This window comes from Vulpes vulpes, chromosome 1 (genome assembly GCF_048418805.1).
Source record: "Vulpes vulpes isolate BD-2025 chromosome 1, VulVul3, whole genome shotgun sequence".
NCBI classification, from domain to species: domain Eukaryota; kingdom Metazoa; phylum Chordata; class Mammalia; order Carnivora; family Canidae; genus Vulpes; species Vulpes vulpes.
In genome coordinates this window covers 129,433,741-129,503,261 of record NC_132780.1, presented here as the reverse complement: position 1 = coordinate 129,503,261, position 69,521 = coordinate 129,433,741, and the positions used below count along the sequence as shown (strand labels likewise).

Here is a 69,521-nt window from a genome sequence, read left to right as displayed (position 1 = left end):
CTCTTCTAGCTAAATCCCAACAGCACTGATTTGAGACAATTTACTACTACAGACTCACCCCCCAAATAAAGTGTCCTGCCAGCTTTCCTCTCCCAGCCCATGTAATAAACAAACCGAAATGCATGAATAGCTTTTTCTGTTCATCAAAGCTCAAATGTCCTTCTTCGGGCCGGTGACAAGAATCAACCACCAGAAGCCACTCACCCTCAGTGAACCGGAGTCTGTCCCTTTCCAGCTCCCACAGCCGAATCTGGTCCGTGATGGTGGGTGGCAGCACAGGCGTCTGCAGGGGCAAGCAGTTGCTCTGAAGATTCAGGAATACTGTCCCAGACAACCCTAGCCATCTACTCATTCCCCAGATTTGGATGTCCCTTTCTCTTTTCCATCACTTCATCACCAGATGCCAGGGGTTTCCAGCCTCCAGCAGCTTGGTACCTGTTTGAGCATCACCGGGTGGGCCCTTGTCCTTAGGAAATGGATGATCTGGGAAAACAGACAAGAATGGGATCAGGGGCTCAAGTAAGAAGGCAGGAAAGCTACCTAAGCTGTCACCTAATGTCACCAGAATACCAGCTTGCTGTTTAAAAACCTGCAGCCATGTGCCTATCATTAACCTATCCCCATTCAGCTGTCATCCCAAGCTGCTGCTCCCACTGGTCATGTCTGCTATTCCTTCTCTAGCACATCTGCCCTTTGCATAGTCTTGTTTTACTCTTCTTCCCTTAAAATAGCAGCAACTATTATTTTTTGAGCACTTACTGCATAGCAGGCTCTGAGCCAAAGGCTTTACTGCTATTCTCTCATTGAATCCTTCCCAAAGCCTGTGAGGGGAGAACTGTTATTTCCATTTTCCAGATGACGAGAGTGAGGCTCAAAGAAGTGAAGCAACCAGGCCATTAATGCAGCTAGGAAGGGGTTGGTGGTGGAGACACAAATCTATATCTCCTCCCCTTGTGTTTTTTCCCACGCTCAGAGCCTTGACTTCTCTTTATGTGCATGGTCTATGCTCAAACACAACTCGCCAGCCGATAGTAGCCTTCTGTAAGATGAGCTGTATCCCACAGCCCGAGTGCAGCCTATCTTCCTGCACCCACCTTCCCCAAGTGAGGATACCTGCTGGGCTGTGATGCCACTGGCGATGGCCTGCTGCACGCTCTCCCGGGTCACCTGTGCCACCACCATATTGGGGAAGCGATAGAGCATCTCTGAGAAGAGGGCAATGAGGGCGATCTGCAACTCCGACTCTGGCTCAGGGATAGGAAGACAAGATGAGGAGGCTATCCCCATATCCAGACTCCCTCCAGACCTTGAAGTGTGACCCAAAATGTCAGAGAACTCTGTAAACTGTCAGGTAAACATGAACATGAATCGGCACTCCCTCCTGCATCCTTCCCTCTCCCCACTCCCATTCCCAGGCTGCTGTCCTCCCAGCCCTCTCTGGCCTCACCAGTGTAGGCATATAGTCGGTAATTAGTTTCCACGATAATGAAGCCTGGCTGATGGGCAGTACCCCCAGCTCCAGAAACACCTGATGAGAGATTGATAGCCAGGCGTGTGGGGTAGTAACGCCGAGATTTCCTCTAGAAAAAACAGAAGGGAAAGGCAGAGGGCCCCCTCTCAGGTGTCACTAACCATATTCCTGCCTGAGATATCAGACCCCTCCCAAAGCAAGAGCCTCAACGCCCAATTTATCAACTCCAAGGAACCCAAGTACTCAGTCTGGCTACTTCTTCCTGGTACTGCCTCCTGAGATCCCATTCTTTTTTTGTTTTTGAGTATAGATGATACAATGTAACATTAGTTTCAGGTACACAAAATAGTGATTCAAGAACTCTACATCTACTTATGCTATACTCACTGCCAGTGTAGCTACCATCTGAGACCCCAACCCCTTTTTAAAAGCCAAGGCAACAGACCACCTTGCCTTTCCTAGAAGCCATGTATCTGGGTGCTCATACCTTCCTCTGGAAAACAAGCCCAAACTCACGCAGATGTTGCAGGAAATTCAACAACGAATCACTCATACCTTCCACAGAGTAATCCTGGGGAAGAGAAGTGGCCAGTTGGGGTCCAAACACATCCCATTCTCCCCCTTCCCAACCCCATACACTCATTCCCTCTTTTCCCATCTATGCTTTGTTCATTTTTATCTTTCACACTTTTGCCCATAACCTGACGTCCCCCCTCATCTCTCTACCTACCAGCCTGCCCACCCAAGCCTCCAGCTCCATCCCCCTTGCTTACCTTGCCCAGAGTAGAGAAGCTAAGCTGGAAGAGGAAGGACAGAATCTCCACTAGGTCCATGCCCCGACTCTAGGGAGGAATGGTCAGAGACAAAGGGGCAGGGATGGAAGGGAGAAAATGAGGGGACAGAACATCAGGAAACAGTCTGCGAGGGCAGTCTCTCAATGGTTCTCGCGAAGATCAGAGCATGCCAGCAAGCCACCTCCTCACCTGGGCTGTCTGCAGATATTGCAACATAAAGTACCACAGCTGGGCAGGAGTGTCCAGCAACAGGAACTGGAAGCCGGCTGAAGTAATGCAGGGTGGCTCTCCGGGTTCAGTGCTGGAGGCAGAGAGGGACCATGGCAGAGGTATGCAAAGAGAGGCCATCGTCCCCATTTGTCCTCGCATTTTACCTTGGTTTCTCTCTGGCCATACTCCACTCAGCTCTCCTTTTTTAGTTAACTGCCTGCAATCCTAACCCACCCTGGACACACAGTTTAGCAGGGATCTGATGCACCTCTGGTTTCCTCACCTCTTCATGAGCCCAGCCTGGCTGAGGAGCTGAGCCAAGTCCTGGCTGACGGCTGCACTGGGGGAGCCCACCATGAAGTGCAGGACCACCTGAGGAACAGAAATGGACAGAGAGAACGATGCCTTTAAGGGCCATGGGATGTAGGAGTACAAGCAGAGACACAGAGTCCCAAGTCCTCACCTCCCATCGCTCCTCGGCGTACTTGTCAAGTGAGGGAACATCCCGGGCGTGCTTGTCTGGACCCAGTTGACTTGTGTCATCAGACCAGGCCTTGCCCCTATGCCAGGATGGGCCAAGAATAAGGGACCCTGGCTGCGTTCCCTGCCTGCTCCTCTGCTCTTTCCCCCTTCATCCCCACGGGCTCTGAGTAGGAGACACTTCTTTCCTACATCATGCAGCTCCCATCTTGTCCAATTTATCCCTAAAGGAGCTCCCAACAGTGGAGCCCACAAGGTTCCAGAGAGGCTCCTCAAGGGCTCTCTGCCCCATCGCTGCCAACCCCACTGCTAACAGTTTAAATACTAGTTCTCCTGGCCTAGCTTAGGAAGATGGAAGTGACATACCCACCCAGAAGGGCAATGCGGAGGTTCTGGCGGAAGATGGGGTTGAGGATGAGGCCCTGGAGACCACCAGGGAGTAGCTGGGTGTGCCAGATACGGAGACCACTCAGCAGTCCTGTACTTTCCTCCTGAGCTCTGAAACAGAAGCAGACAGGTTAAGGGGGTGTCTGGAGAATAAAAAGAAGGAGGCCCATAAAGGCCTCCATTTCTGCCTTTTCTGAACTGATCATCCCTTGGAACACCGTTTCACACAGAGAAAACAGTGTCTTCTTAAGGCAGATTTCTTTACTGCCATGCCTACCAGAACTTTGTTGAAGACATCACAACTTTCTGGGAGGGAAAATAGAGTATGCAGAATTTCCCAGGCTTGTTTAAATGTAAGTGTTGTGGTATATCCATTAATATTTCTTGCAAGTGTTCCAAGGAACACCTGGAAGATCTAGTTGTTGAGAAATCTGTATCTGGCTGAGCATGCTGCAAAGACTCACTTGCTGAATTCCTTCTTCACCCACAGGGCTACAGCAGCTTGTGGCAAAGGCTGCTCCAGAAAGAGCATCCGCATCACCCAGTTCTTAGCCAAAAATGGGAGCTCCCTGTAAGGAGGTAGAGGTAAACGGTTAATATCAGAAACCGCCTTACCTGTATCTGTGCCCTCAACAGCCTCTCAAACATCTCATCCCGCCCACAGCTTTACCAGTCTTGCTGTTCCCACTCTGTTTTGGCTTGACACACTTCAATCTTCAAGCCCCAGCAGGGCTAAGCTTCAAGTCATGATAACTTATTCCAGCCTGAAGGCCCCATTACATTTGGTCCCTACCATGAAGGAGGTCCTCACCTGAAGACAGCCAGACAGGTGGCAGGATGCCCATACAATCGGTCCAAGACGCCAGGGCTCAGGCCCCCTAGGAATTCCTGCAGATTCCTGCATTGTAGGTGTACTCGGTTCAGTCCTCCCCTTGCGGGGGTGCTCTCCATCACCTGAGAGATGCAAGGTTAGAAATGCACCCCCACAGTCCACGCCAGTGTCATCCCTCACCTCATTCCCGTTCCAGACCCACTGGCCCCCACAATAACCTGTACTTTCCATGAGTTCCTTTCTATGTCACTCATCTCCTTTCCTTTCTCCCAGACCTGACCAACCTCCTCTCCTCTCTTGCTTCCTTGCCCCACTTCTGGCCTCGACTCCAGTTTTCTCTCTGTTTCCAAATAGAGAATTGTCCATTGTCCCACATTTGCAGAATCAGTTTTTATTTCAATGTTTACCTAAGCAGGGACGCGGAAACTAGTTTCAGACCAGCCCTCCCCGGGCTCCCGGCTCCTGTCAGCTCAGTCCAGGAGCTCGCGCTGGCCAGTCCTTCGCACCCACCTCCCGGCCCCGCTGGTCCTGCGCTGCCTGCCCGCCTGTCCTCCTTGCCCCGAAGGACCGCACCCGAGCACCCGGACCCACACAGCCCCGGCTCCTGTCCCCCGCCCCCGGCCCCGGCCCCGGCCCGGCCCCCTTCCTCCCTCCCGCCTGAGTCGCTCCCCCTCGTGTACCCGGAGTCGCGAGGCGTCGCTTAGCCGGAGCTACGGTCCCGCCGTGCCTCCCAGGAATAGGAGAATGGACGAGGGGAATGGAGGGAGGGACAAAGAACCGCACACGAGACCAGACGGGAGGACTGAGGCGAGAAGGAAAGGAGGGGAAAGAGTGGAAAAGTAGGGAGGTAAGAACAGGCGCGGCACTCGCTCGCCCGCCGCGGCGTATTCTGGGAATTGGAGTCCTGGCCGGGCTCGCCCCGGAATGGGCCGAAGCGTGGCTGACTACAATTCCCAAAAGGCCCCGCCGCCGGGAGGGAGGCTGGCCTTTAAGTGAGAGAGCCGAAGAAACCCGAGGCCGCGCAACTTGGTTCCGCGTCGGGTTCCGCTCTCGCCGCCAGCGGTAGTGTAACCGACCTGCACAGCGGGCGCGAGGCTGGGAGAAGTGCCCTGGGGCTTCCTGGCAGCGGTGCGGACCTGGCTCCTCGCGACACGCTTAGTGGAGAGACGCGGCGAACTGCGCTCCCTGAGCTCTTTGCTCCTCGTCGAGTCGGAGTAAAGCGCTCTGTCTGGAGCGAGTTCGGGCTGGCGCTGCTGCACGCGCTCAGGACAGCCCTGATGCCGCTTCCCGGCCCCCGCCGCCCCGTTTCTGTAGAACATGCCAGTAAACAGCTGTTGTGAAGAACCCAGCGGGCGGTCAGGCTGATGAGGCTGGGGAACGTCCTCAGCCAGAGCCAGGGCTGCAAGCAGGCCGCTTGGTCCGCCTGTTACGGACTGCGAGACGGAAGGCGCCACCACACACCACACCGCCGGCCCGGCCGCGCCGAGCTGGGCTTTGCGGAGCCCGCGCAGCGCACCCTGCGGGCCCGGCCGCTCGCCCGCGTCGGCTCTTTCCTTAGCGGTCGGTGCATCACGTCCGCAAAAATGACACGAAACTGACAATGGCTAACGGTAAGTAAAGTAAGAGACAGATTAGTCTGGGAAGAAATATTTTACAAAATAGACAATACAACGAGCTTTTACAAAGCAATAAGGAAAAGAACAGAATAGAACGATTGGACAAAGACGTAGCAGGCAACAAACAGAAAACAGATAAATTGCTTATAGTCAAATGAAAAAGCTCTCATCAGTAATTAAAAGTAAATTTAAAAAATAAATAAAATTAAAGAAACAATAAAATACCTGATTAGCAAAAAAAAAAAAAAAAAAATTAAGGATTGGCAGCCTCGATGTTGTCACTGCAAAGGGAGCATACAGTAGTCATATACTTTTGTTGAAAGTTTACATAGTCACACCTTTTAAAGGCGGCTTTGGCAGTACCTACCAATTATTTTACCGCGACTGCCATTTGACCAACTCCACCTTTAGAAATCTATCACACTGAAATCCTCCCACATGGATACAGATACACATGCAAAAGTATTGAAGTGTGTCTGTTACTGTTATGAAAGCAATGGAAACCGGGGCCCTTGAGTGGCACAGATGGTTAAGCCTTAAGCCCAGGTCATGATCTCAGGGTCCTGGGATGGAGCCCCACATCAGGCTCCCTGCTCAGAGGGGAGCCTGTTTCTCCTTCTTCCCCTCCCTCTGCTTGTGCTCTCTCAAATAAATAAATGAAATCTTAAAAAAAAAAAAAAGAAAGAAAGAAAGCAATGGAAACAGCCCAAATGTCCATCATGGGAAGTTGGTTAGATAAAATGTGGGTCATTGCAACAATGTAGAGTAGTGGGCAACACTTAGAGCACTGTATGCATAGTGGCTGAGCTGTGTACAGCCTATCAGGAGGGGAAGAAGAGCAGATTACAAAGTGGCATGCAGAACTTTTATCTGCGTGTAAAACTGAAATAGGTCATGTGCTTCATTTTGACAGGAGCAAGCAAGGGGAAGTTGTGCAGACCAGCTTTAAAAAGAGAAAACTCTTTAAGGCTACTCTGTCTAGGAGTGCCTGGGTGGCTCAGTCGGTTGGGCATCTGCCTTCAGCTCAGGTCATGATCCCAGAGTCCCAGGTTGGAGCTCCACATTGGGCTCCCTGCTTAGCAGGGAGAGTCTGCTTCTCCCTCTGCTCCACACCCCACTCATGCTCTGTCAAATTAATAAATAAAATCTTTTTTAAAAATAAAAATAAATAAAAGGCTGCCCTGTCCAGAACAGGAGCCACTAGCCACCTGTGGCTATTTAAATTAACCAAAAATTTAAATTCAGTTCCTCAGTCACATCAGCCCCATTTCCAGTTCTCAATAGCCACAGGTGGCTAGTGGCTACCTACTGCATGGTGCAGATACAGACCAGTTCTATGATCACAGGTTGTCTTGAAGAGTCCTGCTTAAAGGGATGCAGTGAATGGGGGCAAGTTATCTGATGTCAGGAACTGAGTACAGGTTGAGTTTCTGGAGCTGGATAATCAGCCTGCACTCCTTGGAGCTTCCCAGCATAGGATTATCCAACCTGTGATGGAGAGATCATGCACCTTCTCCCCTCAGGCAGCACCCTGGAGAAAAAGAACAGCCAGGAACCTACGGGCTGCTTCACACTAGCTTTGCAGTTTCCTGGCTGTGTGGCCTTGAGCAAGTTGCTTAAAATAGAGTCTTTTCTGTGAAATGGCAGCAACTTTAACTGTTTCATCTGTATTAAATAAGGTATGTAATAAGCATGGTCCTGGCACACAGGAGGTACCCAGTAAACATTATCATTATTATTTTCTTAAAAAAAAAAAAAAGTAAAATCACACCTGTATTAAGTACTATAAAGAAAGTCAAGTGCTTTGAGAGCATCAAGAGGGGATTTGATCTGACGGGCCAACTCGGGGAAGATTGCTGAAGGACAAGCAGGACATAACAAGGCAAAGACCGCAGTGAACTATGTTCCTGGGAGGGGAACAATATTCTGCAGAGGCCATGGCAAGAGGGACTGGCCCAGTTGTGGGAACTGAAAGCAGGCCAATGCTGTATAAAGGACAGCGTGGAGAAGAATGCTGAAAGAAGGGGGTGGGGAGCAACTTGGTCAGGAAGGTTTTGTTCTTTATTGTAAAATCAACAGGCAGCCATGAAAGGATTTGAAATAAAGTAGCAGGGTGAGATTTATATCTGACTGACTGCAGTCAAAACAAACCATAGAAGAGCAGGAACAGATCCTGGGAGACTACTATGGAGGCCTGGGCAGGATGGAGGTAGTGTATGCAGGACGGTGATGGAGGTGGAGAGAAATGACAAATTTAAGGAAAATCTGGGAAGCAAGATCAACAGAACTTCATGATAGGCTGACCTTGGAAGCGGAGAGGGAAGGTGTATCAAGGATGTTCCCCAGGTTTTTGGCATGTGCAGCTGAGTGGATGAGGCTGCTATCCACTGACTCAGGAAACCATGGAGGAAGGAGCAGGTTTGAACACTGAGACAAGTTCAGATGAACTCCTAAGTGATTGTGTAGGTCTAGAGCTTTGGGAGTTCTCAACTCACTGCCATGGCTTCTGTTATTCACCATTCTGGGTTTTGGACTCTAACCTCCTGACCTGATGAGCACTGGATGTTATACTCTATTTGGCAAATAGAATTTAAAAAAAAATTTTTTTTAAGTAAAATAAATAAATAAACTTCTGACCTGTCAACTTGTGTCTTAAAACATGGGTCACAGTGGTTGGACCTACATAGGTTTCAGCAGGATCTGTGACCTGGACCCCAAAGGGCTTTTAATTCAACAGAAGATTAAATTATCTCTATTGGCATCTTCATTATCTAGTTGGCTCACTTTGTGAATATCATCAACGAAGACCCCAGGGTCTTTATTTCACATAAACTTTCATCAAGATAGGTCTGCCTTTTCCAATACTTGCAAGTGATCTTTTTTCCCTGACCAACTTAAATTCTGTTAAATGCTCTCTTCATGGTTGTGGCTCATCCTTCCAAACCTCTGAAATAATTTAGGCTCTTGATTCTGGCTCCCATCCAAACAGATCACATCTATTGAGTTATCTGTACATCTGAACAGCCTAATCCAACAATTCTCTGCCCAGGACTTCCAAACCCTTAAAGGGGGTCCTAGAATTAGGGCCAAAAAAACTTACACGTCTACTTTTATTACCCTCTAACAGAAATTTAGCATTTCTTCCAAGTATGAATATGAGCAAAACCCCCAGCAGTATTAGCAGGACCTGGGACTTGTCACTGAGACACCACAGCTCTTTTTGTATCCCACTACCTTTGTAGAAATCTCCAAATGTTGAGTATTTTTTTTAAAGATTTTATTTATTTATTTATTCATAGAGACAGAGAGGCAGAGACACAGGCAGAGGGAGAAGCAGGCACCATACAGAGCCTGACGTGGGACTCGATCCGCGGTCTCCAGGATCACGCCCTGGGCTGCAGGTGGCGCTAAACCGCTGCGCCATCGGGGCTGCCCAAGTGTTGAGTATCTTTTATGCTTATGACTATTTGGAAATGTTAGTAGTTATTACACCTGCTGCTAGATAATTGTTACCAAATATATTTTAAAAACACATAGGTTACTGTATCATACACTATTTAAACATTTTAGTAAACTCAATTGATCTCTTCTGTGATCATATATGAGTTACACACATTTTTGTGTGTATGTGTAATGGGTTTTAAAACAATTCTGAGGAGGCACTAGTAGACCTACCTCTCTAGTCTGCCAAAGGGATTGATGGGTCAAACAAGGTTAAGACCCTTGCCTAATTCGGCCCCTTCCAAGCCTCCTGAAGAGCTTGCACTAGAATTAACAAGGAGCATACATTCCTATAGGATGTGAGGTCCCACAGGCAAGGGCCTGGCTAACAGATACTGTGCTGGGTAAGATACATGATAGGAAATGGAATGAGGAGAAGGAGAAAAAGGAAGAAATGAAATGGAAAGGAGTTGGGGGCAGACACAGGAAGCAGATTTTACCAAAATGCTAAGAAACCCACTCACAGCTGTGGAAAATTCAACCTTTATTATTACCTGCCTAGTGCAGGATATTAAAATTGCATTGAGCTAGAACCATATATTAGTGTAAAAATCTGTGTCTCTCCCCCCAAAAATGTACAAACCCCAAGTGAGTATAGAAAAACCAATATGGCAGCTACAACAGAGATGTCCAACCCCAAGGCTGCAGGCCATTGCTCCCTCTTTCCCCCTAACCCCAGTATTTAATCCACAGAAACATATAGGCTTAGAGAAGTTCTAGCTACAACACAGCAGGTGGGAAGTGGGGATGGCTAGGGGTAGGGGACAGGGATCACCCCTAGGTCCAGTGTTTCAGAGGATGTTGGAGGGAGAACCCAAAGACAAGGACAATTCCAGGAGTTAGCACAAGGGAACATGTTTCTCCCTTTCTTGTCCTCATTCCTCAGATTCTCAGCCAATGGGATCCAGTGTGCGACGGAAAGAGAGAGGCTAGGGGAGCCACAGCCTTCTCTCTAGGAACCAGTGTTGTCCAATGGGGCCCAGGTGCTCCAATAGGCCTTATCCAGTGTCTGTCCTATATGTGCCCCCATCTCCCCCCTCCCCAGGGATGGCTAGAAGAGGTCAGAGAGGATCCCATCCACAGGGCCAGCTGGGTGGGCAGCAGAGGCTTCCAAGAGAGGAGCAGGGAGGGGGCATGAGAGTATGTCCCGGGAAGGGAAGGCATCAGCTCCCTGGCAGGCCCAGCCCACCTCTGGTCACACTGCCTCTCTCTTAGAGGTGAAGGGTGGTCAGGACAGAGAACAGAGTGGGGGTGCCATTCAATTCCCTTGCTTATCACCTCTGGTTTTGCCTTAATCCTCCCTGATTAGGGGGGCGGCTGGGTGTGATTCACACCGTGTTGAGCGCATCTTCTGCCAGGAACCGATGTAGCTGGGAAAAGGATGGTCGCTGCTCAGGCTCCCGGCTCCAGCAGCGGAGCATCAGCTCATACAGGCCCAGCGGGCAGGAAGGGGGCCGAGACAGGTACACCTGCATCATGGCAGGGTGGATGAAAGGCAGGGAACAAATGTTCTTTAGTCCCCGAGATAGGCTCTGGCCCTCCCAGACCCACAGCCCAATCTTCCCTCTCCTCTGCTCTGACCTGACGGCCCTGGTCCCGGAAGAACTCCCCTGCATTCTCAATGACTTGCTCATCAGTGAGCTGTCCAAAGGGCTGGGCACGGCAGAGCATCAGTACCTCCCACAGGGTCACCCCAAAGGCCCACACGTCACTTGCAGTTGTGAACTTCCCCTGGTGTGTGGATAAAGCAACAAAGACAGAGAAAGGCATCAGGCAAACAGACCCTCCTCCCCTCCCACAGGGAGCTGCATGTCCACTCAGCACTTCCCAGGGCCTGACTCCCCCTGCCTGGCCCCCTCCCAGCAAGCCTGCTCCTCTCTCCTTTGGGCTCTCCCTTCATTCTCAGGCTCTAGTCCTCTCCTTGACCTCTTCCCTCTTCTACCCACCCTTACTCTTCACCTTGCCCCTCATTTTCTGGTCGTGATTCTCTTCCAACTCATGCCCTTCTATCTCTAGCCTCCTGTCCCCCCTTACCTCTCTTGCCCTCTGCCACCCTGACTCCAGCTCTTGTACCCACTCTTGGCTCCTGGACCCTTTCCCATTGTACCACTCCTCCCTGCTTTCTCTGGTCCCTAGAGCCAGAGGCAATTTCCAGAGCACTGGCCCAAACCCTCACTTCATAGATGAGGGAACTGCAGTCCAGGGAATGCAAGTGACTGACTGAGACCACACAGCAGCCAGTGCTCCCCTACCTGCCGCTGCCCTCCCCTGCCTACCTCCCTCAGGGTCTCTCACCATGAGGATGCACTCCCAGGCCATCCACCGGATGGGCAGCACTGCCCGGCCTTGCACGCGGTAATAGTCCCCAGCGTAGAGGTTCCGGCTCATGCCAAAATCAGCAATTTTGATGGTGAAATTTTCCCCAACCAGGCAGTTCCTTGTGGCCAGGTCCCGATGCACAAAGTTGAGTGTGGCCAGATAGCGCATGCCTGAGGCAATCTGAGCCGCCACATGTAGCAGCATGGGGTAGCTGAGGAAGGGAGCCAACAACAGGGGGTCATGGAGGCAGCCTCAGACTCATCCCCAGTCACAGATCCCTAGGAGAGGAAGGGGGGGCCCATACCCTGGGACTGGGTCACATCTACTCCTGGTGCAGAGTTGGAATGCCCATGTTGAGGGCCCAGGGGCAGGTGCCCGTTCAACATCTGTTTGGCTCATCTGACCCAGGGAGCTACTGCTTTATTGTCTGGACTCAGGCAGTGAAAGTGAGAGAGAGCAGAGGGAGATTCTCAACAGAGTTCACATCCCTTAGCACCCCCACCATAGTAACTTCTGGCCTTTGCTCCTTAATGCCCAGATGGATGGCCATATATTCCTCATCCCAGTCCCCACCTCCCTGAACCTTAGCCTGCCTCTCCATCCTGTGCTCCCCTCCCTCCTCCACATTGGAGTGAAGGGAGAGGAGACCCCCTCCCGCCGGGGAGCTCTCAGGGGAGGCCCAGCCTGGATGAGGGGGGTACCTGATGGTGGGCCCCTGGGCAGCCTCCCTGTCCCTGGGGGCCCCCTCAGCCGCCTTGTCTTCTAGCTGGTGGGCACTGAGGAACTGGTTAAGGTCACCATTCTCCATATAATCAGTAATCATGCAGAGGGGGTCATCCTGCACACACACGCCCAGGAGCCGGATGATGTTTGGGTCCTTCAGCCTCGACATGATCTTCACCTCCTTCAGGAAATCATTCCTAGAGAAGGCAGGGAGACGGCAGGGACACTGAGGGGCTGACCTATACATTCTCTCCTGCTCACATAGACCAGCACCCTAACCCCAGCAGATAAGCTGACTCACTAGTGACACTGAGACTTGGCCCGAGATCAGCCTGAGATGGCAATTTCCTTCCCCGGCCAAGCCCCCTCTGTTGGTCGCTACCGTATTTCTCTCTAGATGATTCCCCGCTCTTCACTGCCTCCCTTCTCCATTGCCAGATATCATTCCCTGGTCCTCACCTGGCATTCTTGGTGGCATCTGGCCGTAGGATCTTGACAGCTACCAGTAAAGGGTGTCCCTTGCACACATTAAGGGGAAAATCAAGACTGACCAGATCTTGCGGGTTCTCTACCTCACACAGGTGCACCTGGGGAAAGAAGTTCGTTTGTTAGGAAGTCACATGGTTCACTGAGTCATAGGGTCAACTGGGATAACACAGACATAGATGACAGGTTCTGACCAATGGGGACATATGGGCATGGCATCAGAGCCCCAGACAGCCAAAACACTACTGATAGCTAGCCAGGGATCCTCCTTACCTCCCCAAACTGGCCCTCGCCAAGCTTCTCCTTGAAGCGGAGCCGAGATCGAGGGAAATCCACTCTGGGAGGCCCATCCCCAGCAGCCCCTGGGGGCAGCGCGGGCACAGCATAGGTGTTGCCCCCGGTGACGCCCTGCAGGGTGACAATGTCAGCCTCGGCATAATGGGGGACGCTGTTCTGGGGAGGTGGGGGCAGAAGTGGGGCACCCGGCTTCTCAGGCTCCATATAGTCCCCACTGCAGGCTGAAAAGGTGAGGGGAAAGAAGACAAGACGAGGCATCAGGAGCAGCACCTGAGAGCCATGGTTCTCCATACCCCCGCCTCCCAGAGAACCCTCGTCTCCCAGCTGGGTGAGAGACTGGGGCTATCCTTCATCTTGGTATTCTACCCACCGACCTCAAACCAGCGGAGTCGCTGGCATGAGATGAGAGTGAGTTGTTTCAGAGTTTAAGGCAATGGAAATGGCTGAACAAAGAATGATGTAAGGTCCATTCTCTAGGGATCCCAGCATAGCCCAAGAGACCAGGACCCAAGTCTTGACTGGAAGAGGAATTCCTCTGTCCACCATCAGAAAGAGGATGGTGCCAGTCATCTAGTCACCCCCTATTTTCCAAACCCTTGTCCCACTCACTGCCAGTCCCTCCTGTTCACTTAGCTGTTCTATCTACCTCCCCCATCCCCGCTTTCAGCCTCGGTTCCTCCCCACCGTGGTTACCCAAACCCTCCCTGACCCAACATCCCAAGCTCAGAGATAAGCAGAGACAGGGGCACACAGATGGGGGAGAAGGAACAGTTCCTCACAGCCAGCACAATGAGGAATCTACAGACAGAGGAGAGGAAGCAGAGCTGTCCCCTCTTAGCCCTGGGGAGGGAGCGACAACGAGAGAAGGCAACACCAAGGAACAGAGGAGCAGACAAGAAGGGTGGGGTGTGAGCCTTCACCTCTGGGACTGCAGAAAGAGAACACATGGGGGGAGAGGGCAAGCACCCAGGGTGAGAGGCCCTCCTCCTCACAGCTCTAGGGAGAGGGGAAACAAAGGAGTAGTTATAAAAGAACCTAGGTCAGCACAGCAACCTCCTCTCTGGCTCTAGAAAGCAGAAAAGATGGGGTGGAAGAGGAAGAGGAGGATAGAGCTTTGAACCAGTGAGCTTTCTGCTCCTCTGCTCAAGGGAAAGGCCTCAAGAAAGAACAAGTACAGCAGAGGAGATTTCAGGGCATAAGAGCTTCCTCCTTGGGAGCTCAGGAGAGCAAAAGAGGCCACAGCAGGGAGAGGAGGGAATGCAAAGTGTGAGGACTTTTCCCTGCCCCAGTAGAGGTATGGGGAGCCTGGAGGAGCCCAGAGGCAAAGGGGCTTACCCTGGGTGTTGGTGGGTTTGGCCCAGGCGGGTGTGGGGGGGCCAGGGCCCCGAGGGGGACGGGCGTAAGTGGCCAGAAGGAGGCGGTAGGCTGGATTGGAGAGCAGCAACGCTGTCGGGAGAAGGAGGGGAGAGACACGGGGAAGGAATGAGACTCAAGGCTAGACAGACAGGGAGACCCGGAGTAGGGCAAGACCAGGGCTGATGGGAATGAATGTACTGAGAAACAGGGACAGGATAAAACAAGGATCTGGAGAGTGCTGGATAGCTGGATGAATAATGAATGGAGGGATAGACCGATGGATGGGTAGATCCATGGATGATAAACAGATGGTTGAATGGATGGATGGACTGATAGACAAATGGATGGATGAATATATATGGGTAGATGGATGGATAAATGGATGACAGATGAATGGTTGGATGGTGGATGGGTGGAGAGATGAATAAATGGATGTTTGAATATCTATGTATGGATGGATGGATAGATGATAAATGAATGGTTGGATGGTGGATGGATGGATGGATGGATGGAGAGACGAACAAATGGGTGTGTGAATATATATGGATGGATGGATGATGGATAGATGGATGTACAAATGGATGAACGGTGAATGGATGTATGGATGAATAGGTGGATAGACAGAGGACAGATGGTGGATGGATGGATTGATGGACAGATAGATGGAAGATGGATGGGTAGTTGGATGAATGGATGATAGATGGATGCAGGGATATATGGATAGATGGATGGATGATCCATAAATGGTCAGGTGGTGGGCAGACAAATTGATGAACAGATGGATGAATGGATGGATAAATATAGATAGCAGGATAGATATTGGATGGATGGATGGAGCAAACATGGCAAGTCTAGGAGAAAGGAGAGGGGCCCAGAAGACACAATGAGAGGGCACAAAAAAGAAGAGACAGAGATGTATATGGGACACAGAGACAGGATGAAACCACTAGGGATTATGGGTAATACATGTAAAATTCTTGAGGGAGATTATGTGGTAGGGACATGGGACTCTATATAGAGTGTGGTGACCAGGGACACAGAAATGAGAATATGAGTTGAAACTGGAAAGATAGGAAAAGAAAGGAATGGACAGAGAGAAAAAGGGATACAATAAGAAAACAGGCAGAGGATGGAGCTGGGACTAGAACACGGCAGGTCTTACCAGAGCCATTGGGGACACTGGGAGCAGAGTGGGGTGGATTCCCACGAGGTCGGGGCTCTTGGTAGGGGGGTGGCTCAAGAGGGCCTGGGCGGTTGTTGATTAGGATGGTGTCTCCCGGGACAGAGAGATGAACCGTCAGTTCCTCTTCTAACACCCGGCGCTCGGCCTTGTCATGGGAATGGGAACATTAACTGTGTGATTCTAGCTCGTTAAATGCCAAGCTCCCCTCTCCCTTCTGATCCTCACAGCAGTCCCATAGTGGTTTCTACTATTAACTCCATTTCACAGGTAAAGAAACAGAGGCTCAAGAGCATGTAAGTGAGTCTCCTGGTGTCCCACAATGGGATTCAAACCCAAATCTGACCAGATAATTATAGAATCATCAAGCTTCACACATACCACCACCACTGAACTCCTGCAGGAAAACATGGGCTCAAAGTTTGCCAGGCTTCTTCCTCTAGCTCCTCCCTGCCCCTCTTGCTCCACTCTCCACCTTTCCTATCTGGCTTCTGCCCCAAGAGGTTGACCAGAATGGACTATATGGACAGGCTTGGTTTGGGCTGGCCGGAGAGGAGTTTGTTGGGCAGGCAGCAAGTAAGATCAGGGTGATTAGTCTCCTACCCTCTCCCTGAGAGGTAGACTAAGGTTAGCTGTATCCCTGAAGCAAACTCCACTGCCCTTCTCAAGGAGCCTTTCCCCAGCATCACTGCAACAGGTTCTGGTAACTTCCCTCCTCTCATTTTGCAGGCCCACATCAGGTCACAGCTCTGTGGGAACTGCACTACTCCTTCTGATTTCCAAAATCCCTTCCACTCCCCTTTGCAACCTGTCACTTTACTAAGCCCACCTCTAATTAGAGGTTCTGTGGTCCCCACCGGATCCAAAAGAATGCAGGAGTCCCCACATATATTGGTCTCAGCCTGGCCTCATTCTCCACACCCACACCCTGTCTGTCCTCTCCAGGCTATTGCCCGCCACCACCACTCCCCCATTCCCCACCCACTGCCCCAACACCCCCCACCCCGCCCACTCTGCTTACCTTGCTGAGGAGCCGGCGCCAGTGCAGCCGCCAGAGCATGAGGGCAATGATGAGCAGCAGCAACAAGATGATGGCCACCAGGCAGCCAATGAGGATGGCAGTTGGGCTCCCCTCAGCCTTGGCCACAGGCTGTTGGCCTCTAGGCTCCAGCTCTGGCAGAGACAGGAGAGTCAGAACCACAGGAGGCTTCCCACCCAAGCAGAGGGGGGCCCAGGGAAGAATGGCAGCACAGGACCCAGTTGTCCAGGAGGAGGCCCTGGGCTACTCACCCAAACTGCTGAAGTTGGTGGGAGGTGGACCAGGTGGCCACCAGGGAGCTGGTGGGAAAGTGCCCCCCAGAGCTGGAGAGGAATCATTTACAATATCTGTAGAGAAGGATGAGAAGAAGGAAGGGAATCAGGTAGGGAAGAGGCACCAAAGGGAAGCTACTTGCATGAGACCTATGGAGTTCTACTACTAGGATAGGGGGCGATACTCAGGATGTGTACCAACCAATCTGAATGGGGGGGCCCTAGCTGCTGTGGATGGCAATGTTTTAGTTGCTGGATTGTGGAGAGATACAGGACTCCCAGAGAGAGAGCCCCATGTGGGGTCTTGGGTATCAGGAGGCCTGGAGAAGAGTTTCTCAACCAGCACAGAGTATTTCTGTATTTTATGGCCAACGCTGTCCTACTGGCTCAATGTCAGTCATGAGTGAAGGGCTCATGAAGTAAAGACAGAGACGGGGTTAGGAGTAGGAAGGTGCTCCAATGATTTAGGGCATCTCTGCCTGGGAAGTCTCATGAGCGATAGGTAGGTAGGGTACCAGGAGCGGCTATTTTGGCATACTGTGGGTTGGCAGTCCCAGAGACTGAGGACTGGGCATAGACCAGGCGCTTACCAGAGATGAAGGAGATTTCACTGAAGAGTAACCAAGGCCCAGCAAAGAGGAAGCGGCACTGCAGAAAGCGGCCCACACGGCCGCCCAGGGGCACTGACACAGCCCGGGCTCTGGGGTCCCCCAGGCTGCCCCCCAGGGCGTGGCGCACAGGCTCCCCCTCCCAGGCCATGGCAGGGCCCCGCTTGAAGCGACATTCCACCCCACCAGGCAGGCGGGCTCCCAGGGTGTGCATGTTGTTACAGTGGACCTGGGGGGGAAGGGAGGAGGGACAGAGGGTCAAGGCCAGGAGAAAGCCCAGATGAGCGCCCCAGGAGCAACCACCCTGGTCTCAGAAGAATGGGATGCGCTTACCTGCATGGCCTGGAAAGCCCTGAGCCGGTCAAATTCAAACTCCATCTCCACGTAGCCACCCAGGAAGCTGTGGTTGCTCCATCCCACATAGTCATAGCCTGGCCAGACCCGCAGTTCCTGGCTCTTCCTAAAGTCATCCAGCCCCACCACACCATCTGCCAGCTGCCCCAGACCTCCGTACAGCAACCTACAGAGCAGGGGAGCAGAGGAAGCGGAAAGTGGGAGAGAAGAGAGTGCCACCCACCCATGTGCTCTGCAACCAGGTGGTGGAGGTCCAGCCTGGACCTCTTGCCCCAACATCCTGAGGCTCTCAGTCTCCCACCCCCTAGACTGTCCTGGTACACCGCCGGGGCAAGCTGCACGGCGGCACCACCTCTAGGGGGCACTATGCAACCTCTGGGACAGTTTCCAACAGTCCTCTTTTTCTAATTTGCAGTGTCACATGAGCTAGTAGTCTGCCTGGTTACTCTTCAATCCTGGATCCTGCGTCCCCAAGGCCCTACCTGACCCATCTTGCATCTCAATGCCGGGACTCCTGACCCTACCCACTACGTCCTCCCACCCACCACAGGCTCAGGCCCTGCAGGGCCTGCCTCTCTTACCCGCCAACAGTGTGTGTGGTGTGCCCATCATAGGTGGAGTCGTTGAGGTGTACTGCCTGGGACAAGTACATCGTCTGCCCCACGGGGGCCGTGTAAGACAGGAGTCCATCTGGGGCGGGGCAGGGGGTGGCTGTCTGAGGCAGGAAGCCTCCTACCCCTCCCTCGCCCCAGTCTCCTCCCCCTCTTGTGTCCCTACACAGGCCACAATGTTGGCCAGGCCCCTCCTCACTCAGAATGACAGCTTCCCAACAGAAAAAAAAGAGGACCCTGGATGCCCTCCTCCCCAGGCCCCAGGCCTGGAAACGAATTCTCGGGGGGTATGAATGACTCACCCTTCCAGAGGCAGCCATAGAGCTCCACCCGCAGACAGACACTCATGACCCGGTCAGCCCGGGGGTAAAAGCGAACCAGCCGGGCCACCATGGGGGGTCCGAGGTCCTTCAGCACCACTCCCCCAGGGTCCTCATTACCTAAAATCACCTGCGGCCCAGGAAACAGGGTGGATGAGTGGGAAAGGCTCCAGGTTGGATCTAACTTCCCAGTCACCTGCTGTTCCTGGCCCGGCGCACACTGGCCACCAAGAGACTCACGAAGGGTGGTGTTGAGCCTACAGGACTATGGGATACAGCCAGGGATGTAGAAAATGAGGGGGTGCAGCAAAGAAAGATCTCTGACACATCTCTCAGCCTGAAGGTCTGTCCCCAACCTCCAGTGTCAGCCTCGACCCCGGACCCATCTCCATTTGTCTCTAAGCCACCCATCCTGCCATGCACAGGTTCTCCCCATTCCCTCACAGCTCTGCACCTCTGCTCTGGCTTTCTCTCTCCTCCTGCACGCCATCCTCTCTGTTCCTTCAGCAGACATTGGTGGAGGGCCCACTCTGTGCCAGCTCTGCACATTCTCAGTGGCAAACATCCATCCCTCCCCTCTGCCCCTGCAGTACTGAGATTCCAGTAGGAAAAACAGCTGTGAAGAATAGGAGGCAGGCTGTGGGGCTGAAGCAGGGGGAGGTGGGCTCTCCGAGGAGACAATATCTAGAGGAAAAGCGAGCGGAAGGAGAACCTGAGGACATCTGGGGGAGAAGCTCTCCAGGCACAGAGAGAACGACAACCGAAAGTGTCCTAAAACTGTGGGACCACCCTGGCTTGTTCCAGGGACAGCCAGAAAGTCGGTGGGCCCGAGTGGAGCGAGAATATAGGGAAGATGAGTAAGGGAGGTGGGCAAGAGCCAGGGCAGACTAAGCTTCTGCACCCAGGAAGGAGCTGAGCTTTTATTTTATTTTTTTTTAAGTTTTGTTTTTTTATTTATGATAGTCACAGAGAGAGAGGCAGAGACACAGGCAGAGGGAGAAGCAGGCTCCATGCACCGGGAGCCCGATGTGGGATTCGATCCTGGGTCTCCAGGATCGCACCCTGGGCCAAAGGCAAGCGCCGAACCACTGCGCCACCCAGGGATCCCGGAACTGAGCTTTTAATCTGCAGAATGGAAAGCCAGTGGAGGGTTACAAGCCAGGTGTGCCTCATCTGATTTGCACTTTTTTGGGTAAAGTGGCTGTAGCCTCTACGTGGACATGATTTCAGGTGGGAAAAGACAGGAGCATGAAGAATGGTTTGGAGACCACTGTGTCTGTCGAAGCTGGAGGTGATGGGGGCATGGCCTAGGGTGGTAGAGGTGGTGGTGGTGAGAAGTGGCTGGCTTCTGGAAATACGGACTGGTTTTGCTGGTTCTTTGGAAGTAGGGGGTGAGAGACCAGAGGAATCAGCGCTATCACCTTGGCTTATGGCCTGAGCAACTGGCCTGAGCTGGAAGAAGAACGGGTTTGGGGTAGGAATGGGAATCAAATTCAGCTCGGGAAGTTTATGGTAGGTTTGAGACACCTCTTAGACCTCTAGGTGGAAAGGCCGGAAGGTGGTCAGGTTTGCAACACTAGATGGAGCTCAAGAGCCAGGCTTGGACTAAAGAAGGTATAAATTGGGAGAGTCACCTGCAGCCGGGTGGCATTTAAAGTGTAGCTGGGGGAGAGAGGAGCCAACGTTCTGTGGGGGCTGTCCCTGCCAGCCTCACCTCCTGACCCCAGCGGTCCCTCCAGTCCATCCAGCGGTGGCCGTCCCGGGAGTAACGCAACCGGTAGCTGGGGGAGAACTCCTTGCCCAGGCCTCCAGCATGCCGCCCCTGGGTGCCCACCAAAGCCACCAGGTGCAGCCGCCGCAGATCCACCTGCAGGTACTCCTCCTCCTTTGGAAAGACTGGCCCTGCGGGGCACCATGCCCCATCCCCGTCGCTACTCTCCAGCCTGGGAGAGGGCAAGGGGTCACAATGAACATCTGGTCTGCCTCTGTCTCTAGTATTTAAAGCCCCTCACGATGAAGGGTGGGATTTCATTGGCACTGGCCCTCCCAGAGCCTCTTGGCTTGGGCAGAGGAGTTGGAAGGGCAAGAGAGGCCCCAGGAACTCCCTCCAGAGCAGTCCCCCAGGTGTGCCAGTTACCTGCTGTGGCGTGCAGCAGTGGAGTCTGACCAAGAGCTGGAGGCAGATATGTCACCATCTGGAATGGTCCTGTCCTGCATGCCCAGGGCATAGCGGCACTTGGCTGGGTGAACACAGGCATACGGAGGGTCAAGGCCCTGACTCTGTCTCCCAAGCCCCATCCTCAGGGACGCCAGAGCCAGCCTCCTCACCAGGGTCAAAATGTCCCTTCATATCAGCATCTCCAGTTGCCACTAAGAGTAGCAGCAGCAGCACCAGCAGTAGAGATGAGAGGGCCCCTGGTCCCATAGCTCCTGACTCTTCAGGCCTAAGGGGGTGGAGGCAGCATCTCTGCAGGGGGGGCAAACAAGCGGGAAGGTTAGTGAAAGGGCAGTCAAGGGGCCCGCCTCACAGCGAACAGTAGACTGGCAGAAGGGGCCACATGGGGAATAACAGAAATAAAGCAACAACAGCAATAGCTGCTGAATAGCATCAGCTATGTTGTTAGAATGCTCCCTGTGTGCCAGACACTGGGCTAACCTCTGGTCCCCTCCCCACCCAAGATCCCAGAATTCTAGGAGAAGTGGGGGACCCCAGGGCTTTCCAGTCTCACTATCCTCTGTAGCCCCACCAAGCCCAGTATGATCCCCAGACCAGCAGCCTCAGCAGCACATAGGCGCTTGGGAGACACGCAGAACCTCATCCCTACCCTGGATCTGCTGAATCAGAATCTTCCCATGAAAGTTTGAGAATCCCTGCTCTTCACTGGCACCCAAGCAGCATGCACTACCTAAAACCACCCCAGCTGTCATCTCCTTGTGAACCCAGGTATCTCCCTATCCGTGAGACCCTTGCCCCACAGCCCCAGCAGGAAAGCTGCTCTGACCTCTCCTCTTCCTGACCTCTCTTCTCCAGGCCCTGGAATCCTGAGGAGCCCCTAGGGCCAGTCCTCATACCCTTAGCCCACCTCTGCCATCAGATCCAAAGCATCCTATCCCAGCTCTCCTCACTCTGCCTTCCATCCCTAAGAGTCAGACATCCTGTCCCCTGGAGTTCCCATTTCTGAAAGTGGCTACCTCTGAAGGAAAAGCTCAGCGCTGAGGAAAAGCCTGAGTTGCCTTGGAGATGAGGGCGGGTCTAAAGACTGGGAGGCCAGGTCACCCCAGGAGGTAGGAAGAGTGGGGGGATATTCCCCCATCCCTTTGTCCTCTTCCAGTTGCTCCCATGATGCTCTAGGGCAGGAATGTAAGAGGCAGCTGAGACCCCACCGCTCTGAAGCAGCAGCTGAGGGGGCTGCCTGAGTTGCAGAAGGCACCCAGGGATCAAAGAAGAGCTAGAACCAGAGGCATCACACCTGGTCCCTTGGAGGTCCAGGAGCCACGTGCAGGGAGCAGGCTGCAGGGTCCCAGCCGGCTGGCCTCCACCCCCACTTCTCTCGAGAACAGCGGGGCCCTTGTTCCCCTGGGTAACCTTCATGCCTATCCCAGATGAGTCATCGGAGCCAGATGGAGCTCGAGGAGCCCCAGGCAAAGATACAAAGACAGGCAGAGGATAGGAGGCAGGGGGAGGCAGGGCGAGAAATACAAAGCAAGAGGTAAATACAGCAGGCTCAGAAGCACAGGGCACAGAGCCAAGCAGAGAAACACAAAGATGTCTGGGGCCATCCCTCCAACACTCCAATAACCCTAGTTCTCTCCACTGGGTCAGAAAAACCAAGGACAGGTGGAGAAGACCTCGCCCAGCCCCACCCCACCCGACCCCATCCCCACCACAAACAACACCCACACAGCTCTGCGCACCCACCTACACACGAACATCAGCCAGGCAAACTTACAGAGCTGACTGTAAACACCGGAGCTCGATGCAGCACGCACACCCACGCATGTGCAGGTGCACAGGAGCGCACACACACCCCTCTGTCACAGACAACCCTTCACAGACTTTCAGAGACAAACACTCGCATGTGACATTCTCTTAAATCTGTTGCCCACACAGACTTTCAGCGGGGCAAGTACAGACGCTCACGCACACATCAAATCCATCCACAGGTCGGCCTTCTCTAAGTCCAGTGCCATCGCTTAGTGAATAGCCATCTTCAGACGTCTGTGAACGTGAAATGATAGAAACCACAAGCTCCTACCATTGGAGGACACCGGGACACACACTCTCAGGCTCAGGCACAGGATCCCAAGAGGACTGGGGCCCACTCCCAAATACACACCATGATCAAGCCAGAGGGAAGTCAAGGCGGTGGCAGGAACGGTAATGAGAAAAAGAGGCATTGCTCCTTTTCCTATTCTCTCAGCTCTCCCTGTGTGTCTGCAGGGAGTCTGCACACCAGACGCCGGCTGGGGGTGGAGGGGGTGGGGAGGAAGGTCCAGGGGACCAGCCGGTGAAGGCTGGGCCCAGGGGGTGTGGAAGGGACTGGGGATGGGACACTGAGGATGCTACTCACTGGGCAGTGGCACAGTCTCACAACAGAACCAAATGGCCACCTAGAGGCTGTCACCGGCAGGTTAGGGTGTCAGCGCCTCTGCTGGGCTGAGGGCAGGCTGCCCCCTGGGAGCTGACGGTGGGGGTTTATCGCTCAGCGGGTCGGTGCGGGAAGGGCCGCCCGGTGGGAGGACTGCGGGCCGAGGGGAGGAGTCAACGGGGCCGCACGAGAGCGACCATGTCCCGGGGGAGAGTCCCTCCGCACTGGGTGGAGGAAGGGGCCCTTCCTCGAGGCTGGGACTCCCTTTCTCGGGGGTCAGGGGTTCCCCCATTCTCAGACAGGAAGCCAGCACACTGGGAAGGCGGGTAGGGACCCACCTGGCCGAGCGGGACAGCCAGGGGCGCCCGGGCAGGTCCGGCCTCCGCCGCCAGGCCCGCAGCCCCGGCCCTGCCCGCAGCCCCGGCCCCGCAGCGCCCGCAGCCCCGGCCCCGCCCGCAGCCCCGGCCCCGCAGCGCCCCGCAGCGCCCCGCAGCGCCCCCGCCCCGCTCCGGGCCTCCGGCCGCGCGCCCTACCTCTCCTCGCTCTTCCCGGCAGACCCAGGCGGCCGACCCCGGAGCGGGGCCTCCTGGCGGCGGGGCAGGGGCGGGGAGGCGCAGGGAGCCAGGAGCCGGGAGCGGGAGGCGCCGGCGGGGCTCGGGTGTCGGGAGGCGGCTCCCGCGAGCAGCTGTCGGGGGCCTGTTCCGGGGAGAGGAGCCGGGGCTGCGGCGGCTCGGGCCCAGGCGCCGCCTCCCCCAGCGCCCCGCCCCCCTCCCCGCCGCCCGCCGCCCTTCCCCCTCCCGGGCCGCGCCGGGCCCGCCGCTCCCACGCCGCCCCCCACATTCCCCGGCTCGCCCCGGCCCCCCCAGGTAACCGCCCTGCGGCCCGCGCCGCCAGCGCCCAGCCCCTTCCGCCTACCCGCGGCCCAACCCCCAGGCCCCAGGGTCCCCACTAAAGGGAAGAGCCGAAGCCCAGGCCCCACTTGGGGCCTCCCACACATCCAGGCCCCGCGAGAGGAGGGCCCCCTCCCTACTCCCCGTTTCTGGGCTCAGTTCCTGGAGAGGGAGGTGAAGGGGGCAGCCCCAGGGCGCAGGGAAGGAGCAGGTTCCCACAGGCCCGGTGCCAGCCCAGCAGCAGCAGTTTGGATGGAGGAAGGGAGCAGGGCTCACCTGTCCAAGCAGGTCCCCAGACCCACACTTCTCACACCACCGACCTTTGCTTCTCTCCGGCCCCCTCTGGCCTCCGGGCCTCTACACCCTGATCCAGACTGCCCCAGAGCCTGATGGCCCCCACTCTCTCCTAGCCCCATTCTCTCTCTACTTGCACCTTCTACACTCACCGCCCCCCCCCCCCCCGGCCGCCGCCCCCTCACTCCCAGTTCTCTCAGGACCCTTTGGCCCAGACTCCTAGGCCCTAGGCCCCTTTGGCTTCCTGCTCAAGGCCCAGGAGTCCTCAGGCAAGCCTCCCTCCCGCCCAGCCAGCTCTGGCCCTGGTAAGGTCGAGGCTCTGACCACTGGCAGGGACACACCTGGACGAGGTGAGGAGGTTGTGGGGGACAGAGAGAGAATCTGACACAACCTAAAGGCACCGGAAACAAGAGTCCCAGAGAAGATGGGCAAGGAGGCTGGGTTAGGTGGGCAGGATGGAGGACCTGTGGTGGGAGGTGCTGCACCCCACTGGGCACTGCCTCAGGCCACCATCCCTCCACACCCACACCTGTCAGCCCCACATCAATGTCACCGGCTCAGAAAGATCTCTGAGTCCACTGCAGATCTCCACCCCACCACACCTCACAACAGATAGCAACTCACACCGTACGTGCAGTCCCAGACAACAGCCCCAAGAAAGAAACACCGAGTCCCAACCAGACAAGTACACAAAAGTACTACCAGGAAGAAGTTGGCCCTCAGTGTGGGCAAGAGCTCCAAACCACCCGGGACACACCAATCCCAGCACGTCCAGCTGCTAAGGGGCTCACTAACAAACAGCCCCATGGCCACTCGGAGATTTGCCTCTCCCCACTGTCCCCTCTGACCAAACCCTAGAGGTTCCCAGGGACACATACCCCTCTGAAGACGGCCGCTAGGGAATCTGGGCCCAGGAGAGGCTGAGCCAGGGGTGGAGCCAGGCCGGGGGTGGGGCCAAGGTTCCCCCAGTTACCTCACCTGGGCCAACTCCCGACCCCTCCTCCCAGGGACTGAGCTGGGAGGAACCCTGGGCGGGCAGGCCCGGCTGGGCTGCAGCCAGAGCCCCAGGGAAGCCCCTCACCCCCGGCTGGGGCCTTCCACACCCCAGGCCCGCGCTCCAGAGCCTGGTGGCATGGCAGGGCCAGACAGAGGGGTCCGCTGGGGAGAGAAGACGAAACCATAGAACCCTGAAACTCTTGTCCCTGATCTCCCCCAGGAGAAATTCCTAGTCGGTGATAGCCACCTCCACCCAGCCTGAAGCTGGAAGAGTGGGAGGGATGCAGGGCTGGGGCCCAGCGGAGTCAAGTGACAGCGGAAAGGGGGCTGGAGCCGGCTGGAATGCGGGGCTCGGAGCCGAGATTCCCAGGGGCCAGAGAGGGAAATCCCAGCTATCCAGGGGCCCCTAGAGCGATGCCAAAGACTGAGAGTGTCCACACAGTCTTTCATGGCCCTCGAGCCCATCCCACATCTACCGCAACGTTCCCAACTCCAGCCCCCAAAGGGCGGTCAACACCTCCTACACCATGCCTTCCCTCCCAGGTACCCGCCCCCCCCCCAAGCCAATGCCCTCTAGCTGCCCAGGAAGGAGAGGAGGGGAAACAGCTCAAAAAAAATGTGACGAAAGGCACATAGGGGCCAGCAGACCACCCGCCGCTGCAGGGAAGGCCTGCAGGGCAGAGTGAGAAGAAGGATGGACCACAAGGGCCCCCCACACACTAGTGGCAGTCCCTCCCCAGGAGACGCAGCTGCCTTCTGGGCCAGCAGCTGGGGACGATGAGAACTGATGGGGCCAGGGGGTGGCAAGGCCTCGATACCACTAAGTACAAATGGGAAACTGAGGCCTAGAAGTGGAAGCAGGAGGGAGAGATGACCTTGTATGGGGAGAAAAATGAGGCGGCTCAGAGGCAGCAGCCTGGAGGGTGGGAGGGGATGGGAGGTGGGGGGGGGCTGGAACTCAGAGGGAGGGAATGGGGGTCACAAAAAGGAAAGGGGGATGGGGATAAAGACACACACAGCAGAAGGCAGGAGGTGGAGATGTGAGGAGAAGAGGGCTGGACTGAGCAGCTGACCCAAGTGGCGGTGGGCACTCAGAAAGTAGGGCTGGAAAGTGAGGAGCCCTAAGAAGCGGCCCACAGCCCAGGGGGGACGATCAACAAGGCAAAGGACAAAAGGGGTTGGAGTGAAACCAAGAGATGGGAGAAGAGGAGGGAGACTGAGGCACAGGGGTTGAAACGAAGGGACAGAGCGAGATGACAAGAAAGAGGCCAGGAAAGGAGGGGGCAACGGTGGGACGGACCAGAGGACAGAGGCCCCGACCTTTCCTTGGGAGGAGCCTAGCCATCTGCAGCGGCGGTGGCCCCCAACTCCACTTGGCATCCTTGACGCCCCGCCCTCCTCCCACACCACCTCCCCAGGACGGGTGGGCCCAGCTCCAGCCCCCACCGCTGCCCCCTCACCTCCAGCTCAGGGTTCTCCTGGGTCCCAGTTCCCCGGCTCAGCCCTCCGGGTTCCAGGCCTGGGGTGGCCCAGGCGCCGGGCTTTGTCCGCCTCTCCCGGGGCTGAGAGCAGCTGCCCCGGCCAGCTGCAGCCGGCTTCGCCGTCACCATGGCAACCCGGCCCGCTCCCCTCCCTTAGCCCCTCCCCCGAGCCGACCGAGCTGCGCGGCCCCGCGGACAGGGAGGGAGCGGCCGGCCACTGGGAAGGAGCGGAGGGGGCAGAGGACTTCAAAACTGAACCAGGGGGAGACCCCAGACAAAGAGACCCCAGACAAAGGGAGATGACGGCGGCAGCGTCGGGCCGGCTGCGCTGGCTGGCCGTGGCTGAGGGCTTACTCGGGCAGGGGATGTCCAGTCCTCCCAAGGGGGAGAATCCAGACGTCGCCTGGCTGCAGGCCTTTGGAGGCCTCCTTCTGGGTCCCTAACAATCCACTCCCTCCACTCAGGATTTTGAAAAAGACACCCTGTTTTCAAGAACAGCCCCAGCTTCAAACATACGCTGACCTGTCACCTCTGAAATCAAATGTCCTTGTCAGACAGTGTCCGCCAGTTCTTAGTTTGGAAAATTTGATCCTCAGAGCAGAAGGTGACTGATTGGAGGGGGTGGCACAGTCCTGTATCAGAGGTAGTGACCACACCTCTCACAGCGGGGAGAGAAAGCAGAGTACCAAGTGGGGAGAGGAGAAAGCAAGGCTTGGCCCCTCCAGAGGTGAGGGCTGAGCTTGCCACTCACCATCTAGCTTCTTGTGCTGCATCCTACCGCATCAGTTCCCTCACCCCGTAGACTGACACGATAACACCTGTCCCTGGAGTCTGTTGTGATAATGTGAGATGGCATCTGTAAAGCACAGGCAGGCCCTTTCATGGAAGCAACCAGCCACACTCCACTAACATGATCTCCCTCTGTGGCTCCCTCATGTGTCACTCAGGTCTCTGAGTTCCACTTCCCAGTTGATTCCATAGTTCCTAAGGATTTGTGCAGGCAGGGCTCTGAAAGCAAGCACTGTAAGACATACATTGAGGAACACAACCCACTCCGTGTCACCCTCCCCAGGCATTTACAGTCAAGAGGGGGAGCCAGACATGTATATGCATATATATATACGTATATGTCTATAATCGCAGAAGGTAGCATCACCTGCGCTGGAGGTGGAAGGGGCTAGGGAAACCCAGGGGAGGAGCAGGCCAGTCCTGAGTCAAGGTCAAGGAAGACTTCATGGAAGAATCGGAGTTTGTACTAGGCGTTAAGTGAGATGGAGATTTGCAGAGATGAGGCAGGGCCGCTCCTGGCTGAGGAAGGGAGGCATGAACATGGTTATGTGAAAATGCAGCTGTGACTGGAAGTCAGGGTCTGCCCAGGTGAGTAAACCCAGAGAGGCAGCGTGAGGTGAGGTGAGGTGATCTCATTAGTAGTTTGCCTCATTCTGTTGGTGAGAAGGGCCTTGGGATATTGAGCAGGGAAACGGCATGAATAGATTTTTAAAGGTGGTTCCTGGTGGCAGTGTGTTGGCAGCATCTGACAGAGCAACAGCTGAGGGGTGGGGGTGGGAGGGGGTGTTGATCTCAACCTTATTCTGTCCACATCTAGCCAGTGTTTGACCTTCCACCCCCAGCCAGGAATGCCATGAGGAAATGCTGAGATCCTGTAGGGAAGTGGTGCACAGGCTAGATATTTATTTTCCTGGTATTTATACCTATCATTTGGCCCTCTCCACTGGAGCCTTTGAGGTGGGTGGCACAGAGTTCTTCATAAAAGGGGAACCAGGGCTGGAGAGGTTCTGAGGCAAGTTACTGCTTCCTGCCCAGGACCTCTCCTAAATTCGTCCGCCTGTCTTCCAAAAGGGGGAGGGCAGAAGGAGGGGATCCAGAACAGCCCCTGTGAGGCCAGACTAGACACTCATCTCAGCCTCTGAGTCCTGCTCTCCCTGGAAACTTCACCTTTCAGCCAACTGTGGAGGCTTACAGTTCCTGCGATGAACAGGGAGGCGCATGCTTCACAAGTGACCAACAACCAACACTGCTATTGGAGAAAGAAGTGAAGGCCTGGAGGGAAAGAAATTCCAGCCTGGGCCTGGAGGCCAGAGAGGGAAGAAGGTAGGAGAGAGAAAGGCTGAGTGCAAGCTTAGGGTTGATGCGGGTCTCAATGGGGTGAAATATCCTGATAGTCCTGTATCAGAAATATCAGAAATTGTTGTTTATAGACAGAATCTCAGAATCTTCACTTTCTCTCCTCTGTTGTCCTTTGCCAAGAGCCTGTGGTACTCTCAGCAGCCCCTGGCCTCTTTCTGCTGGCGCTGCTGATTACTGAGCCTTGCTAGGGCCAGGCTCTGCCTTCAGCACTTTCCTGAGTCCTCTCATCACAGCTCTGTGATGTGGCATTTTGATATATGCCCACTTTTGACAAGAAAAGTCAAATAACTTGCCCACAGATATGCACAGCAACTGGCAGATCTGGAATTCAAACCCACGTCCTTCTGACTCCAAAGCCAAAGCTACACTGGCGGGTCTTAGCCATCATGATTTCCCAAATCCAGAGTCTGTAAAAAGCCTTATGCCTTCCTTTTAGACCTGGAAAATACTCTTAACTTTCTTCATCTCCCGAGAATACCGGTGGCCCAAATCTTTCTTATTTGTGTACGGAGAACATACAGAGGGGATCCAACAGCGCCAAAAGCTTTGCTCAAGGTCACACTAGAAATCAAGGTCAGTACTGAGATAGCAATTCTCAAACCAAGGTCCCTGGACTCCTGAGAACCCAAAATGCCCCATGAAAATGATTAAACTCCATGTTTTCATTTCACTGGTAATTTTTAAAAAGAATTGTAAGCATTTTCTGGATCACATATAACTGATCTCCGCCCTGTGTGTTAGTACTTGTGTTTGTTCATGTTTGTGTTTACCCCCTTAGGGTCAACTTAGCACGTCTGTAATTGCCTGAGTTACATTTGTACCAAGTGAAGTCCAGGGAACATGTACTGACAAAGATTTCTTAGCAATTTGAATAGACACAAGTATGGGGAGAACTGAGTCATCACCAGGCACACACACAGTGGAATATTGTGTCAATTTCAAGAAAACCTGCATTAGGCAGTATGTGTTCATGTTGCCAGCGGCAACTTCGTTTCAGAGAAACAGCTATTCATCACATCGATTAGTTTAAATTGTCTTTTACTTTTGTGTGTTTTATTTCTCCTTTGTTTCTAGGGCTTCATATCTGCTCAAGTATTGAAGCATCAAAATTCATGGTTGGCTGGGTTTGCACACATTTAAATTATAAAAATAATTTAAATCAAGTCCATGATAATTGCAGTTCTTCCAAAAGTGCCCACACATTCCTCAAGTTTTAAAGCAGGGCTAAACTAAACCTGGGCCTTCAGGAGCCTCCAAAGGCAACCTGTAGTGACGGAACTCCTGCTAAGGACAGAAATCTCATCTTCAAGATCAGTGTAAGGAGGTGGAAACTTGAGACCTCTGGATTACTGAGATGAGGGTAGGTCAGAGTGAAGAGGTCTTAGAGCAGGTACTTAGGGAAAACCCCACGCAGTGTTTATATGACAGAACCAGGAAATGAGGTGAGAATGTGTAGAATTTTCCCCAAATACATATACACAGATTTTTAAAGAAAAAGTGTCTATGAAAAAGTGAAGTGTGCATAATTTCTCCGGCAATTCTACCCCTAGGAATTTGTACTAGATAGATATAGTTGTACAGATGCACAAAGATGTGGATGGGGCTTCCATTACCTTGTTTGAAATGAAAGAAAGAATAGCAAACAGAAGAAAGATAAGACAGTGAAATGGTCATTAATACTTGTGAAGAGCCATGAAAATGATAGTGGTTTAATTATTTTTTAAGATTTTATTTATTTATTTGAGAAAGAGATAGCAAGTGAGATAGCACAAATGAGGAGAGGGAGAAGCAGGCTCTCTGCTCACTGACGGGAGGGGGTGGGGTGCTCCATCTCAGGATCCCCGGATCATGACCTGAGCCAAAGGCAGACGTTTCACCAACTGAGCCCCCACAGGCACCCCAATGATGGTGGTTTTAGTTGATAATTTCCCATTAGCATGCTCTGAGACAAGAACTTGTGTAAAAGTTGACTTTTGTCTTTTTGTCTCCATTTTAATTGACATTAAATAAATTCCTATGCCACCTGCAGCATGGTTCCATGGAGATGCCTGTGTAAGAAGCAGCTGGATGGCCAATTAGTCACTATGATTTGGAACATTCACAGTTATAGTTTCCCATGTGAGGTTCTTGCCTGTGATTACTGTATGTTTTCTTTGTCCACAGCATCTTAGTAGGCTTGGAACATCTTTCCAGGCCTCTCCTTATACATAAATTTAATCTACTCTGGTGGGTGACTGCCAATTTCTTTAGGGTGACATCACAAGTCTGCTAAATTAGATACAGTATATGCCACATAGCATATATTTTAAGTCATACTTCATCAGACAAAACTTTCAAATTGGAAAATCCACTGTGTTAATCTTCTAACACAAACCACCCTGGGACGCCTGGGTGGCTCAGCAGTTGAGTTGAGCATCGGCCTTTGGCCCAGGGCATGATCCTGGAGTCCTGGGATCGAGTCCCACATCGGGCTCCTTGTGGAGAGCCTGCTTCTCCCTCTGCCGGTGTCTCTGCCTCTCTCTCTCTCTCTGTGTGTCTCTCATGAATAAATAAATAAAATCTTAAAAAAAAAACAACCCAAAAGTTAATAGCTTCAAACAACAATAAACAATTCACACTTCCACATGTAGTAATCTGTTATTATTGAAGTTTTCAAAAATAATTTGCACGTCAAAAACCTCTCTCCTTGCCTTGCCACCCACACTAGACCTCAGCTGGTGTTCCTTCTCTCAGAAAGTTGCCTGTCACTGTCTACCCAGAAAAGCCCAGTTTCTTAGAATCCACGTTGGTGCCTCTTTCTTTTATACCCATATTCAACCCATCATCAGGATTTTACTCCTTAAATATTTCTCAAACCTGACAATGTCTTTCCATCTCCTCTATTAGCCCTCCTAATTCACATCTTGCCAGAATAATCCAGGCCCCCCTGGCCTTCACCCTGGACTACTACAATCAATCCACACTGCAGACAAGAATCTTTTCAAAATGAACCTCTGATCATGTTATCCCCTGACTAAAACTCTTCAGTGATTCCCTTTGTTCTAGAATGAAGTTAAAATTCCCCACCATAATCTAGAGTCCCTACTAGCCCCAGCAGTCGAGTCAAAATAGTGGCTTTGTACAGACACACAAAAACAATGTGCCATGAGGTCCTCTAGCCCTGAGGAGCATCCACATGTAAGGATGCGCAGGGCAAGAGTTGCCAGCATAGGCGCTGAGCTAATAGGAAGGAGCTGAGGGAGCAATGTTCCTAGAGGCCAATAGAAGGAGCAATGTAAGGAGGTCATGACCAACAGCAGCATGTGAGACTTGCAAGAGATCACTTCTAATCCCTTGGCTGAGCCTTTTAAGCATTAAATTTGTTTTGTTTTGGCTTCTTTGTGGGTTGTTTTTTGTATTTTGTTTTTTTTTTAGCCCAATGCAGGGCTTGAACTCAGTACCCTGAGATCAAGACCTGAGCTGAGATCAGATGCTTAACTGACTGAGCCACCCAGGTACACTTTAAGTATTAAATTTTTTAAAAAAGATTTTATTTATTTATTCATGAGAGACACAGAGAGAAAGAGAGGCAGAGACACAGGCAGAGGGAAAAGCAGGCTCCATGCAGGGAGCTCGACACAGGACTCGATCCCTGGTCCCCAGGATCACACCTCAGGCTGCAGGCAGTGCTAAGCTGCTGCGCCACCAGGGCCACGGTAAGTATTAAATTTTATATTTAGATTATCTTAATTTATATTGAGTAGGTAATATACTCCTACAGTTCAAAATTTAAAAGCTCTGAAAGTACCTACAAGTGAAGCTTACCTCTCACTTGACTCCCAGGCCATCCTGTTCCTTTCCTCAGCAGCAATGCTGCAAATGAGTTATTTGTATCTTTCTGGTTATTTATATCTTTACTCTTTATATCCTTCTATACATATGGAAGCAAAATCATAATATACACACAACACACATTTTTGTTTTTTAAACAAAAAGAATCATGTTCTGTGTGTGTACTAGTCAGTTTCCCACTTTTTTTCACTTATCAGCGTTTGATATCAATATATCAAGGACTTGCATATAGTTCTTACAATTGCATAGCATTCTGTGGTATGGAAATACCACAGTTTTAAAAACTGGCCTCCTATTCATGACCATTTGTTATTTATATCCTTTTGCACAAACAATTCTGCCACAAACTACCTTGTCATGTCACACATGAATGGGTATGTTTGTAGGGAAGATTTATAGAGGTGGCCTTGCTGAGTGAAAGGGACTTTGTGATTTTTTTTTTTAAGATTTTATTTATTGGGACGCCTGGGTGGCTCAGCAGTTAAGTGTATCTGCCTTCAGCTCAGGGCGTGATCCTGGATCCCAGGATCCAGTCCCGCATTGGGTTCCCTGCATGGAGCCTGCTTCTCCCTCTGCCTATGTCTCTACCTCTCTCTTTCTGTGTCTCTCATGAATAATAAATAAAGTCTCCATGAGAGACACAGAGAGAGAGAGAGAGAGAGAGAGGCAGAGGGAGAAGCAGGCTCCCCACAGGGAGCCCGATCTGGGACTCGATCCCAGGACCCTGGAACCAGGACCTGAGCCAAAGGCAGATGCCCAACCACTGAGCCACCCAGGCACCCCAGGAATTTGGGATTTTGATTGACTTGGCCAGTTGCCTCCATTAGAAATTGAACCATTTTATACTCATACCACAAATGTAGGAGGGTCTTCTTAGTATAGATTTTGATAGAGATTTGCTCCCATACATGAACTGACAAAATTAAGAAGTCGAGGAGGGCAGCCCGGGTGGCTCAGCAGTTTAGTACTGCCTTCAGCCCAGGGCCTGATCCTGGAGACTCAGGATTGAGTCCCATGTCGGGCTCCCTGCGTGGAGCCTGCTTCTCCCTCTGCCTGTCTCTCTCTCTCTCTCTCTCTCTCTCTCTAATGAATAAATAAATAAAATCTTAAAAAAAAAAAAAGAAGTCGAGGAAACCAAAATATAATTAAAGGCACTGTAATTAAAAAACAAAAGGAAAGAAAGAATCTTCTCTTTTGTGTTCAGAAGAGCTTTTGAAACTCTTTAGCACTTTCTCTTTGACAGAGGTTTTGCTAACTGCAGCCTACAGCTTTACTGACCACTGAAACCTGTCCTCTCTGTCCCCTTGTTTGGACAAGTGGCCCTGCCATTCAAATGCTAGTTCTATTAGAAATGTTGAAAAGAAAAAATCCTAGCTAAGTTAGAAAAGCATAGTGTAAAGTAAAATACAGGCATGAATAAAATTTAAATAAAATTTTAAAAGGCCTGGAGACATATCAACAAATTACAATATAGGAATCTTATTTGGATCCTGATTTTCCAAGAAATTATATGTGTGTGTGCATAAAACACACATTCAAAGAAAGTTAATCCTTTATCCCTGACTTGGTATTTAATGATATCATAAAAGAATCATTGTTGATATTTGAAGTGTGATAATGATATTGTGATTATATTTTTTAAAAAGAGAGCTGTTACTCTTGGAGATCAGAGTAAAATATTAATGAGGGGAAATGACGTAATGTTTGAGAGTGCCTCAAAACAATGGTGCAGTTGGGGCTGGATGAATCAAGATTGGTTTTTTGTTTATATGCCACAGGCAGGCAGTGGAGTCTATTATAGCATTGCCTCTCCCTTTTTTTTTTTAAGATTTATTTATTTATTTGAAAGAGAGAGAGAGCAGGAGCAGAAGGGGCAGAGGGAGAGGGAGAGAGAATCTCAAGCAGGTTCCACACTAACCAGAGAGCCCAATGTCACAACCTGAGTGGAAACCAGGAGTCCGGCACTTAACAGACGGTGCCACCCAGGCACCCCACATTGCCTCTCCTTTTAAATATGATTTAAACTTTCCATAATAAAAAGGATATTTTAATTTACATTTTTAAGTGTTTTACAAACTACTATTTGCTCCTCAGAACAATGGGTTTTGATGGGATGCTTGAATTTTTCCATCAGATAGATTAGTAAAAGGTTTGGAGATGTTTCTCATAAAATTTTTTTGGTAAGAGAAGACGGGGAAGTTCTTATCTGCTCCACAAATGGAAGCATTGCTCCTATAGAGTTTGGAGCAATGAAGAGCAGTGGCACCACAGGGGTAGCTTCCCCTGAGTCTGTTTTGGGGAGCTGCAAAGATCTCACAGGAGATCACACCCAAGCTAGACAGGAAGGATGAATGGTGTTTACAGGCCAAAAAACAGGGAGGAAGCACTCCAGGCAGAGGGTAATACTGTATGCAACAGCTTGAAGGTGTGAGAAGAGACCACTGTAGGCATGAAGTAGAAGGAAAGAAGACGTGAATTGTAAAAGATTATATTATGCAAGTTTATCAGTCAGAATGTTGGTAGCTGCAAATGAAAAGTTTTTGGGTTTAAGAAGTTTCCAGACAAAGATCTGGGTTAATTTGGTGGCTTGATGATATCATCAAGGACCCAGCTTCTTTCCATCTCTCTGTTCCCTCATGGTCAGTGTTTTAGAATTCATTCTTATGGACTGTGGTTGGCTGCTAAAGCAGCAGATACAATATCTTCAACAACCATGTTCAGAAGCAGAAAGGTTTTCCCAGAAGTGCCCCAGCCAACTTTCCCTCACTTCTCACTGGGCCCAGAGCCCTACTACTAAATCAACCATAGCAAGAGTGATGGAAGAGGCATTAGACAAACCATAGTAATACTTACATCTCTTTGGGCTGTGAGGGGACCTCCTTATCTGAATTTATGAGAGGGCAGCACTGAAACAATAAATAAAATTTGTAAAAGCTTTGCCATCAAGGAGGTAGGGATGACTGTTTTGTGAGTGCCAGAAGTGTCCTCTGCGAAAAGCTTTCATGAGATTAGACAGGCTTTCTTAAAGGGATTTACCTGCCATGACAAGAGGTTTGGATCTAATCCAATAGACTCTGGAAAGACCTTTTGAAATTGAGCTTGGGCATGATCAGATTTGCATAATGTTATAAAGAATGCTATGAAGGGAAATGAAATTAAGAGGCAGGGGTGCCAGTAATACAGGTGTTTTTTATGTGCTTCTAATTCTAAATCAGTTATATATCAGTAAACCAAAGCTGGCAGGTGGATAGATAACCTATGATGCCTGCTGGATTGCAGGCCACAAAAGGTGTTCTTCTTGGAGATCCTCCCCATGAACTTCATTGCTCTTCACCCTCGGGTAGAGTTAACCTAAGTACAAACAGTAGACTTAATGCCTCACTAGGATCCACTGTGATGGCAGCTGGTGGGGGTGGGAGGCAGGGGGCCCTAAAGGCCCCAGTGGTCAGGGTAGGAGGGGGCTGATAATGTTTGAATCAAAAAGGGCTGACACGGGATCCCTGGGTGGCGCAGCGGTTTGGCGCCTGCCTTTGGCCCAGGGCGCGATGCTGGAGACTCGGGACCGAGTCCCACGTCGGGCTCATGGTGCATGGAGCCTGCTTCTCCCTCTGCCTGTGTCTCTGCCTCTCTCTCTCTCTCTGTGACTATCATAAATAAATAAAAATTAAAAAAAAAAAAAGGGCTGACATAAGTGCTGAGTTCTGCTGCTCTGCTCCAAGGAGAGACCACCATGCCCCATTCAAGGCACCAAAAGTGACAACCTGAGACTTTTACTTAATTTTAGGCATTATGCTATAAACTATACTCCCATCTATGATACATTCATCTGAGGGAAGTGCCCAAAAGCCATCTCATGCATCACTCAAGAACTTCATAAAGACCTGTCCCCTGACCTGAGAGCAATAGTGATACAAACAAAGTGCTACGCCTCCTTCTCTGTACTGCCAAAGCCTCTCCATTCATCATAGAAATAGTCTGCCACCACTACTGGCAGATCGTCAGCTGAGGCTTAACGTTCATATCGTGTCCCTGGAAAAGAGTGTTCAAACTTCTCTGCTGGAAGAGTTGCCTGTCCATTTGCCATTACCACAGCAGGGGCCAGGTTCTGAATAGCAGTATAGCAACCTCCTGGAGGCATTCAACCATGGCAGGGTGTCCACCTTGACTGAGGCTTGGCCCATGTGCTCCATGAAAACTGCACTGAACAGTGAGGGGTTGGAGTTACAAAGTGGAGAAGGAAACTTCTCTGCAGAGATCTACCCTCCCTATTAATGGGATAGGCTTTTTAAGTTATTAAACTTACTTTATAACATAATTTCCAAAACACTCTACTCATATAATGAAATTATTCAAATTATGAAAGAATCTCTCACTTGATGAAGTAATCACATGAACCCATTAGGTAGTATTTTCTCTTAATGTTGTTATAGGGCATGTTTCCTGACCAATAGACACTTAACAAAAGGAGGGATTGAAAGTTTCTGTATTCTAAGCCACAGAACCAGAAAGTAAGAAAATTTAATAAAAAAAAAAAAAAAGGAAATCTGAAATTCTAGTGGTGTAAAAAAAAGTTACATATTTGGATTTTCTTAGACAGGAAGCTAAAATTCCAGGCTCCTTTTCAATCCTGGATGACCATCAAACTGAGCTTGGTTTCTGTGGGCTGCACAGCTGGAAGCAGATGTGCATCAAGGGCAGGATGGCAAGTAGGCAATGGGGCATAGTCTTACTATTTGTTCACTGGATGTTCTTCATGAGATCCTTTCCCTTCTGTAGAAAATGAGGCAAGAATACATCTCCTTTGTATACCATTTGGTAATTCAGGAGTCTTTTCACTCTCACAGAAAACTCTAAGAAATATTGGTACTCAAGGTCTACAAGGCCAAAATCCAAACAGTATGGAGTCTCAGGGGGATGTACCAGTTGTTCCCTGCCATGCACCTGCTGCTCAGACCTTTAGTCTATCTCCGCATGGGGTTCCCTAGGCCGAAGGAGAATGTGCCTCCAAGACCCTTCTCTGTTCCTCTGGAACCTTCTACTTCCCCCTCTGCAAATAGTCCTTCCTTTCAACTTCTGTCAAATTTTCCCATCTCCCCATGTCTGCACTGGCCTGCCTCCTTCTAACAGGATTAGCAAAACCCTGGTCTTCTCATGGTTTTGAAGTTATCACAGCCAACAAGCCATTCTCCTCACTATCCAGTCTTGCCACAGAGTTTGGGAACCATGGTGTGGAATGGAAGGAAGAAGCACTTGGAGAAATAAGTGCATGTTTTTCTTTGGCTGTCACTAAGTGTGGGGAAAAAATCACACAATTTTAGCATAGCATAGATTAATCTCCTGTACTAGGCCCCAGTAGATCAGTGTAGCCATGGATTAAGAAGGATATTGCTCCACATGGTGAGACAGGCTGTCAGCATCTATTTGCCTGAGAGTTGGCAGGCTTTGTGCACAAAACTCACCCAAACAGGAGCAGCAGCCAAACACAATTAACTGCACCCAATAACAAAGTCCTGAAGGTAAAATTTTAAATGGCTTTTTTTGTCATTGTGTGTTTTGTTTTGTTTTGGTCTTGCAATGGGCTATAAACTCCATGGATGCAGAGACCATATGTATCTTGTTTACCTCATGGCTAGCACGGAAGAGGAATTCAGGAGATATTTGTTGAATTAAAGAGTAAGTGGATGTGATTTGTCACCACCTCCAGTCCTCCATCCCAGGCAAAAAAAAAAGAAGACTGTCATCATGTATCTGGTTCTGGAAGCTCTGCAAGACCCTGAAACACACAGCCATTGCTTGGGCAGTCCTCTAATGAAATAGAATATGAAAAAGAAGGAACTCCTGGGTGGCTCAGCAGTTGATGTCTGCCTTTGGCTCAGGGCATGATCCCAGGTCCTGGAGTCGAGTCCCACATCGGGCTCCCTGCAGGGAGCCTGCTTCTCCCTCTGCCTTTGTCTCTGCTTCTCTGTCTGTGTCTCTCATGAGTAAATAAATAAAATCTTTTTAAAAAGAAAAAGAATATAAAAAAGAAATTTCCTCTCTAGGCATAGACATCACCCAATGTAGATTTGGTGCCTTAAGGGCTTCAATTCATTCGGGGTGATGCTCAAGCAGGTGCTGGATACAGAATGACAATATACCTGGATGACTGGATTTGTGAGCTCCTGTGAGATTCCCCTCAGAGCCCAGAAGTACTTGGGCAGAGAAGGGGACTTTTCAGAGGTTGGGAAAAGACACTGAAATTTTGATTATTACCTTAAGGTAGCCTCACTTACATATCTGTGTAGGCTAGTGAGAACCACGGAAACTCAGGTTACTTTTTTGGAGTTCAATCTTGAAACACTACTTGCACCATCCCTGGAATAAGAGCCCCAAACCTGTTGGGTATTGTAGCAATGGCATCAGCACTGATGGAGTACTGCTGCAAGTGGCTTTGGGTAAGGTGGTCTGGAAGTTCAAACAGAAGGAGAATGTGAATGCAGTGCCACTAGAGCTCCCAGGAATAATTCTTGTGTGATGCCGTGGAATATATGAGGTAAGTGAGTGGGCTTGATATTTGGAAAGCAAACAGTGGCTCTTGCTCAAGACAGTGTGCTTCTTTGGGTGCCTAACTGGCTCATTTGGTAGAGATTGTGACTCTTGATCTCAGGGTTGTAAGTTCAAGCCACACATTGAGCATGGAACCTACAGTAAAAAAAAAAAAAAAAAAAAAAAAAAGACAATGAGCTTCTAAAATTTTGAACCTCTTCCTAAATAAAACAGGGAAATCATGACAAAAGGGGCCAGAGTCCCTACGTGAAAGAACACTTCTGAAGTCCTGAGCCTGAGAGTGTCCCTGTGAAGGTGACCATAGTCTGGAGTATGAAGGAGAAGCAATTAACAATTCAGCCTCCTGAGGGAACTAAGGTATTGCCCTCATTTAAGCCCACTAGACCCTTTCAGAGAGTTTGGTATGTGGTAGACCCTTTCAGAGAGTTTAATATGTGTCCCCTGCAGTTTGAGCACAGGGGTGAGCTAGTGCCTGACTCATATCTGAAAACCAAAAAACAAAAGGCTGTCTAGCTGCCCTGATGGTGGTGTAAGAGAGGTTACTAGGTTGAGGGCTACCAACCTTTCCAGATTCCTGGGACACTGGATTCATGATGTTTCCTGTGGACCGGGTATGGGGCCAGCAAAAGAGAAAGCTGACACAGGATTGTATTAGATCCTGTCCAAAATGGTCAATCAGAGAGATTTGGTGATCCTAATAAAGGGATGAGTTGCTAGACACTTGGAAGCTACAGAAAGAAGTATAGTTGACCAGTTTAAGGCATTGCCCTCATTAAAGGAGCAAGGAATGAGAAATCCTAGCAAAGTCAAGGATTTATCTCCAAGAAATTCACCAAGTGTCTAATTAAAGGAAGAATCAGCTATGCCTAATGATCCAGGAAGCACTTGTGCCACCTCATAGTATCTCTAGCCAAATCAGACCTCTCCTGGTCCCGTTAAGCCTCCCCCTCTCACCACTCCAACTCTAGAGGGATCCAACGTCTAAGTTAGCAAGATGAGGGACAAGCATGCAAAAAGACAAAAGAACAAAAGTTAATTTATTTCTCATGGAATAGTTCCACCATAAAGATTCCTGGGCTGGATAGTGAGTCCACTGCTTGGGGATCCAGCTCCTCCATCTTGCTGATCTGTCATTGCCTAGAATACTGCTTTCAGCTGCGAGGTTGGAATGAGCCATCATCACATCTACAGAGTCTCTTCCAGCCAAGAGTAAGGGAGAAGGATAGGGGAAAGGGAGCACTATTCCTGCTATTGAGTACATTACCAAAAGATTGCTCACTCGCTTTATTCATACCCTGTTGCCAAATTAGTCACATGGCCACACTTAGCTTCAGGGGATACTGGGAAATGTAGCCTTTATTTGGAGTAGCCACATATCCACAAAAATTTGGGAGTTCTATTAATAAGGAAGAGGAGAGGGGTGCCTGGGTGGCTCAGTCAACTAAGCATCCAATGCTTGATTTTGGATCAGGTCATGATCTCGAGGTCATGAGATTAAGCCCCTAGTTGGGCTCCGCTCGGAGCATGGAAGCCCCTCAAGATTTGCTCTCTCCCTCTCCCTCTGCTCCCCCTCCCTCCATGCACACTCACACACTTTTACTCTTGCTCTAAAAAAATAAGGAAGAGGAAGAAAATGGGCACTGAGGGACAATAGCAGTTTCTGCCACAAAGTGGCAAGTGAGAGATCTCTGCACACCTTGATTCCTAGTGAGGGCAGCTGATTTCAAAGAAAGGGGAGAAGCCTTTATTTATTGATTTTTTAAAAATTTTTATTTATTTATTCATGAGAGACACACAGAGAGAGAATCAGAGACACAGGCAGAGGGAGAAGCAGTCTCCATGCAGGGAGCCTGACGTGGGACTCAATCCCAGGACCCAGGATCATGCCCTGAGCTGAAGGCAGATGCTCAACCACTGAGCCAGGCAGGTGCCCCAAGAAGCCTATAATTTTTTTTTAAGATTTTATTTGTTTATTCATGAGAGACACAGACTGAGAGAGAGAGAGAGAGAGAGAGAGAGAGAGGCAGAGACATAGGCAGAGGGAGAAGCAGGCTCCATGCAGGGAGCCCGATGCGGGACTCTATCCCAGGACTCCAGGATCACACCCTGGGCCGAAGGCAGGCACTAAACTGCCACCCAGGGGATCCCAGAAAGCCTAGAATTTAAATAAAGCTTGAAGTTTTTACCATTATGAGATTGGACCATTTAACAACTGAACTCTTTGGGGTATTAGAGTGGCCACATGACTTTCAACTACCTTCACATGACCAGAAAGCTTATAGAACCTGTCTCAAATTTTATCTAGGAGCAGGAGACTGGATCCCACAAAATGGGTTTACATAGAAAGAAATGAAAATAAAGTTACTTCCTGATCCTACCTTATATTAGGTAGGTACAATAGCCTGTAGTAACAAGAAGACCTTAAAGTGCTTAACATTATGCAACATCATTTCTCATATATAACACCCCTGAGCAGGTTTGGATTCCAAGGGCAGATCTCCTTGTCGTGGTCAATTAGGAACTTAAACCAACAGTGGCTCTACCATTTTCAACTGTGACTTCCAAGGTCACCTTGGGTATCAAATTCTCAGTCAGCCAGAAGGGGGAAAGAGAAGGGAGAAGGAATGTGGGAGGTTTTTTTAATAGGCCAGACCTGGAATTTGGCAGATACACTTCTGTTCACATTCCACTGGAGAGAGCTTGGTCATATAACCAATTTGTTGGCCAGAGAGGCTGGGAAATGTAGTCTGTGTACCCCAAGAAGAAAGGGGCATTTTGGTATGTAGCTGGAAGTCTCCATCCTATGCCTCATGATTTTTGCTTACCCAGTATAATGGTTATAACAATGACTTATCAAAAATACAAAGTCTTTGGACCAAAGATGAAAAAATGTCAGTCTTGTGTCAGGTCCAGAGAATGAGACATTTAATATGTTGGCTGTAACTTTCCTCTAAGACACTGGAGGAGTTAAAGAGTCATAAAGGAGGAAAGAGAAGGAATGAGGCTGGTATAAAGCTTCTAGGTGCCAGAAGCTCCAGAAATGTCCCTGGAGTCAGTACTGACCGGGCTCTGGGGCAGAATGCTTAGAGTGGCATGTACACAGGGTTAGAATTGTGAAGAGCCACAGGACCATGCCATTAAATTTCACAGCAGATGTTAGAACACAAGGGAGAATCTCCATGTGTAGCTGTTAGATACCTCTTCACAAAAAGTAGAAAAGAAAGGGACTCTCACATGAGAGAGGCAATTCTGACTCACCCCATGAAGTCAGGGATGGTGGGTAGGAGTGGCCCACCCATCTCCCATGATTAGCAACATCAATACAGAAAGACAAAACGAAAAGAAGAAACTAAAGCATGTGCAAGAACCATCAGGAACTCAGGCCATGGGTGTAGTGCTCAATAAGGCTTGAAGAGCCAGCACCAGGGATCCATACCCAGGCAGTGACTTGAAGGCTGCCAAGACTAACCGGGACCCTGTCCAGCCCCACAAGAGGAGCACCCCTTGCACTCACTGTCTATCTACTGTTGTAGTCAGGAGAGCCATTTCCTAGCAAAGTGTAACGGTGCTCTGAACAACTACTGCAGACTGAGAAAATAGGATCTGCTGAGAGGTGCCAGGAAACACCAAGTGGCCACTAGCATAAACCATCAGGATGTTCAGTATGGTCCAACAGTATAGTTTTATGAAATAGTGTCCTACACCAAATGTCCCAGAACACTTCAGAATCTTCCACTGGTGACTCAAAGGGAGTCTTAGTATAAACTCTAAAGCCTGTAGTAGGAATGTGAGTGGCGCTTGCCCTACCACTATAGCTCCAAGCCAATGGAGCTTCATGAATGATGCTCCCATGGCCTACAGAGATACTGGCAGAGCCACAGACTCTTGGAGTCTGTTCAAAGCACTCATCTCCCAACATTTTGTTCCCAGCCTGTTCCCATTTCTGGTTGCTCCTGACTGAGTTCCCTCTCCTATCTTAGACTTACCTGGGACATCAGGCTCCCTGGCTTGGTGCTCAGCTCTCTGCAGGCCTTATCAGGGGCCCACTCTCCCCACTCTTCCAACTTCGGCTGTCTTGGGTAAGATGCTCTGTTCTAGTCAGCCCCTGAAGACCCAGAGCTTGGTTCAAATCTAAGCTGGTACCTCAACCATCTTCCAAAGGGGAGGATTCAGGCACTGATCTCCTGCATTTCTTAGGGCAACCAAAGGAGCTTTAGGCATGAGAAAAAAGCTCAAAGCAGATAGGATGGGGCTTATATGGTCTCCTACATCAACCTGGAGCACCCTCAATATTTTCCAGTAGGAGATACAATGAACTCTATATAGGACTCCAAAGCTTGAAGGGTCAAGACTCTTATGGTATAAGTAAAGCTGTTCCCAATAATGGACATGCCTGGCCTTATCTATGGGGTGTGCTTCCTCCAAAGCAGTCTGCTAGGTAGGCAGACAGAAACCAGCAAGGACAGCCTTCTCTCTCCCCAAATGCATTGGGTCACCACTTGAACCAATTTTTCGTATAAAGTTGGTCAATTCTTCCTGAAATTTTAGTTGTCCAGGTTGGAATCCAAGCTGACAGGCAAAATTCTAGATCCTAGTGACAGATTGGCACCTTCTCCTGCCTGACAGCTAAATTCTACCCAACCCAGTTCTGGGAATAATAGATAATTATAATTATCTAGTACCTATAATTCCCATACTCATTTTTGTTCCTCTTTAGCTTTTATATTTAGACGTAAGACCAGAAACAAACACCATGTTCTCAGCTTTACCTGAGCATGACAAGATCCAGGTACACAAAAATTTTCCTAATGTACTAAGAAGCTTGGAGCTTTATCAGGCTGCCTGAATAAAACCCCAGGAAAGCCACAGAGGCAAGAGCTATATCTCCAGGGCAACCTTTTGAACCAACAGGGCTCAGGTCTCCACCAACTGATTCATTAGGACTCCACCCAAAAAGTAGATTATGTACCCAGAGGGTGGTTTCCTTAACTTGTAGGCTTATAGTTGTCAGCTTGCAGGCTCCTATCTCTTCTTGTTTCAAGTTCCACTTGTGACCTCGGCCTGGACCTAAAGGCACAAACCTATGGAAGGCATCTGCAGACTTTCTACCACTCTGACCTTTAGTTAGGCTTTTTGAAAAAACATATTTATGAAGGTATAATTGGCAAACAACAAACTGGACAGATTTAAAGTACGTACTTTTTCTTAAGATTTTATTTATTCATGAGAGACATAGAGAGAGAGGCAGAGACATAGGCAGAGGGAGAAGCAGGCTCCCTACGGGGAGCCTGATGCAGGACTCCATCGCTGGACCCTGGGATCACGACCTGAGCCAAAGGCAGACATTCAACCACTGAGCCACCCAGGTGTGACTAAAGTATGCACTTTGACAAGTTTTGTCAGTTGTAAATATCTGTGAAACCATCACCACAATCAATGAGAGAACATCCCCAAATTTTTCATTCCCTTATATAATTCCTTTCCTTCTGCCCCACCATGCCCCCTTTCCCAGACAAACACTGATCCTCTTTGACACTGTAGATTAATTTGCACTTTCTAGACTTTCATAAAGTGACATCATAAAGGATGTGCTCTTCTTTATCTGGCTTCTTCCACTCTGGCTGTCCACTTTTAAGAGACACTATTCTATGCATGGGTTTGGATTTATGGCAGGCTTGTCCCCCTGGGCCTCTCATAGTGTCCCATGCCAGAGCAAACAGTGGCCCCGAACCATTGCCCGGCCTCTGTGCCGTTGGCTGCAGGCGCTGAAGCAGGTCGCACAGTGGAAAAAGAAAAACTAAAATAAAAATAAGAAAAGAAAAAAAAAAAAAAGGGACTCTATTCTAATGAAAGCCGATTCAGCTTAATAAATACTACCAAGAGCTCATGTCATTTGCCTGTGAAGCAATTAGGTGTCATAAATTCTGGTTAGGCTGAATAATTTTTCTACAAGGATGCCAAATCTACGTTCTGATTAATGGATCTCTCTTAATCAGCAACAAGAAAAGTTTGCACTCGTAAGTTTTTGCCAAAACATATAACTTTAAACATTGTTCCTTCCCCCCAATTCTTACCAAAAACTCAGTTAAGTGAAACAAAGTCCAGGTAGGATTCCTTGAAGGATATGCAATACCTCCAGTTCTGTGGATTATGTAATTCCAGACATTCACAACACTATGAATTTTAATCACACTGTTTTAAACCTTTATATAATCTCTTATGATGAATTGTGCTTCATAAGTATGCTCTCAGCTTGCGTGGTCTCAAATAAGAATTGGGTATGATGCTGAAGAATTTATCGCTGAAATGGTATGATGTCTAGAATTTGTCTTAAAAGATCTCCAGAGGGGTGCCTAGGTGGCTCAGTCAGTTAAGCATCTGACTCTTGGTTTTGGTCCAGGTCCTCACGAATTGGGGTAGGTGAGGGTGTCTTCTGTCTTTACATGAGATCAAGCCCTACATCAGGCTCTGCACTCAGTGGATGTCTGCTTGGATATTCTCTCTCTCTGCCCCTTCACTCTCACTCAAATTAATTTAAAAAAAATCTTTTTAAAAATTATTTTAAAAGAAGATCTCCAGAAAAAAATAAATAAAAGTGGGAGAAGGAGACTGAGTATGGCCAAACTTTGGCAGTTGTTGAAGCTTTGTGGTGGACATAGGAAGATTTGTTATACTTTTCTTACTGTTTTTGTGTGTGTATGAAAATCATCATCATAAGCAGGGTGGGGGTTTGGGGGGTTTTGTTTGTTTTAAAATGAATTTTTTCAAGAATTTTCATTCAATGCCAAAGCCACGTGTTATTGCAGAATCTGTACATATTTAGAGAGCCCCCAAAATTGACTCTGCTCCTGGCCCTCTGAATTTCTAGCTTTATCAAACTGAAGTAGAGCTTGGAGGGCGAGTTGGGGTGGTCTGTTGAGACTGTATGAGCTCATCAATGCTCTCCTGGAGACTGTTACCCAGAGTGGTGTTTCTGTATAATTGATAGCCCATGGCTAGGAAGAAGAAACGGTTTTTCTTTTTTTTTTATTTTTAATTTTTCTTTTTTCTTCTTCCTTTTTTTTTTTTAACATTTTATTTATTTATTCATGAGAGACAAAGAGAGAGAGAGAGGCAGAGACACAGGCAGAGGGAAAAGCAGGCTCCTCACAGGGAGCCCAATGTGGGACTTGATCCTGGGACTCCAGGACCATGCCCTAGGCCGAAGGCAGGCGCAAAACCACTGAACCACCCAGGGATCCCAAGAAATGGTTTTTCTTATTCAGACTTGCATTGCTGTCGTGTGGGGAAGGCCCTTTCTGACACACAGCGGCCAGAAGCAGAGTGGCCAGCAGCCCACACAGAGATTTTTCAAAATAATCTCTATACCCAGCATGAGACTTGAACCTACAACCCTGAGATCAAGAGTTGCATGCTCTACTGACTGAGACTACCAGCGGCCCCAAGCAGAGTGTTTTTTGAATAGCTGTAAAGGTCTTTGTCATAGGGATATCGTTTAAGATTTTGTCAACTTATCACTACAGTATACTTTTGGTAAGAAACAATGGCCAAATTTAGGGCTTAAAGAAAATAATATTTATCTTACTCCAATGCCTCATAGAACATAATCGTTTAGCAACAGTGATTGTAAAATTGTTCTATCAGAATTGATTTGTAGGTGTTAGTACCCCGACCTACCTAGAATTTGGAGGTCTCCTTTAATATTGGACAAAGAACAACAACAACAAAAAAAGGTTTTCCTTCTGTGAGATTAGTTTAGGAGTATATTGGATATAGGAAGAGTTTCTGAAAGAAATTTTAAGACTTGAAGAGTTTTTTTTAATATTTTATTTATTTATTCGTGAAAGACACACAGAGAGAAGCAGAGACTTAGGCAGAAGAAGCAGGCTCCCTGCAGTGAGCCTGATGTGGGACTTGATCCCAGGACCCTGGAATCATGACCTGAGCCAAAGGCAGACGCTCAACCACTGAGCCACCCAGGTGTCTCAAGACTACCAGAGTCTTAATCCAGAATGTAAAAATTTAGTCTGAAACAGTAAAAGAATAATACATTATGACCAGCCAAGAATGCAAAGACAGCTTAATACTTTAAAATACATTCAAATTTGTCACACTTGGGGATCCCTGGATGGCTCAGCGGTTTAGTGCCTGCCTTCAGCCCAGGGCGTGGTCCTAGAGTCCCTGGATCAAGCCCCACAGCAGGCTCACTGCAGGGAGCCTGCTTCTCTCTCTGCCTTTGTCTCTGCCTCTCTCTCTCTCTCTCTCTGTGTCTCTTTAATGAATAAATAAATAAAATCCTTAAACAACAACAACAACAACAAAAACAAATTTGTCACACTTATAGGCCAGAGGAAATAAACCATATGATCATTTTTATTATTGGCATTTGCTAAAATTAAACAATCAATACTGTATAGATAAAAAACAAAAGAATCATTAGAACCTAGGCATGGAAAGATCTTTATGCTAAGAATGTCTATTGCAAATCAACCACCACCATAATATTTACTGAAATATTCCTATGATATCAAGAATTAGATAAATTTCCTACTATAACCACTATTATTTTTTTCTCTTTATAACCACTATTATGAACTATTATTTAGGGATCCCTGGGTGGCGCAGCGGTTTGGCGCCTGCCTTTGGCCCAGGGCGTGATCCTGGAGACGCGGGATCGAATCCCGCGTCGGGCTCCCGGTGCTTGGAGCCTGCTTCTCCCTCTGCCTGTGTCTCTGCCTCTCTCTCTCTGTCTATCATAAATAAATTTAAAAAAAATTTTAAAAAATGAACTATTATTTATATTTCCTAGACAGTCATATCCAGTGTAATAATATAAAGAACCGAAATATACATTGGAAAAGAAGAGATTAAGGTATTCTTATTTGTAGACTTGATTATCTTCCTTAAAAATTGGAGAGTAAACTAAAAAAACATTAAATTCAGAAATCTGAATAATTGCAAAATTATATATAAAAGTAATAGATTTTCCATTTAACAGCAAGAGCCTGTTGGAAAATATAATTCAAAAAATTATCATTTACAATATCAATATATAAAATATTTGAAACAAACTGAAAAGAAACATTCACAACCTTGGGAAGATTACAAGTGTTTTTGAAGACCCATAAACACTAATGCAAATACCCCAAGTACTTGAATGTGAACCTTCAATATTGGGAGAACCTCAATTTCTCCCAAGTTATCTATGAATATAAGGTCATTATGATGAGGGACAGAAGCAGGAAGGTGTTTACCCCTAGCCTGGAAGGCTGACCTAAAGCTTACATAGTTTCAGTAAGGATCAAATATGTGCTGATGGCTACATTCTTTAAGGGTCTCATGACTGCCTGTATATCTCACAGATAGTTAATATTGAATGATAAACACCAGAAAAATCTTGCAAAAGTAGTTTTAGAAGTAGAAATTGAAAGAAACTTTCATAATCTGATACTTCCTGCAAGCCCCCTTCCCTTTGATTGTATGTAACCACCAGCCTCACACCGCAAACAGTACAGCTTTTTCTGCTCATGGGTCCTATCTCCATGCCACTTAAATAAACTTATTAAGTTGCGTTAAAAACATCTCAAGAATTCTTTTTTGACTGCTGTGCTTAATGACCCTGCATTGATTATAATAATAATATGATTTTTAATATAATAAAATGTCAAGAAATGTTTGAAAAATAAGAATAGAGAACGGGTGTCAGAACCTACTAGGTACTCATATATGTTAGAAAGTTCCAATAGTGGGGCACCTGGATGGCTCAGTTAGTTGGGCATCTGCCTTTGGCTCAGGTCCTGACCTCAAGATCCTAGAATCAAGGCCTGCAGCGGGCTCCCTGCTCAGGAAGGAGCCAGTTTATCTCTCCCCACTGCTCACACTCATTCTCTGCCTCTGTCTCTCTCAAATAAATAAATAAAATCTTTAAAAAAAAAAAAAGTCCCAGTAGTTAAAATGAAGTGTTGCGGTGCAAGACAATGAAACAAAATGCAAAGCCCCCAAAGAAGTCTAAGTATATATAAATTGATATACAGTAAGATGTGCAATTCAGGCCAGTGGGAAAAGAATGGTTTTGGTTCTACCCATTTCAAAAACAGTAATACAATAATTATTAGAATTGTCTCTCTGGGGATCCCTGGGTGCCTCAGCGGTTTAGCGCCTTTGACCCAGGGTGCAATCCTGGAGTCCCGGGATCGAGTCCCGCATTGGGCTCCCGGCATGGAGCCTGCTTCTCCCTCTGCCTGTGTCTCTGCCTCTCTTTCTCTCTCCCTATGTCTATCATGAATAAATAAATAAATAAATAAATAAATAAATAAATAAATAAATCTTTAAAAAAGAAAAGAATTGTCTCTCTGTAAGCAAAATCAATTCCATATGACTATAAATGTAGAAACATTTTAATGTGGAAAATGAAAGCATGAGATTGCATTACTATATGCTTCTCTCAGTGAGTCCTTTGGCTCACTGTAGATCCAACAGTTATTTCTTGTCACACTTTCTTGAGGCATTGGCAATGACCAGAACATTCTAAGCACTGGATGAGAAAAATTCTGATTGCAACAGAATGCCTAGAAGATCACATCCCATAGGTCCCCTTCCCTGCCATCGTCATGGGCTGGACACGTACTGATCTCACCCATGATCATGGTCTCTGCTCTCTTGCACATATCCCCCCAACCTCTCCCTATAAGACACTAAATGTCCATCTTCCTGACAGAGGTCGGTTGTTAAGGTATGAGCCTGCCATCTTGCTGGTCGTTGGCACCCAAAACAAATTCCTCCCTTTCTCTTTTCCAAACCCTTATGAGTCTTTGAGTTATTGGCTTCTTTTGCAATGAGTTTATCTGAGTCTGTTTGGCAACATTGTTGGCAAACCCAGCCAAGAGCTATACTTTTGCTTTTACCTGCTCCCTCTGGATTCTGGAGGCAAGGAGGCGTGGTTGGCCATGGCACTGCACCACGGCTTACTCCTTCATTTCCTGCATTAGCAGCTGTGATAAATTGTTCCATAATACTCTCTGGGTTAACCTTTAATTTTGTTCCATTCTTAAGGGAAAGCAGAGAGTACATAAATGTGACAGATCTTCCATGTTTATATATTGACATATTCCTCAACCTCCATCATCTTCTGGACTACCAATTCCTTTATAGTGCCCTGGGCTTTAGTACATCCACATTTCAACTCCTGCAATAACTAGGAGCTTGATTTCTTTTACAATGATTCCATTGGAAAAAGGCACTATACTTGGATGATTTCTTTCATGCACTTGCTAAATATTTAAGTGTGAATTCCTTAAAACTCTTGTGATAGGCTTAAGACAAGTTAACATTTCTCAACTCTCTTTTATTTTATATTATGTGTCCCTGTTGTACAATAAAGACTGCTCTTTGTCCCCGGCTTCTGGGAAGGAGACTCCATATCCTTGGCATTTCCCGAATAATAGGAGTATCTTTGTAACTCATGAGCCCCTTGGTCACACCTGAATTTGTGCTAATGAGATGACAGGACCAGGGGTTGGTCACCAGAAAGACTAACCGTGTGATTTAGGTTTGGGGCTTTGAGTCAGGCCAACCTCCCAGCAGAGGAGGGTGGCTGGAAATTGAGTTCAATCATACAGCCAAGATTCAATCAATTTTGCCTACATAATGAAATGTAGTTTGGTGGACATCCAGGTTGGTGACCATATCCATGTGCCAGGAAGGTGAGGCACCTAGGTTCTACATGGAGAGGATGTAAAAGCTCAGTATTTGGTACTCTCCTAGATTTCACCCTACATGTCTTTTTATTTGACTCTTACCCAGGATGCAATAGGAAGCTATTCAAATCCAAGGGTTAAAAGCTATCAGAAAGGAAGAAGGGGAGGGGCAAAAGCAGGGAAAGAATGTATTTTGTTTTGCAGAACCAGCAGTTTCAACCAAGGAGACACCTAGCTAGGTATTTCACCTGATAGCCCCTTGCTAGGTGTGTCTCACATGATAGCCTCTTACTGCAGACCTGCGCAGAAACCACCCCCCCACCCCGCCCCGAGATATCCTGAAGATACCCTTAGCTCATTATAATGATCTTCTCCTATGGGTGGAATTTTCCACCATTTTTTGAACATACGATGTATGCCCTAGTGTGCTGACATGCTAAGCCTGTGCAATTGAACTCAAGTGTATAAATAATAGAATGTATATGAGTGCATTAATGTTGTGGGGGTAGGCCTCCTAAAGATGAGCCACATTGGCATGAACATTATTTTGAGTTTAAAGCAATCAAAACACAGCCCATTCAAGAGAAGCTCCTTACCTTCTTCTTAATGGCCTGCTTGCTTTTCATCAGCCTGACGTTTCATCATAGAGATCTATTAACAGAGATTCCTCTTTATCTTAGAAACTTATCTACATAATAGGGCAATCTTATTTTTTCAAACATCTCCTTTTCACCTTCCTGCTAATGGCCTTCCTCCCTTTGTATTCTCAGACACTACTCCTCTCCTTTGTTCACATAAGCTTCATGTTACCTCACTGTCTTTGGAATTTCTATGTGGAATCCCCATAGGTACACCTATTAAATTTGACTTTCTCCTGTTAGTCAGTCACATGTCAATTTGATTCTTAGTTTAGCTAGAAGAATTATGAAGGGCAGAGGAAATTCTTCCTCCCCAACAATGTATATGCAAGCTCCCTCCTCCCTAATATGCTGAATTAAAGCTTCATATACTAACCCAACAAGGACATAGTGCTTAGAGAGCTCTCTCGGTCTCCTCACTTGTAACAAGTAATACAAAGTTCTTTGCTTTCAACACTTCCTTGGGCTACATTCAATTTGATGCACCCCAACTGCTGAACCCATTGATTCAGTTACAATCTTTATTTGTTTCCTTTATAATAAACTGTGGTTCTAAGTATGTCATTTCCCTGAGTTCTGTGAGTCATTCTAGCAAATTATCAAATGAGAAAAGGATCAGGGACCCCTCCAGATTTAAATCCAGTTGGTCAGAGGAGCAAGTGGGGACCCCCAAACTTGTGGCTGGCCTCTGAAGTAAAAGCAGTCTTGTTGGGGATTATACCCTTAACCTGGGAATTTGATGCTAATTCCAGATGGCTCCTGTCAGAATTGTGTTGCAGTATTCCAGTGCCTTATCCACCAACATTCATGTCGTTTCTTTGTTGTGCCCTTCCTGGAGTGTCTCTATCCTCATGATTTCATAAAGGAGGGAGGCCATGGAAGAGGAGATTTACCCAGAGAAACATTTCTGAATGCCTTTTGATGTGCATTCCTAAAATTTTACAATTTCTTGCTTATCAATTCTCTGCTCTGCTTTTTGTTTCTCTGATTTTACTAGATTATCCAGATATTGGCAACACTAGCAATGTATTTATATAAGTTTAACCTATCAGCCTTCAGGATACATTCTCCTACTTTCTCCATTTTTTTCCCCAGAACTTCCTCAGTTTTGTGTGTGTGTGTGTATGCGCATGTCTGTGTTATTAAAAGCAAGACAGCCTTCTGTCTCGGCCTATATCTCTGCCTCTGTGTGTGTGTGTGTCTCTCATGAATAAATAAACAAAATCTTTAAAAAAGGGGGGGCGGGGGATACCTGGGTGACTCAGCAGTTGAGCGCCTGTCTTTGCCCCAGGGCATGATCTGGAATCCTGGGATCCCTGCAGAGAGCCTGCTTCTCTATTTGCCTGTCTCTGCCTCTCTCTCTGTGTGTGTCTCTCATGAATAAATAAATAAAATCTTTTAATAATAATAATAATAATAATAATAATAATAAAATAATAAAAACAAGACAACGGGCCCAAAATTGAGTTGCTTATGTAACCCCCAAATCACCAAACCAAGACCTAACTTAATAACAGTTTCGGCCCCTCCAAGAAATAGAATCTTAAATCAGTCAATCAGGAATCACATAATCAACACTAGATGGAAATCTGTCTGATAGATCTCTGCCATCCCCTAAAGGAAAGTACCTTGCCATAACCAATCCACTTTTTACCTCCTTGTTCCAGCTCCCATCTGCCTGTAAATGTCTTTCATTTGATACGGCTCTTGGAGCTCCTTTTTATCCGGTAGATGGGATGCATCATGAATCATTGGATAAAGCCAATAAAATCTCAGATTTACTGAGTTGAGTTTTGTTAACTGTGGGTGATATTCATTAACATGACCATGTATCAAAGAGGCTTACCATCGTGATGGTAAAACCTTTACCATGAACAAAGTAATGAATAGTTTCCACAGAACAAGTAAGTGAGCGATTATTATACAATACTGGTCATTGCCACAAAGGCAAATATATATTGTTTAAATTCTCTGGATTGGAGGGGGCATTTTACTTTCCTATTTTTATTTTGTGCTGAGAAACACTGCTCCTACCCTAAGCTAGATTGAACTGAACTACAAAGGCCTGATGCCACCCACTCACCGTCTTTTTATGACATTGAGGATTCTTGTATCACTGAGACTTCCTGTCTTTTTCCACACACTATGGAATGGTCTCAGCAATGGTCACAGACTGAGATATTTCCTTTCTCAGTGTGGCCTCCTTTCTCACCTCATAGATTTCCTCTTTTTTTTTTTTTTTTCACAGAACAAGAAATTTTATTATCTCAAATGCTGGTGCATAACCATTAACAAGCTTAATCAAAAATAATAATAATAACAAGCTTAATCAGAGGAGGAGGCAGAGGGAAACCAGATACTGAGGTGGATTTCTGGGCAGGTTTTAAAACCTTTAAAGGTTGAGGGCATAATTGTTCAGTCTTTTTTTTTACATGTAGGGCTTTCCTTTTACTTGACATTTTCACTTTAACAGTTCTTATATTATGAAGTTCAACCAAAATCCTTCACCTGTAAAGTTAAATGAAAAACAGAGAGCAAGTAAAACAATTTCTCTAGGATGTAAGAGTATTAGAAATAGTTTGTTCTTTCACATACATTTTAATGTCTAACTTTGAAATTATGGATGTCTTAATTTTTGAGTTTTAAAAATGGTAAGACAAATTTTCTTGAATTATAGATTGAGTAGCTTTATAAATGATCAAGGTACATGTACAAACAAAATTTCAGATACGCTTGAAAACAGTTTTGAGATATATCACACATGGTACATATTTCTTCTTGGGTTTGCTTATCTTTTTGGGATACTGAAGAATACCCAATTTATTTTACACTAAAAATTTAGCCTTTGAACACTGGCTTGGGTAGACCACGAAGTAGAACCTTCAGAGTTCTCTCAGTGGGCTTTCAGTCCAAATGATTCGGACATCTTGTGTCCTAAATTGGATGTTATTATTTTTTCTCATGTAATTAGTATCAGGGGATGTCTTGTACTGGCAGTTTGTCTGGGTCATAACTTATTCTTGCAAAACCATTCCTTATAGTGAAATATGAAATTTTCCTCAATGCAAGGAAAATAATCTGGATCAGTAACAAAGTCCACAGGTGTTTCAGGAACATTCTTGAAAACGAATGTCCACGGTCCTAAACGTCTCTTCTTCTTTAACAGTTCTCTTTCATAACTGCGCAGTCACTGCCCTACTCTATTCTGCACCGCAACAACAACAAAATTCTTTCGAAGATCAACTTTTCTCCTCGGCACCGATACTATCTACCCGGAACGAGGCCAAAGACAGTGGGATGTTGGGTCTCTCCTCAAGGAGCTTCCTCCTCTTTTTTTTTTTTTTTTTTTTTTTTATTTATGATAGTCATACAGAGAGAAAGAGAGAGAGGCAGAGACACAGGCAGAGGGAGAAGCAGGCTCCACGCAGGGAGCCCGATGCGGGACTCGATCCCGGGTCTCCAGGATCGCGCCCTGGGCCAAAGGCAGGCGCCAAACCGCTGCGCCACCCAGGGATCCCGCTTCCTCCTCTTTTAACGGCATTCAGTCACCCTGGCAATAACCTCATCAAGCCCGGTTCTTCAGGAGGACGACGGACAACCGTAGTGGAGAAGCTCTTCCATCAAAGCCAACTGATCAAACGGGCTCTTCTCCCAACGCATTTGAACCCGCCACCAGGGCGGGTTCTCAGAAACACCTCGCGGGCTCCTCCCGGGGCGCTGAGGCCGGTGGCCGGCACCGCTCAGGGGCTCCCCCTCCGGACCACCGCGGCCGTGCTCCCAGGCCTCAGGTCCCCAGGTCCTCAGCCCGTCCTCGCTCTCGCTCCGAGTCGGGCCGCTCGGGGGCTGCTCCCCAGGCCTGGGCGGGGCCTTCCTCCTCGGCGCAGCTGGCGGGTGGCGGGTGGCGGGTGGCGGGTGGCGGGAGGGCTCGTGGCGGCCCCCGGCCCCGCCTCCCACCTCCTCCTGCGGGAGGTCGCCGCCGCCGCGCATCGCATCCATCCGCAGGCCATTGCTCCCTTCATTCACCGCGGACAGCTCGTTCATCTCCAGCATTGTACAAGCGGCTCGACCTCTGGCCAGGCGTCTTTGCAAGAACCTCACAGATGTCCTTTGCCTGATTTTCATAGTGGCTTTCATGGACTGCTGGCTCCTGGGACCAGCCAGGGTGGTGCCATGGCGCATTTATCAACCACATGTCCAATTTTATTTTAGCTTCTCCAGAAGCAAAGCAATCACTACCTCTAGCTCTTGGAGGAGGGTTTTAGCTACTTCATTTAATTTTATGGGAACTTTCATAAAGAGGAGCCACATTTGATCTATGTCCTTTGAGCTGAACCGAAGGCCACGCACAGAAAAGGAAAAACAATCTGTTTATAGTCTAGAACCTCACTTTGAGGAGATTCCCGGGGTGGAAATGTGCTGGGTAATGCTTCTCTCCTAAGATGGCAAAAGATAGTATGCTAACACCAGGTACCCTAGCCATTGGCACATGGCTTCATCAACAGCTCCACGCCTCCAGTGTTTCTTCTATTGCCTGGTGTTCAGTCTGGTCTCAGCCATCTTGTTCCCTCCCACACTTACCAATTCATCCCCAAAATGTTGAAAATCAGACCAAAATGAAAATGTTGTCTTAAATGTAAGAAGTTTTCAAAATAGTTGTTAATTCTAAGGCAGTAAAAATTACACCAAGTAGGACCCTAGGTCTCATGTTATCAGCAAGAAAGGCTGACACAGTCTCACCTGAGTCCTCCACACTGTTGGGGTTTTTATACCTTGGCTATTACTCCTTGTGATGGTTCATTTGATGTGTCAACTTGACTAGTTAAGAGTCACTAACTCTTAACTAAACTGCTAAAACATTATTTTTCAGTGCCTCTGTTTCTGGGAAAGATTAGCATTTGAATCAGTGGACTCAGTAAAGTAGACTGCTCTCCCCCTGGTGGGTAGGCATCATCTGATCTGTGAGGGCCTGAATGGAACAAAAAGGAGAAGGAAGCTCTTTGCTTGAGTTGGAGCATCTGTCTCCTCCTGCCCTCAGAGGTCACATCCCTGGTTCTTGAGCCTTCAGACTCATACTGAATGACCACCAGTTTTTCTGGTTCTCCAGCTGCAGACAGCAGAGAAGGTTGGGATTTTTAGATCTTCATAATTGTGTATTATATATATAATAACCAGTACAGAACCAGTAAAAAATAGATACTGTTTTAAAAATTCAACTGAGTAAATTTAAAGATCTAATTGGTTTTACTCAGTGATTCGTGAGTCAGGCAGCACCTCATCTAACAAACAGAAGGGAGCTCTGAAGATTTTCTACAAAATGGAAGATTTTTATAGGCAAGAGAATGAGACAGGAAGTCAAAAGAGTGGATTATTTCAGGCAAGACTACATGGTCTTAATGGAAGGCAGGGGGTTTTACCATACAGATTACCTCACCAGTGTAGATCAGAACATTCCGAATTGATTGGTTTAAAATTCACTCTTAGGTGGAAGCAGCTGATGGCAGCAGGCTGGGTCCAAGGACCCAGAGGGGTCCTGCAGGACTAACCAAGAAGGTCTTTAGGCATCAAGAAGGATGGAAATGAGACAGGAGCCAGCAAGAGGTGAAAGCAGAGCTTATTGAAGCTTATTGAAGCTTACTGTATCTATAGAAAGAAATATAGTTCAAGGTCTGGGAGAAAGCAGATCAAGAAAGGAAGAAAGCAAAAAAAAAAAAAAAAGGAAAGAAAGGAAGAAAGCAAGAGTCTCATTTTTGCTTGGGGTCTGGGATTTTTACTGGCAACTATGATCTGGTGCATGTGTCCTCTTAGGCATCCACAAACTGGTCAGAACAAGGACAGAGTCCAGGTGTCCTTCATAGGTCATTTAAAAAAATTTTTTTTTAATTTATTTATTTTATGATAGTCACAGAGAGAGAGAGAGAGAGAGAGAGAGAGGCAGAGACACAGGCAGAGGGAGAAGCAGGCTCCATGCACCAGGAGCCCGATGTGGGATTTGATCCCGGGTCTCCAGGATCACGCCTCCCTGGGCCAAAGGCAGGTGCCAAATCGCTGCGCCACCCAGGGATCCCCCCCCTTTTTTTCACCACTCCATCTTATGTTAAGAGAAAAGACAAATCATTGTCAGGCTGTAGTGCCTACATCTGGCAACTGGATATAATCGCATTGGACCTAGAACACCTTTCCTTGTGGGAAGAGACGTGGAAAAAGATTATTTGAAAAAAAGTACAATCTAGTATGAGCCAGGCAGAGATGTAAAAAGGTACAAGTGCTCATCTTGAGAAGAAACTGGGACCAGGTTAGGCCTGAAGGGAAGTGTAGCTCCCTGGGCAAAGACAGTGAAGTAGCTTCTGTGTGCTATTCTAGATGGACATTCCAGAAACAGCAAGAGGGAAGATTGGGGTTGGGGTGATCCTACAGGTGTGGGGATGACCCTGAGGACAAGCAGAGCCTTCAGGGAGTTTTATGCAGGGGAGGGATGGGGTCAGATTTGCACTTTAGGAAGTAAACGTAATTGTTTTGCTCCATAAAAGGGAAGCAGTAACCTTTGCTGGAGATTTGCTCATTGAACTGAGCTTGTTCATCCTCACAGCTAATTCCTATCCAAAATGATGATGGAATTTTTACTCTACTTTTTCATAGATCCACGTTCAGGTGACATTGTTCATGACGCATTCCACCACCAATTTCCCATCTTCCAACTTTCTTGTTATTGTGCTTTCCTTCCCATCCCATCCCCCTGAAGTCAGAGGTCTTGGCATCAAGGCATTCAGAGTCAGTGGGGTTTTTTTGGTTTTTTTTTTTTTTTTAAGATTTTATTTATTCATGAGAGACACACAGAGAGAGAGAGAGAGAGAGAGGCAGACGGAGAAGCAGGCTCCATGCAAGGAGCCTGATGTGGGACTTGATCCTGGGTCTCCAAATTCATGCCCTGAGCCGAAAGCAGGTGCTAAACCGCTGAGCCACCCAGGGATCCCTGGAGTCAGTGGTCGTAGAGAACATTAACGACAACCCCTCCTGGTCACTTCTTAGATGTTATCTATTAGGCTGGAAGTTTCCAAAGATATCATTATCTATTTGTCCTTTACAAGGAATACATATGCTATTTGTATCACAAGGCTTATGTAGAGTGGGGTGGGGATGCAGATCCTAGCAAGAATAGAACCCAGAAAAGGAAAAAAGGAGGAAAATGGCTTTTTTAATGGGGTCCTTTTAGTTTTCCTGTCTCAGAAGTATAAGGTATCTGACATGAGAGAAAAGTCTGAGTATACTGTTAGGTAAATGCCAGAGGGAGAATTAGCCTAAGTGTATCCATGTTAAACTTACACAGATCTTTCACTGGTTAGCAGAAATTCAAAAGTGTGACATCACAGTGCATGAGTGATGCTGAGGAAACCAACTGTCACATACATTGCTGGCAGTAGTGCAAATGGCACAATCCTGAGGAGCAGAACCTATGGTACATGCCAAAATTATAAATGCATTTACCCTTTCATCCAGAAATCTCCCTTCTGGGTATCTATCCTATAGATTTGCCCACATAAGTGGAAACTTGCTGAGGTGTAAGGTTAGTCATTGTAGCATTATTTATAATAACAACTTACTATATTGTAATATAGTCGAAGTGTCCAGCAATAGGTGACTGGTTGAACATATAACTGCTATATCAACCAATGGAATACTATACAGCTATCAAAAGGGACCAAGGTATGAGAAAGAGTTAAATATGCTTTGTTATAGGGATCCGTGGGTGGCTCAGCAGTTTAGTGCCTGCCTTCGGCCCAGGGCATGATCCTGGAGACCCGGAATCAAGTCCCATATAGGCTCCCTGCATGGAGCCTGCTTCTCCCTCTGCCTGTGCCTCTGCCTTTCTCTCTCTCTCTCTCTCTCTCTCTGTATCTCTTATGAATAAATAAATAAAATCTTTAAAAAAAAAAAGGCTTTCTAAGGTGTGCCTTAAAATAATAATAATAATAAGGTGTGTCTTTGTGGCTCAGTCAGTGAAGTGTCTGCCTTCAGCTCAGGTCATGATCTTAGGGTCCTGGGATCCAGCCCCAGGTCAGGCTCCCTGTTCAGTGGGAAGTCGGCTTCTCTCTCTCTCCCTCTGCCCCTTTCCCTGAGACATCTCTTTCCCAAGTAAGTAAATAAATCTTTAAAAATAAATAAATAAATAAATAAATAAATAAATAAATAAATATTTTAAAAGACCTTAAAACTAATATAATGCTATATGTCAGTTATATATCAGTAAAATAAATAATTTTTTAAAATAAATTTTAAAACACAATGTTTCTTCAAAAGATTGTTAAAAACCTAAACAAGAAAACTTTCAATATTGGATAGGTTAGAGTAATTTGTGGCAAACTAAAGTGGCCACAAAACATACTTAGATGCCTGGCTGGTTTAGTCAGTAGAGCCTGTGACTCTTGATCTTTGGGCCATGAGTTCAAGCCCCATGTTTGGTATAGAGATTACTTAAAAACAACAACTAGAAAAACCAGATGAAACAATGTTTATAATCACCAGAGATCTGAGGAAGCGACTCATACTATGGAACTAATTTAGTTAACGTTCTAAAGGGAGAACCTAAGAAAGTGAGCTTCTGATCTGAAGTTGCTTTTTTCCCAGAGGCATTTGCTAACCCTGGGCTCAGGCAAAAGGCTGAGAATCTGAGCTTGGCTCAGGCAGCATGCCATGGAGTTAGGGTCACAAAACTGGAGACCAGAGAGCAGACCTTTGAGAGGTCTCAAAACCACTGTATCCCTTCAAGACATTTGCAAAATTTTGAAGGCACATGAGGCAACAGGCAGAAACCTCTGAAATGAATGTCTTCCAAAAGTTTTGAACACTACAGATTAGAGTTAAGGGCCCTCCAGCGGAAGGATTCCCAGTTAATACATCAGCTCTTCATTCAAAGCCTTGAGAACTATACTATAGGAACAAGAACAAATAAAAAGTGGACTACAGGGACGCCTGGGTGGCTCTGCGGTTGAGCATCTGCCTTTGGCTCAGGGCATGATTCCGGAGTCCCCGGATCGAGTCCCACGTTGGGCTCCCTGAATGGAGGCTGCTTCTCCCTCTACCTGTGTTTCTGCCTCTCTCTCTCTCTCTATGTCTCTCATGAGTAAATAAATATATAAATCTTAAAAAAATAGTAATAAAAGGTGGACTACAGCCTTAAACACTAACTAAATAGATAACTGCAATTCAGCCTTAGCACTGCTAGGTCACCAATTGCATTGAAGTACTCAGCTTCCACTCTGTATACCTAGCAGAAAAAAGGTGAATACTCTGTAGTAGAAGACTTCATCATCTCGATAAGCCACAGTTTTTATAAACAATGTTTGATATCAAATCAAAATCAGTGGCAAGAGACACTGCCATAAAAATGAAAGAGACATTTCCATGAAAGAGACACTTGCACAAAAATGAAAACCAAGAGGAAAACAGGCAATAAAGAGACACATGGCAACCTGGGGGGCTCAGTGGTTTAGCACCGCCTTCGGCCCAGGGCGTGATCCTGGAGACCCGGGATCGAGTCCCATGTCGGGCTCCCTGCATGGAGCCTGCTTCTCCCTCTGCCTGTGTCTCTGCCTCTCTCTCTCTCTATCTCTCTGTCATGAATAAATAAATAAAAATCTTTAAAAAATAATAATAAAAAAACAAAAAGAGACACAAAGTGATCCCAATATTGCTTTAACAAGCAAGGGCTTTAAAAGAACTATGGTTAATAGGTTCACAGAAAGAGAGGAAAAGATGGAGGAAACTATGTTAAAATGGAAACTTTCACCACAAAACTGAAATCTAGAAAATAAGCAAATGGAAATTCTGGAATAAAAAATTACACCTGACATTAAGAACTCAATTGATTAGAAATAGCAGAAAACGGTTAGAAATAGCAGAAAATATGCTTGGTGAACTGGAAGACAGACTAGTTTCCAAACAGAAACATAGAAAAAAGAATGAAAAGCCCAGGAAATATTTGTTAGGAGAAAAAGATTAGAATTTTTAAAACTCTCTAACGATTTTTAAAGATTAAAGAAATAGGGGATCCCTAGATGGCTCACTGGTTTAGTACCTGCCTTCCGTCCAGGGTGTGGTCCTGGAGTCCCGGGATCGGGTCCCACGGCGGGCTCCCTGCATGGAGCCTGCTTCTCCCTCCCTCCGCCTGTGTCTCTGCCTCTCTCTGTGTCTCTCATGAATAAATAGATAAAAATCTTTAAAAATAAATAAAGATTTTAAAAATATAGAAAGCAAATATTCAGTAAGCAAGAAATAGATGTACATCAAAAATACTCAGGTTTTATTTTTCTAAGAAAGTCTCTCTTCTGTTTTCATGCCTTTCTTTTTGTAAAAAATAAAATAAAATAAAAATTCCAAGCCTGGAGAGGTTTCAGGAAAAACCTGCCAAGGAAAAAGCCTAGAATTCAATGGACAGAGGAGCGGCAGGGCAAAAAAGAGAAGGCTGGGCAGCCCTGGTGGCTCAGTGGTTTAGCGCCACCTTTGGTCCAGGTCATGATCTTAGAGACCTGGGGTCCAGTCCCATGTGGGGCTCCCTGCATGGAGCCTGCTTCTCCCTCTGCCTGTGTCTCTGCCTTTCTCTCTCTCTCTCTGTCTCTCATGAATAAATAAATAAAATCTTTTAAAAAAAAGAGAGAGAGAGAAGGCCATATAATGTTCCAATGACTTGAGAATTATGTTATCAATTTTCATTATAAAATGTACACCAAAAAAAAAAAAATGTACACCAAATGTCATATTCCTTATTTTTTCTCAGCCAAATGGAATCCACTCTGTGCCCCAACCTGCCAGGCTGGGAATAAATTCAATCTTAGTCATTAGTAGGGCTCTGTCCTCCCTCCACAAGGCTATAAAATATCAGGGGCTTATGCTATGCCAGAAAAATCTAAAGCAAAGCCAGGCCCTTAGTGGTAACTGTCTTAGCTCAGGCTGCTACAATGAAATACTACAGACTGGGTGGCTTAGACCACAGACGTTTCTCTCACAGTTCTGTAGGCCGGGAAGTCCAAGATGGAGGTGCTGGCAGGCTCAGTGTCCGATGAGAGCTCTTTTCCTGGCCTGCAGATGGCTGGCTTCTCACTGTATCCTCACATGGCAGAGAGAGAGGGGGGAACTCTTGTTACAAAGCACTGGGGATGAAGGCTTCAACACAGGAATTTTCAGTGGCACACACATGCAGTCCACTGTAGCAGTGGCCGTTTCTGTCACTCCCTCTGCTTTCAGAGGCTGTTGTCAAGCCCTGCAGTCCTGGCCTTCCCATGCATCCATGTCACTGACAATAGGGTCTCTCTGGGGGACCCTGGCCTCAGTGCTTCTATTGGGAGAAACTGTGCCCAGGCTCTCTAGGCCTTCTCCAGTGATCCCTCAGCCTAGGAATGCTCTGGGCAAAATTAGTAGCCTGGGTATCCACCACTCATAGGAGAGAAAGCCCCAAATCTCCAGATCATGGAGAATCCCAGCCTCAGCTCAGCACACACCCACAGCTCACGTCTGTCTCTGTCCACCTAGGTGTTAGCACACAATCCAGATGCCAACAACCACCCACACCTTCATACACAAAAAGAAATTCAGAATAGAGAACAAAAAATAGAGAACAAAAACTTCATAACTTTTTGTAGGAAGATGTGCATAGAGCAACAGGAAAAATAATTCTACAATAAATTATCCTGCCATGAGCCTGGCAGCTTAGATAAATTCTAATGGAATAAAGAGTTAGTTAAATTTTTAGCCAGAGTTTGGCCAAGTGAGTTAAGGAGATGAATTCTTACAGAGCCAAGGAGCTGCTCATCATGGGCATGAAGGCTCTGGTCTAAGGAAATATTCAACTTTTCCATTGACCTATTGCTGGAAAACAACTATGCCAAACTTAATAGCTTAAAACAACAACACTGCCTCATATCTCATGATTTTGTCTGTCAGTTTGGCAATTCTTCTATTCTTTTTTTTTTAAATTTTTTTTTTAATTTTTTATTTATTTATGATAGTCACACAGAGAGAGAGAGAGGCAGAGACACAGGCGGAGGGAGAAGCAGGCTCCATGCACCGGGAGCCTGATGTGGGATTCGATCCCGGGTCTCCAGGATCGCGCCCTGGGCCAAAGGCAGGCGCCAAACCGCTGCGCCACCCAGGGATCCCTATTCTTTTTTTTTTAATATAAGAGTTACAGTTCATTTACTTATTTATCTATTTTTAAGTAAGCCCTGCCCCTAACATGGGATTTGAACTCATGACCCCAAGATCAAGACACATGCCCTACCGACTGAGCAGCCAGGCACCTCTCTTCTACTCTTTATGTTGGCTGAAATCACCTGGCACCATCAGATGCAGATGGGCTTGGTCTAGAGTGTGCAAGACGGCTTGCCTCATGTTTCTGTCTCCTTGGTGGAGACAGTTGGACTCCAGTGGTAGTTGACGGGAGTACTGCACATGCAGTCTTGGGGAATTTGGACTCCTTGTACAGCAGGTCAGGGTTCCCAGAGTGTTCCAAGAGAGGGAAGTGGAAGTTGCCTAGCTCTGGAAAATGGCCCAGTATCCCTTTACCAATTCTTATTGATCAAAAAGCCATAGAACCTGCCCAGGTTCAAGGGAACACCCACACACACACCCTTAATGGGACAAACAGCAAAGGATTTGTGACCGTCTTTAATCTCCTGCACTAGATAAAAGTAGACCCCTCCTTCTGGGTGATTCCAGGTGAGCCGAGTCCTGCTTTAGCAACAGCGCCTGTGAACCTTGATGCCTCTGGAGAAGATACCAGGAAGGCCTCACACCTGATCAGCAGGGTCTGCCTGGCTACTGTGACCACCACACAGGCCTCACTGCTGGATTTACGGATGCTGATGCTCATGCTCATATTGGTCCCGCTGATATTTGATGAAGGAGCTCTCAATAACACAAGCCCATCTAGCTCATTAAAGTCTTTTCAAGAGCTGAAAAATGCATGAGTTCAATTCAGGAAGCCATTAAAAGGGCGAGCAGAAAAGTCCTTCACGGTTTAAAGTCTCCCCCACCACCCCTCCTCTGGTTTAGTATATGTGCTGCCAAAGCAAGCACCCACCCCTCCTCTTGATGAGACAAGAGTGAAGATCCTATGAGGAGGTCACCGAAGATGATGAGATTGAGATGACAAAAAACCATTCCCAGTTCCCTCACTCCATTCTGCAGATTCATTTCTAATTCTTAAATCCTTTTAAAAAATGATTTTCATTAATATAATATAAATACAGAAAAGGACACAAATCGTTAAGTGTACAGCACAATGAACCTTCACGCACTGAGTATATCATGCAACCAGCGCCTAGATTAAGGAATAAAACATTCCCAGAATGCCAGGGGCCGCCCTCATGTCCCCTTTTAGTCACTACCTTTCCCCAAAGGGTAACCATTCTCCTGGCTTCTACATTCATGTCTGCATAAATAGAACCTGACAGTATGTGCCCTTGGATAGTCACCTTCTTTTACTAGACTATGTCTGCAGATTCACCTGGGCCATCGCAAGGAGCTGCGAGATGATTCATTTTCATCGCTGAGAAGCATCTCTTTGCATGAAACTGCTACAATTTTTCTTTTTTCTTCTCATTCTCTTGTGGAAGGATATTTGGGCAGTTTCTGGTTTAGGCTGTAGCATGCTCCCTAGTGGGCATAACTCTGTTGGAACCAGCTGTGCTCCTCTTGCCTCCTGCTGAGGGCCAGGCCCCCCGAGACACAGGACCCTGCTGAAACACAGCGCCCCACTGAGGCATAGGGCACCAATCTGAGGCATTTGACACCTGGCGCAGCTGGCAGCACCACAGAGTACTTCCTTCCCAAGGGCTCCAGCCTGCCCCAGACTCAACGAAGCAAGACAGAGGCCCTCCCTCCTGTCCCACAAACCTTCTTGGCACTTGTACCACCTTCCCGGGGCTTAGCCCAAGGACCCCTTCCTCTAGGGCCCACAAATGTCCCTAGCCTCATCATGTCCCCTCTGCCCCTGCAGTCCAAGGTGGGCATGTTGCTCTTAGACTCCCCTTCTCCTAAGTCCTGGACTTTTGCTGTGAATCCTTTCACAGGTCCTCAAAGGTCTAGTATTTAAAACTCAGGAGCCACAGAAGGATAAGCAGACCCTATCTCCCTGCTTTTTCTCCATTTAGATCCCTCCTTCCTCCCGTTTCTTACAGGCAACAAAAGAACATAGTTTTTTTCCTGGGAGAGCTTGGCATCTTCTCAGCCTGAACAGAGAATTACAAGCCCCATGACCCCCACCCCCCGACTAACTTGGCTGCATCTAACAGTACAACCCTCTAGTATTCTGACCCAGGCAGGGGAGCTCGTGGTGCTTTACAGAGGAGCCAGAGTACACTGGTATTTTTGCAATTAAAGCTGGGAAGGGGGCAGCCCCGGTGGCTCAGCGGTTTAGCGCCACCTTTAGCCCAGAGAGTGATCCTGGAGACCCGGATCGAGTCCCACGTCGAGCTCCCTGTGTGGACCCTGCTTCTCCCTATCCCTCTGCCTGTGTCTCTGCCTCTCTCTCTCTTTCTCTCTCTCTCTCTCTGTAAAAATGAAAAAATGGATAGAATCTTAAAAGAAAGAAAGAAAGAAAAGCTGGGAAGGTTGCCCCTGCCTTGTCCTGCTCAGCCTCTCTGCCCTCACCCCGCTCTCTGCCCCCAACTCCTCTCCGCACCCCTAAGGCCCAGTTAGCCACCCTCCTTCCTCAAACATAGCCGCAGGCTCCTGGTCCAGGCGGTGTCTTCCCTGAGCAGTCCTTGAACTGTGAGTGCCTCCCGCCCCCCATGGTCTCTAGAGCACAGGGCAAGAGCAGGAAAGGACAATTGCTGGAAGCGGGCTCTCTGTCTAGTGGGGATGCCTACCGTGGAGCCGTGACGTCTGTCTGGGACCGGCTGCGCTGATCAGCTCCCTCACCCTCTCCTCCCACTGCCTGAGCCTCTGAGCCTCTGAAGGACATTCTCGAGGCCTCGGTCACCAGGCAGGGTGGACCACGCCGCATCTGGGGAGTGAGGACACAGCACTGTCCTTTCCCTCTCCCGCCACTGTGCCACGTGTGCCTGCAGACTCTGGTGTGAAGCACCACCGACCCTGAGCGGCGGCAGTAGGTGCAGCTGAATGCGTGAGTAGGCCGGGAGCCATGGTTCAGTGTCGGATCGCAGAAAAACTACATGAGGCGCACCCCCCCCCACCCCCCCCACCCCCCCCCCCCACCCCCCCCCGCGCACGTACTCTGGGGGGAACCCACCGCCACAAGATGTGGCCAGGGCGCCCCTAGCAGGCTTCCCGCAGTTCCCCACGAACCTGCCATCCCAGCTCAGGCCCACGGCCCTAGCTATGCAATCTGCCATCTCAGGCAGGACTGGAAGACCTTCATGGGCCGAAGGGCCAAGTCATGGCTCCTGGCATCTTCTGTCCTGAAATGACAATTCCGGGGAAGAATTGGCCTCTGGGACAAACTTGCACTGGTGCCCAGTCTGGCCAAGCAGGTAGTCCAGTGTGTCTGGTGGTAAACCAGCCCATGTCTGCTCCTCAGCCCCACTGAGCCAGAGCGCAGAAGGCTGGTGGCAAGAGGAGCCAGGGCTCCTGGTGGGACAGAGGCTGCTCCTTACTGCCCTTAAATTCACAGCCAAGAGGGGACACATGCAGGAGCCTGGTTCTGTTTATATTGCAAAGGAGGCTGATGCAATTCTTTTTTTTTTTTTTAAAGATTTTATTTACTTATTCATGAGACACGCAGAGAGAGAGGCAGCAACATAGGCAAAGGGAGAAGCAGGTTCCCCACAGAAAGCCCAATGTGGGACTCGATCCAAGGACCCCTGGAACATGACCTGAGCCAAAGGCAGACGCTCAATCACTGAGCCACCCAGGTTCCCCGTGGCTGATGCAGTTCTATGTTGAGATTACCTTGCAATGCCATGGAGAATACTGGTGCAGCAGAAGAAGGGAAAGAAACTGGAGCCAGGCATGAGCCCTGCCTCCATGTGAAAGAAACTGAGAATCCCCTCCTCACCCAGACCAGGACAGATTTGGAATATTGGATGATTTGCTCACTGGGTCCCAAGGACACGGCTAAGTAATGCTCCAGATGCATCCTGCTATCATATACACCCATGAATATGACACTTCTGGTTGTCCATCCAGGCACCATCTCCAGCCTCCAGTGTTTGTTCTCATATGCTCCCTGGTGCTGGGTGCAGCCTGACTTGAGACCCCTAATGAAATGTTGGCATGGAACCCCATACAGAAACCTTCCTCCTATCCTAAAGCTGCTATCCCTGGGCTCCTTTCATGCATCCTTGTGTTGGGTGGGGGACAGTACTGCTTCCCCCAGCTTCATCTCAGGTGACTGCTATAGCCCCGCCTACCTGATCCAGCTTTGAGAAAGTTAGCAGAATATGATTGGAGGAACTTGTTAGAATAGCCCCCTACCATGTAGCACAAAGCTACAGTTCGTACTTGTACAAAAGACACAGACACGTGAGTGAAACAGAACAGATAACCCAGAGCTTTTGATGCAGAGCAATGATGGAGAAAATAAAAACTCCATGTTCAACAACGGGGGATATCCCCATAGATATTCTCAGAAATGGAATATCAATGCAAAAAATTAATAGGGCTGAAGCTGTGACCTGTTGGGCTCTGATTCTAGGTACAGCCAAGGGCAACTAGGAATTCAAGGCCTGTCAAGTGATGAGAAAGAATTCAACTGCCCACTTGAGGTGGGGGACCAGAGTCATGCTCACTGATCAAAACCTCAGGAGCACAGCAAATATCACTCTCAATGGGGAAACACTGAGACCCTTTCCTCTGTGATCAGGAACACAACAGGGATGTCCACTCTCACCACTGCTATTCAACATAGTACTGGAAGTCCTAGCCTCAGCAATCAGGCAATAAAAAGAAATAAAAGGCATTCAAATTGGCAAAGAAAAAAACAAAAAACAAACAAACAAAAAAACACAAATTGGCAAAGAAGTCAAACTCTCCCTCTTTGCAGATAACATGATACTGTACATAGAAAACCCAAAGACTCCACCCCAAGATTGCTAGAACTCATACAGCAATTCAGCAGTGTGGCAGGATACAAAATCAATGCCCAGAAATCAGTGGCATTTCTATACACTAACAATGAGTCTGAAGAAAGAGAAATTAAGGAGTCAACCCCATTTACAATTGCACCCAAAAGCAATACCTAGGACTAAACCTAACCTAAGAGGTAAAGGATCTATACCCTAAAAACTATAGAACACTTCTGAAAGAAATTGAGGAAGACACAAAGAGATGGAAAAATATTCCATGCTCATGCATTGGAAGAATTAATATTGTGAAAATGTCAATGTTACCCAGGACAATTTACACATTCAATGCAATCCCTATCAAAATACCATGGACTTTCTTCAGAGAGTTGGAACAAATCATCTTAAGATTTGTGTGGAATCAGAAAAGACTGAATAGCCAGGCGAACACTGAAAAAGAAAACCAAAGCTGGGGGCATCACAATGCCGGATCCCAAGTTGTACTTCAAAGCTGCGATCATGAAGACAGTGTGGTACTGGC

The 69,521-nt window shown here is 48.2% G+C and overlaps 3 protein-coding genes and 1 non-coding gene across 23 annotated transcripts in view; 1 reads left to right on the top strand and 3 right to left on the bottom strand.

Annotated features, from left to right (window-relative positions):
- GTF2H4 (general transcription factor IIH subunit 4) overlaps positions 1-5,065 on the bottom strand; it is a 5,600-nt gene extending 535 nt beyond the window's left edge. Inside the window, exons 1-13 of the mRNA XM_025990389.2 lie at positions 4,855-5,065; positions 4,154-4,296; positions 3,807-3,911; positions 3,322-3,453; positions 2,939-3,035; positions 2,759-2,847; positions 2,455-2,566; positions 2,245-2,313; positions 1,959-2,042; positions 1,448-1,580; positions 1,114-1,244; positions 436-483; positions 205-283 (exon numbers count right to left, since the gene is read on the bottom strand). Coding sequence (XP_025846174.1) covers positions 205-283; positions 436-483; positions 1,114-1,244; positions 1,448-1,580; positions 1,959-2,042; positions 2,245-2,313; positions 2,455-2,566; positions 2,759-2,847; positions 2,939-3,035; positions 3,322-3,453; positions 3,807-3,911; positions 4,154-4,293 — 1,219 coding nt within the window. The 5' untranslated portion in view covers positions 4,294-4,296; positions 4,855-5,065. The remainder of the gene's footprint in view (positions 1-204; positions 284-435; positions 484-1,113; positions 1,245-1,447; positions 1,581-1,958; positions 2,043-2,244; positions 2,314-2,454; positions 2,567-2,758; positions 2,848-2,938; positions 3,036-3,321; positions 3,454-3,806; positions 3,912-4,153; positions 4,297-4,854) is intronic.
- Positions 5,066-9,758: 4,693 nt separating this feature from the next.
- DDR1 (discoidin domain receptor tyrosine kinase 1) lies at positions 9,759-27,658 on the bottom strand. 20 transcript variants are annotated; one of them, XM_072727287.1, is made up of 19 exons: positions 23,979-24,169; positions 22,049-22,204; positions 21,185-21,323; positions 20,994-21,096; positions 20,571-20,799; positions 18,839-18,986; positions 18,507-18,615; positions 17,905-18,091; positions 17,554-17,800; positions 16,943-17,038; positions 16,674-16,825; positions 15,635-15,800; positions 14,452-14,562; positions 13,093-13,337; positions 12,793-12,920; positions 12,312-12,530; positions 11,587-11,821; positions 10,873-11,022; positions 9,759-10,760 (listed from the first exon to the last, which is right to left on the bottom strand). In XM_072727287.1, the coding sequence occupies exons 3-19, from the start codon at positions 21,279-21,281 to the stop codon at positions 10,620-10,622; spliced, it is 2,763 nt and encodes a 920-aa protein (XP_072583388.1). In that variant the 5' UTR covers positions 21,282-21,323; positions 22,049-22,204; positions 23,979-24,169; the 3' UTR covers positions 9,759-10,619. The 20 variants fall into 20 exon arrangements, with proteins under 20 accessions (XP_072583388.1, XP_072583399.1, XP_072583403.1 ...); XM_072727298.1 differs by lacking the exon at positions 23,979-24,169 and adding an exon at positions 22,807-23,006; XM_072727302.1 differs by lacking the exon at positions 23,979-24,169 and adding an exon at positions 22,327-22,742.
- A 17,623-nt stretch (positions 27,659-45,281) lies between these two features.
- LOC112913838 (small nucleolar RNA SNORA42/SNORA80 family) lies at positions 45,282-45,416 on the top strand. The gene has a single exon (XR_003233753.1). It is a non-coding gene; the product is annotated as a small nucleolar RNA SNORA42/SNORA80 family (small nucleolar RNA).
- A 10,128-nt stretch (positions 45,417-55,544) lies between these two features.
- On the bottom strand, positions 55,545-56,015 carry LOC140597858 (EP300-interacting inhibitor of differentiation 1-like). Its single transcript, XM_072748601.1, has one exon. It carries the CDS (start codon positions 56,013-56,015, stop codon positions 55,545-55,547), a length of 471 nt encoding a protein of 156 aa, XP_072604702.1.
- Between the last annotated feature and the right edge of the window lie 13,506 nt (positions 56,016-69,521).

Bases quoted from the DNA above. Each gene is read 5' to 3' on its own strand.
- LOC140597858 (XM_072748601.1), bottom strand. From the start codon at position 56,015: ATGCTGGAGATGAACGAGCTGTCCGCGGTGAATGAAGGGAGCAATGGC.
- DDR1 (XM_025990383.2), bottom strand. From the start codon at position 25,505: ATGTGTCCCTGGGAACCTCTAGGGTTTGGTCAGAGGGGACAGTGGGGA. The intron at 16,826-16,942 runs GTGAGTAGCCCA...TGTCTCTGCCAG, and splicing joins CACCAACTTCAGCAGTTTGG to AGCTGGAGCCTAGAGGCCAA. The intron at 12,921-13,092 runs GTAAGGAGGATC...TTCTTTCCCCAG, and splicing joins GCGAGGGCCAGTTTGGGGAG to GTGCACCTGTGTGAGGTAGA.